This window comes from Nyctereutes procyonoides, unplaced genomic scaffold (assembly GCF_905146905.1).
Source record: "Nyctereutes procyonoides isolate TBG_1078 unplaced genomic scaffold, NYPRO_anot_genome, whole genome shotgun sequence".
Lineage (NCBI taxonomy): Eukaryota > Metazoa > Chordata > Mammalia > Carnivora > Canidae > Nyctereutes > Nyctereutes procyonoides.
In genome coordinates, this window is record NW_026575160.1 from 13,223,823 (window position 1) to 13,294,383 (window position 70,561).

The 70,561-nt window shown below is 41.8% G+C and overlaps 3 protein-coding genes across 13 annotated transcripts; 2 read left to right on the plus strand and 1 right to left on the minus strand.

Moving 5' to 3' along the window:
- The first annotated feature begins 4,602 nt into the window (after positions 1-4,602).
- Positions 4,603-33,654, plus strand: NFE2L3 (NFE2 like bZIP transcription factor 3). Of its 2 annotated transcripts, XM_055314718.1 has the most exons (4): positions 4,604-5,294; positions 27,377-27,547; positions 31,224-31,307; positions 31,972-33,654. In XM_055314718.1, exons 1-4 carry the CDS (start codon positions 4,731-4,733, stop codon positions 33,202-33,204), a joined length of 2,052 nt encoding a protein of 683 aa, XP_055170693.1. In that variant the 5' UTR covers positions 4,604-4,730; the 3' UTR covers positions 33,205-33,654. The 2 variants fall into 2 exon arrangements, with proteins under 2 accessions (XP_055170694.1, XP_055170693.1); XM_055314719.1 differs by lacking the exon at positions 27,377-27,547 and having other exon boundaries at positions 4,603-5,294.
- A 3,258-nt stretch (positions 33,655-36,912) lies between these two features.
- Positions 36,913-47,080, minus strand: HNRNPA2B1 (heterogeneous nuclear ribonucleoprotein A2/B1). 7 transcript variants are annotated; one of them, XR_008663064.1, is made up of 14 exons: positions 46,857-47,079; positions 44,005-44,040; positions 43,797-43,907; positions 43,465-43,611; positions 43,018-43,228; positions 42,775-42,876; positions 42,615-42,695; positions 41,869-41,931; positions 40,427-40,546; positions 40,062-40,184; positions 39,318-39,400; positions 38,237-39,161; positions 37,801-37,938; positions 36,913-37,258 (listed from the first exon to the last, which is right to left on the minus strand). XR_008663064.1 is itself a non-coding variant. In XM_055314722.1 (12 exons), the coding sequence occupies exons 1-11, from the start codon at positions 46,860-46,862 to the stop codon at positions 39,339-39,341; spliced, it is 1,062 nt and encodes a 353-aa protein (XP_055170697.1). In that variant the 5' UTR covers positions 46,863-47,080; the 3' UTR covers positions 36,913-37,258; positions 39,318-39,338. The 7 variants fall into 7 exon arrangements, 2 of the variants coding, with proteins under 2 accessions (XP_055170697.1, XP_055170696.1); XR_008663065.1 differs by lacking the exon at positions 38,237-39,161 and having other exon boundaries at positions 46,857-47,080; XR_008663063.1 differs by having other exon boundaries at positions 37,801-39,161.
- Positions 47,081-47,521: 441 nt separating this feature from the next.
- CBX3 (chromobox 3) lies at positions 47,522-59,440 on the plus strand. Of its 4 annotated transcripts, none has more exons than XM_055314723.1 (7): positions 47,522-47,909; positions 49,444-49,495; positions 52,622-52,764; positions 55,122-55,284; positions 56,118-56,180; positions 57,682-57,776; positions 58,120-59,440. In XM_055314723.1, the coding sequence occupies exons 2-7, from the start codon at positions 49,472-49,474 to the stop codon at positions 58,244-58,246; spliced, it is 615 nt and encodes a 204-aa protein (XP_055170698.1). In that variant the 5' UTR covers positions 47,522-47,909; positions 49,444-49,471; the 3' UTR covers positions 58,247-59,440. The 4 variants fall into 4 exon arrangements, with proteins under 4 accessions (XP_055170698.1, XP_055170700.1, XP_055170701.1 ...); XM_055314724.1 differs by lacking the exon at positions 47,522-47,909 and adding an exon at positions 48,108-48,256; XM_055314725.1 differs by lacking the exon at positions 49,444-49,495.
- Positions 59,441-70,561: the final 11,121 nt, after the last annotated feature.

The following is a 70,561-nucleotide window of genomic DNA, read 5'->3' on the forward strand; positions in this document are numbered from 1 at the left end:
TGACTTCATACCTACTTCACAGAATTTCAATAATAATAATAATAATAATAATAATACACACGAGAAGGGCCCAGCTTATAGTGGGGTTCAGCACGTTGTAGCTTCTACTGTGAATGCTGTGTGTGAGCACATGGCTGATGGTCATCGTCATTACAACATCCAAAAGAGCTTTACAGCCAAACTTTCAGAAGATTATAGACTAACAAGAGGACAGACTCTTTCTCTTGATTAGGTATCAGTTGATTCATCATCACCAAGACAGGTTACTAGACTGCAAATGAGGCCATTCATAAATCTATTTTGCAGAAGCCTTCGGCAAAATTTCTCAACAACTGCCGAGTCATTTAAATTCTAGTGATTATGCCTGTTTTGAAACTAACTATGCTTAATTCTTCCTCCTAGATAAAATGACTTACATCTTAATTCAGGTGTTGGACTTTTAGTAGACCATTTTGCTTAATCCTTGGAATTTCTATTATAAATTTAAATTTCCTGTGACTAGCATTAGCAGAAACGTTCAACAGAAGGATGCCAAAGTTCTAATCTGTTTTAGTTTTTTGTTTGTTTTTTGTGTTTTTTTGATTATTTTGGATAGATACTTATCAGAAATTGCCACCGAAGAAGGTATTGGTGCTCCCTTTATAGAAGCTGTTTTTGACTATATTTTCATGATAACTATCCTTCATTCCAAGTTACAATCTTACATTTAAAATTGGAGTAAACTAGGGACACCTGGGTGGCTCAGTGGTTGACCGTCTGCCTTCAGCTCAGGTCATGATCCCAGGGTCCTGGGATCAAGTCCCACATCAGGCTCTCCATAGGGAGCCTGCTTCTCCCCCTGCGTATGTCTCTGCTTCTCTCTGTGTCTCTCATGAATAAATAAAATATTTTTAAAAAAATAAAATAAAATAAAATTGGGGTAAGCTAGATTATTGCATCTAAGGACCACAATGTACCACTGCAATGTTACTTCATAGTTATAAATTATTCATTGACTATATAACTAACTGTGCAGCACAACTGTAGTCCCCTTTTGACACAGGGTGTTAGTTATCTAGGCTGTGTAACAAGGTACCCCAAGACTTAGTGTGGCTTGAAAGAACATTTATTACCTTAGAGCCCTTTCTGGGTCAGGTATCCATGTGCCACTTAGTTTTGTCCTGTGGCTTCAGGGTCTTTTACAGATACAATTGATGAACCAGAGAGGGCTACAGTCATCTTAGACCTCAACTGGGGAAAAATCTGCTTCAAAGCTCACTCAAGTGGCTGTGGGAAGCCTCAGATTCTCACTGTCTATTGGGTGAAGATGCTAGTGTCTTGCCACATGAGCTTCTACATAGGGCTAACTCACACCATAGCAGCATCTCTCCAAGAAGGAGAGAATAAGAGATGCAGAGAGGAGGTAAGTGCTATGGTCTGAATTTTTGTGTGCCCCCAAAATTCATGTGTTGAAATCCACCCCCCCAAGATGATGTTATTAAGAGGTAGGACCTTTGGGAAGGGGTTAGGTCGTAAAGGTGGAACTATCATGAATGAGACTAGTGCCCTTAAAAAAACCACTGGGCAAGTTCCCTTGTCCCTTTCCCCATGTAAGAATACAACAAGAAGTTAGCAGTGTGCAACTTGGAAGAGGTTTCTCAGCAAAGCCTGCCCATGCTGGCAACCTTGATCTTGGATTTCCAGCCACCAGAACAATAGATTTCTGCTGTTTATGAGCTCCCAGTCCTCTGGTATTTTGTTAGAGCAGCCAAAAGAGACTAAACCAACAAGCAAGAAGCCACTGAGTCTTTTTGTAACCTGACCTTGAGGATGACATCCTATCACTTTTGCCATGTTCTAGTTGCTAGAAGTAAATCACTAGGTTTGGTCCACACTCACAGGAATGCCATTGAAGGCAGTGATTTGCAGACTAATCCTGGTGAAGGACCCGCTTTTCTTTTTTCCCAATCTATTGTAAGTCATTTCTTAAAAACATACCAAATGCAGAGAAAAGCAAACCCACTGATCATGTGTTGGATGTTGCACAATGTCAAACTGCTATAAAAATTTCTAAACACTCTCAGTTCTATTACTTACCTCATCTGTATCAGAAACAGTTTGTGGACTGGCACTAGTCTTGGACCATCCTTTGAGTAGCACTGATTTAGGGATTTTAGCAAATGCAGGTGACTTTTCAAGGCTTTTACAAGACAATTTGGCTTTTCACTTGGCTATTCTTTTCATTTGGCTATTCTTGGATGGAGGGATTTTAGAAATTTTTAAAAACCTAAGTAGAAGCCATTCCTCCTAATCACAGCACTTTCTGCAAACCTAAAATTGGGACCTCTTGTGATTAAAGTCAAGGGTGTGTGGGACTGATTTTGAGTTTCTTTTTTAAGATTTTACTGCAAGGTCCTTTATGTGCTCTCCTCTTTACTAGTCTGTAAGCTAGAATTAAGGCACTTTTGAACGAAGCAGTCTGACAAATATGATTATCCGAGTGCATTTTTAAAGATGAGGGGTCAACCCCTTTCCCGACTAATGTTACAAAGGAAGTTTGAATGCCCTTACTGATGCTAGTCTATTATTCGGATTCCTCAAAAACACTTCTCAAGTCTAAATGCCTCAATTCAATTGAAAAAAAATCTATTTTGAGCACCAGCTCTGTGTGTAAGATTCTGGAAGATACGACCTTGAACAGCGCACCACCTCTGTTCTGGTTCACAGCACTTCCTTTAGAGTCACATACATTTCAATATTTTGGCATGTGAGTACATTTTTTCTCTTGTTTCTGAGTGTCAGACATCTCCATCTAGTCTCCCTAATGAAATCATAAACCCACTAAGCAAAGTATGCATTTCATATCCTTCAGTCTTCAGCACAGCATCAGGCAATTTAGTAGGTGCTCGGTAAAAATCTAACTTTATAGCAGCATGAACTGAACCCAGAACCTGAATCTCCTGTCCAGGGACTAAGTGCTGTGAACAAGGCTAACCTGGTGAGCATCTCTCTTCTAGCCTCTTTGCCACCTCCTAACCCATCCTTCAGGGCTTAAAGCAGAAGCAACTTTAAGAAGTCTGCTTCTGCCCCCCTTGCTCTCAGTGGGAAAAATGAACTCTAGTGTGAACTTTTTACACTAGGCCCAAAAGAAAGAACCAGGTAGAGAAAGGGGGCTTTAAAAACAAGTTTTCTTGCTTTACTCCCTACACAACTGCTAACCCTCAGTTGGTCATCTTCTTTTCCCTTCCTCCCCCTCCCCCCAGGGAAGGGAGTGAGGGTTAGTAAAAGCTACATTTGCAAGGCCCAATACTGAGTACCATGTGGGCACAAAGGTGATCCAGACAGGTTTTTTGTCCTTGAGAATTTACAATAGGCAAATGAGACCAATCCTCAACTACAATACAAAGTAGAATGTGCCAAGTGTCGCAATGTTGGCATATGGAGGAAGCACTGGAGAACAGATGGGGGAAGAGATTAATTCCAAATGGTGAAAATTTAGAGGATGTATCTCTGGGGTTAAGTCTTGGGGGATGGGTAACATAAATAATGGGTAACACTCAGGGAACACTTCCTATACCAAGAGCTGTGGTTGGTGGTTTAGATGCATCTCATTTGGGGTTCACAACAGGTCTGCAGGGGATGTGCTTTTATTAGTCCCACTTTACAGGGAGGAAACTGAGGCACAGAGTGAGTAGTTTGTCCAAGGTCCAGGCTAGTAAGAGGTGGAGGGGAGGATTTGAACTCCTATAGACCCGGTGCTCTTAACCCTCGCTTAAGGAGCAAAGCAGACCACAAGGGAAGGCCTAGCGGTGTGCAGGGCGCGCTCGGGGGAACAGTGAGGGGGTGTGCAGGGCGTGCTCGGGAACAGTGAGGGGTCGGTGGTGAGGCTGGAGCACAGGGCCTGGAGGGCTGGGTGGGGGTGGGGAGAACAGGGGTTTAGGTGGAAGGCTGTTTCATCCCAACTGTGGGCTTTATTACATGGAGTATTTCACCTTACTTCATCGCATCCCTATTGGGCAGGTACTACTATCCCCATTTGTACAGAGAAGTTAAGTAATTTACGCAAGGTCACCCGCCTAGCTGATTGTGCGGCTGGGATACGGAACCGAGGGTCGGACTCCTGGACTCAGTGTGCCAGCCATTGTTCTCACGTGGGTGGTAGTCCTGTGCATGCTGCCCCGGGCCTCCACTTCCCCTGGCCTCCACATCCTGTGCCTGCCCGCTCGCCTTCACCCCGACCCCCCACTCCCACCCCGCACGGTCACCGACAGCCGCCCAGCCCACCTCGGGCCCCGAACCACCTCTGCTCCCAGAAGGCATTGCGTCCCCCCCTACAGAGCCTCCGGGCCGGAGGGCCCCGCCCCCTGCAGGCCCCGCCCCCTGCGCGAGCCCGGGGCGGCCGTGGGCGTGTCCCCGGCGGGGGCGCCCGCGGCTCAGGGCGGGGCCTGCCGGGGGGCGGGGCCTGGCCGCGGCGCTGGGCGGCGGGGCGGCGGGGCCGCTGACTCTCCTTGCAGGTGGCCGGTCTTCCGCCTCTCCGGACCCGCGGGCCCCGAGGCGGCAGCCGCAGCAGCGCCTTTGTGCCCGGCCCCGAGAGCCCGCGACGGCCGCTGCGCGCCCGGGCCCATTGTTTCGGTTCTCCGTCTCTTCCGGGCAGGTGCCCGCGGCGCGCGGGGCCCGCACGTGCCAAAGCGGCGGCCGGAGCGCAGGGACCCGCGGGCGCCGGCAGGGGCGTCCCGGGCGCGCGGCGGGAGATGAAGTACCTGAAACCTTGGTGGTCGGACGGCGGTGGCCTCCTGCACCTCACCGTCCTGCTGAGCTTGGCGGGGCTCCGCCTGGACCTGGACCTGGACCTTTACCTGCTGCTCCCGCCGCCCACCCTGCTCTGGGATGAGCTGCTGCTGGCTGGCGGCCCGACGAGCTCCACCTACGCGCTCAGCCCCTTCGCGGCCTCGGGAGGGTGGGGGCGCGCGGACCAGCTGCACCCCAAAAGCCGCGAGCCGGAGCCCGAGGGCCGGCTGCTTCGGGAGGTTCGCGCGCTGGGGGTCCCCTTCATCCCCCGCACCCGAGTGGATGCGTGGCTGGTGCACAGCGTTGCGGCGGGGGACGCCGACGGGGCCCACGGGCTGCTCGGCGCCACGGCCAGCGCCGCCTCCGCGGGGGGAGTGGGCGCCGGCGTGGAGGACAGCAGCCAGGCTGCGCCGGGGGATGGGGACCCCCGAGCGGCTGCGAGCAGCCCCGTGGCCGCCGGGGAAGAGGAGAGGGCGCCCGCGGGACCGACGGCCCAGGTGCTGGACGCCGGCGGCCGCGCGAACCAGGTAACAGGAGAGCGGGGACGCGCGCGGGGCTGGGAGCTGGGGAGCTGGGGGACGGCCAGGAGCCCCGGAGGCTTGGGGCGCGCCCGGGGCGGCCACTCCCGCCCGCCCTGCACCCTCAGCCCCTGGGTGGCTCCGGTCTCGGGACCGCTCTGGCCTCTCCTTTTTGTGAATCCCCACGAAAGCTGTTAGTTCGGCCGCTATGGCTTTAAGGTGTCTGACAAAGAAGTGGGTGAAGTCATCCGCTTGGTTCTAGAGGAACCAGAGTTCGGGGCTGCGGAAGGCAGAAGGGATGCTGGTAATTTCCCTGCCTGCGGTCTTCGGTATCTCGGGTACACGGAGATGTCTTTTTCCTGGAGCCCGTGTCCGAACCGGAGGACCCGAAAGAGGCCTCGGCCCCCGGGAGGACAGGTTTCTCCTAGGAACCCCTGCTCCCTGTCCAACGCGATGGCCCCTGTGCACATTTTAACCCGGTTGCAGTTCGTTTTTGTTGCTTACCTGGATTAAGGAGCCGTGGTCAGTGTTCAGCCCCAGGCCACTTGGCAGGCGGTCCCGCTGTGGCCTAACCATCCCCGGCGCCTAACGACCCCTCCTCCCTCCTAGACCATGTGTAACTTTTTTTTTTTTTTTAAGATTTTATTTACTTATTTGAGAGAGAGAGCGAGCGAGCACGAGCGGGGAGGAGGGCAGAGGGAGAGGGACACAAGCAGACTCCCGGCAGAGCGCGCAGCCCCGACCTGATGATCCCAGGACCCCGAGATCACGACCTGAGCCGAAGTCAGTCGCTTAACTGACTGAGCCACCCAGGCGCCCCGTGTGTGACTTCTGAGCATAAAGAAAGCAGATAACCTGATGGTCACCTACTGGCTTAACAAGTGCTCTCTGGTTTATGGTTTCAGATCCTCTGGTTTAACATCCTTTTGAAACAAAGTGCACCAAAATCAACTGATGAAAGTATCTGTATGCTGCTCCTCCTGGCTTTTGGAGTCTCAGGACACTTTTTTTTTTTTAACCAATTTTCACATAACTGCCTTACCCAGAGTTCCTTCAAAAGGGCCTTCTTAAAGATCCCTTGTCCCATACCTTAGTGTCAACAGTCAGTATCGATCAACAGGTGTTCCTTGGATGTTGTTTCTGTGGAGTGCAATCTTATGCAAAATGGGAACTGGGGCTAGACTGGTTTGTTTGCTGCTCTTCAGAATTGCCGTTTGTGTAGGCAGTTGCCAGACGAGCTTCTCCACCCTCTCCCGGAGGGGTCATTGTGCCGAAGTGCTTGTGATTCACTGTTATGCAGATCTGATCCCTTCCTCTTCCTGAGGCCGGAAAAAATGGGGTGCGGGGTTACTGAGAGTCTTGGGTGGGCTTCTGTCCAAAAAAAAGTGGAAGTTTCTTCCCCTTCACTCATCCAATCTTGATCATCACCTGAATCCTCTATCTCCTAAGGAGGTGGCACATGCTGCACTACAGCCTTTCCTGATTCTGTAACGTGTGTGTTTGTGAAACCCAATGCACCTTGCTGCAGCAGATGGCACCCTCCCCTCCCCTGCTGAATGCCACCCACCTGCAAAGCATACCAGGACCTGGAGGGAGGTGAAGCTGTTCGCCTTGGGAGGACTTCCCCTTCTCAGCATTACTTATTCGGCCTGGCAAACCTGCTTTGGGGGAAGCTCTGGGGGCCAGCAACCAGCCACACCTCCACGGAAGGTGGAGCCCAGTTTTCCTGGGGTGGGGGGAGGATAAAGTTCATTTGGGGCCAACCCCCCCTGGCATTGCCTTCCCTAGCTAGCTTGTATGGACCTGCTGGACTGTGGTAGGTGCCCTTGGTTATGTTCATTCTGGCAGTGATCAGCTGTGGAATACCTTACAGTTTTCACAGCCAGTTCACCTTCTTTGGTAATGTCTTTTAAAAACAAAACCAGAAAGCCTAAGGAGCTTCTGCCTCGTTGCAAGTTTGTAGTATTTGGTAATACACTTTATTATTTTATCTTATTTTTACATCAACTTGAGAGGTAGGCAGGTGGGGTAGCCTTCTATCCAGTTTGTACTACAGGAAAATAGAGGCCCAGCGAGGTTAGGGGACTTGGCTAAAGCCGCACCGTGGTGCCAGAAGTACAACCAGAACCCGAGCTTTCTGACACTCATGTTAGCACGTTAATTAAGCACCTGTGCTTACACCCGGGTTTTCTGAACAAGCATGTATCTAGGATGGGGTGATGCCCTCCACTCCTGACCTCAGCACCACTGCCCCCTGATGCTGGATTGACTGTTAAAAAGCAGGTTGTATCGTCTGTAATGGTGAGGTTGCAATCTGAAACCATGACTGGGGGAGAATGGGTTGGGAAAGCAGCCCCGGGTTTTGCAGTCAGCAGACCTGGGATTAGGGCTGTCACTTACCAATGTCAGGTGGGAGAGTGATTCTTACTGTAAGGTTTGTGCAAATTAAATGGGAAAAGCTTGTGTGGAGTGTCAGCCTGGAATGTAATTGCCAATCTTTTTTCTCACGCCGGCATTCTCAACCCACCCTCCTTAACCCGTCCCCCCTCAACTCTTCCCTTTTGTCTTCTTTATGAGTCTGACCTGGTTGTTTGCTTGTTTAAGGGGGTGTGGTGTGTTGCAGCTGAACTGCCTGGCTTTGAATCCCAGCTCCACCACTTGCAGCTCTGTGTGACCTTGGGCCAGTTTCTTCACCTGTTTGCTTCATTTTCCTCACCTCACAATGAGAATGATAAAGGTGCCCACCACAGATGGTTGTGAGAATTCATTTTTTGCAAGACGCTTAGACTCGTGCCTGTCACATTTTAAGCACTTATTAAAAGTTAGCTACTCTTAACTTTGAAAAGAAGGAGTGCTTTGTCCTACAGGACCATCAGAGGTTTGTTGTGTTTCTTTTTTCAATAAATAATTCCGATGGCTTATGTATTTGAGTTGTGGGAGATTCTGGTTGTGTGGTATAATTTTCCATAACTTCTGTACATTTGCAAAAAATGTTCTGGGAGTGGGGGATTTTCCAGGTATCAAAAGAAAGTACTGCTTTGGTTTCACTTCTTAGTGGGGTAATCATTATCTGAAAACAGAATCCGGAATTCCCCAGGGCAGACCTGCTTCCCTTCAAAACCACTCACAACTGATGATGCACGTGTTCTCAAAGTAATGCACGGCTTAAACAGAGACTGGGAACAGTTTTTGCAAATTTGAATATGTGAGCGTATTTGAAGATGGATAACCGCCTTGTAGCCAGCTCCCAGCACCCGTGTTTCAGAGAGCTGTCTCCACTTGGAAGCTAAGTGGCGTGTGGTCATCTTCATAATGGTTTCAAGCCCCAGAATGGGGACCCTTTGCTGGGTGAGGGGTCCAGCAGGACCTGGAGGAGAATTAGACTGGGTTTCTTCAGGTCACAGGAAGAATCTGAGACAATCAGTACTTGCTTTTAAGAGTAAAGGAAGAGAAAGAAGCTCCTTGATAAAGTAAAATTTGTCATTTCAGAAGCGAAGTTAGTCCTGGTGCCTGGGCAGTTGAAGATAGGTGAATTTTCTTTTCTTTTCTTTCTTTTCTTTCTTTTCTTTTTTTTTTTTTTAAGATTTTATTTATTTATTAATGAGAGACACACAGAGAAAGAGGGGCACGGACACAGGCAGAAAGAGAAACCGGCTCCATGCAGGGAGGCCGACCTGGGACTCGATCCCGGGACTCCAGGATCACGACCTGGGCTGAAGGCAGCACTAACCCGCTGAGCCACCCGGGCTGCCCTGATAGGTGAAATTTCAAATGCTTGTTTTTAACTCACAACTGTGATACAGAGGTAGCCTTCGGCCTTCATACATCGTGGTATAACGAAGTGTCAGAGGAGGCTCTTTGCTTACTCAAGGACTTGGTAAAAACTCACCTGTGATCTTATGGGGAAAGATGGCATAGGTCACTGACTTAGTGTCCTAGGGCTGCAATAATAAAATACCCCCAACAGGGTGGCTTAAACAGCAGAAATTATTGTCTCCTAGTTCTAGAGGTGGAAAGTTGGACATCAAGGCTTGGTTCCTTCTGAGGCTGGGAGGCAGAACCTGTTCCAGGCCTCTCCTTACTTCTGGTAGTTTGCTGGCTATCTTTGGCAACCCTTGGTTGGTTGATGGGTTGGTTTTTCTCTTTTCTTTTCCTTTCTCTTCGCTTTCCTTTTTCTCTTTCTCATTTTATTTTGAGAATTTAGTTTTAAGTAATCTCCACACCCAACATGGGGCTTAAGCTCACAACTCCACTGTCCAGAGGCAGCCCTTGGTTTCTGCTGTCACCCCAGTGTCTGCGGTCATCTTCACAAGCATTCTCCCTGTGTGCTGGTCTGTGTCCACATTTCCCCTTTTATAAGGACACCAGTCACACTGAATTAGCACCCCGCCCCCAGTCATCTTTAAAAAAAAAAAAATTTTTTATTCATGAGAAACACAGAGAGAGGCAGAGACACAGGCAGAGGGAGAAGCAGGCTCCCTGAAAGAAGCCTGATGTGGAACTCGATCCCAGATCCCAGGATCATGCCCTGAGCCGAAGGCAGACACTCAACCACTGAGCCACCCAGGTGCCCCCCCCCTCGCCCCCTCCCGTCATCTTAATTACACGTGCAGTGACCCAATTTCCAAATAAAATCACATTCTTAGGTACTGAGGGTTATAACTTCAGCATGGGTTTCGAGGGACACAAGTCAGTCTATCACACAGTCCCCACGTCCCTTTTCCTGGCAGCTCTTGGGTTGTTGAGATGGCTTAGCAAGTAGGCTACAACAGTTTCTGGAAGCAGCTTGTCTATGTGGGATCATTTGCTGCAGGTTTTGGTGTATGCTCATGAGCAAACTTGGGGGTTTTTTGGTTTTGTTTTGGTTTTTTTGCCGACTTCATGTGCAAGTAACCCCAAGGAACTCTGCTTTAAACTTTTTCCCAGTCAATCCTTCACCTCAAAAAAGGGGGTTATAGAAATAACACCTCTGCAGTGTCCCTTGTACCATTTGGCTGCTCTCCGTTTCCCCTGCTTCTCTGCTCAGAAATCAGAGCACAGGGCCTGGGCCCCAACTCCAAGGCAGGCTGGGCCTAGTGGTCAGGTGTGCTTGGCATGCGGATCACTCCAGCTGGGGAAGCTGCAGATCTCAGAAGCCACTGCCTGGTTGTATGATCACTTAACCTCTCACTGCCTTGGTTCCCTTATCTGTAAAGCAGGATGATAAGAGTACCCTAGGGAGTCCTTGTGATGTTTAAATAGATCACACAAGTTCAGGGCTGGTACTCAGTAAGCCCTCAGTAATGTCAGCGACTGCTGTTAATTCAGCTGTGGCTCTGATGCCCCTGCCCCAATTTATTCCACTTCATTCTGTTGCCGGGCACAGCTTTCCAAAGCTCACGTTTGTCTCTTCACTTTCATTTGGGGAGCCTCCACCAGCTCATTACCTACTTACTGGTTCTTTTTTTTTTTTTTTTTTTTTAAAGATTCTCTTTTTTAGTTATTCATGACAGACACACACACAGAGAGAGGCAGAGACACAGGCAGAGGGAGAAGCAGGCTCCATGCAGGGAGCCTGATGTGGGACTCGACCCTGAGACTCCAGGATCAGGCCCTGGGCCCAAGACAGGTGCCAAACCGCTGAGCCACCCAGGGATGGCCCGTACCTACCTGTTCTATATTTTGTCATTCAAGGCTCTGCATTTGGCTAGTGTGACCTAACTCCCCAACTGCCCTAGCTGAGTTCATCTCCCACTAACACTCTACCTGTGGCCTAGTTTCCACCTAAAACTCCCACCCACCTCCCACCCCACCCCCATCCTGCACAGTCCCATGCTTTCCTGTGCTTCTCTGTTACCTTTGCCCAGAATGCATCCTTTCATTCCTTCCAAGTCTTATTGTTAAATTCTCAGACTCATCTCCACTATCGTCATTTCATCTACAGGCATTTCCTGTTCTTGTCTTTGAGCCCTGAGCACACTGTGTAATATTTCATGTATGGGCCTTGGAATGCTCCACTTGTCTTGAGCATAGAAACTGGGTCTTTACTTTCACCTACAAGGAGCACCAGAGACAGGGTCAAGAGCAGAGGCCAGTCCAGCTAGCCTCTCTGCTGAGCACTCCTCATCCATCCCCCGCATCGGCCTTGCAGAACTTCCAGGATACCGTGAGCGTGAATGTGGTGTGGTCATTCAAGGCTAGTCTCAACTAGTAAGTAGGTCAGATCTGAAATCCTGATGGGCCATCTGACCATTTAATGCCGGTTTGAGTGATGGGGGCCATGGAAAGCCGACTTTGAGCTTGGCATTATAATTAATCAGGTGGTGAAACTCAGGATGGCCTAAAGTTACAGAGCAAGTCAGTGTACCTTACCCAGAATAGAACAAGTCACTTCTTAAGCACTGAGTAAACCATACCTCCCACCAGCTGCTAAACTTCAAACTTGTGAAGGCAAACTTTCCCCGTTTGTGGCAGCCTTCGGATCTGAGTAAGTTATTCTCAAACTCTAGTTGAGGATCCGTGTGAATATTCAGGTATGCTTCTGAGCAGCCGAAGCTGGCCCCAGCTCCAGACCCACCCCTGGGTTGGTTCTGGTTGAGCTGCCGATGGTGGTTGGCAGAGTATGGACAGTGGCACAGAAGCGAGACCCGGCCTCTTGAGGTTTCAGAGAACTGGGTTCCCATCGGTGGCAGGGTGCTTCAGAGGATAGAACCAGGATAATAAGTGTACGGATGTAGATGGGCGTGTGTGTGTCTACATCTGTTTCCGAAACTTCTTTCAATTGGCTGATGTGATCGTGGACGCTGGCAGGTCCAAACTCTGGGTAGCTGGAAACTCTGGGTGGATGCTGATGCCGCAGGCTTGAGGCAGAATTTCTTCTTCCTCAGTGAAACCTCAGTTTTGTTCTTAAGTCCTTCAGCTGGTTGCGTGAGGCTTACTCAGACAACCACAATCATCTGTTACTGAAAGTCACTTGGTTGACTGTAGCTGACGTACGGAGTACGTCCCCAGCGACGCCTCGGCTAGCGTTTCATTGCTTAACTGAGTATGGTAGCCTGGCCACTTGGACACGTGGAGCCAACCTTCCCTGCCCCAGCTCCATCTCTTCCTGGGCAACCTCTGTGAGCCTTGGTTTCCAGATGGTGCAAGGAGAACATCAACCTGTTTCTGGGAGAGTTCTGAGGATACTATAACCCCGTGTGCCAAGGGGTGGTACGGGTCCTGGCGTGTTACTAGACGTATAACGGATGATTTGCTCTTATTGCCCCCGAACTGGGGGTCGAATGTCCAGGAAATTGCTGTCCTCTGGAGGACAGGATCAGACTGCTAGGTCATACTGGGACCTGCTTTGGTGGGAAAAGAGGAACCCTCTTTTGTGAGGGGGAAATCGTGCCGGAAATGGTGGAGCAGAGTGGGGATGGTCCATGCTGAGGTCAGACTGAGGAAAGAACGAGACGGGCCACCCAAAATATCTGAAGAGCTGTTATATGAGGGAGGCCTTGGGATTGTTGACGAGGCAAGCCCTGATCATGAAGGCTCATCTAAAAGAAGGACTTTATTTTTATTTTTATTTTATTTTATTTTATTTTTAAATTTTTATTTATTTATGCTAGGCACACAGTGAGAAAGAGAGAGGCAGAGACACAGGCAGAGGGAGAAGCAGGCTCCATGCACTGGGAGCCCGACGTGGGATTCGATCCCAGGTCTCCAGGATCGCGCCCTGGGCCAAAGGCAGGCGCCAAACCACTGCGCCACCCAGGGATCCCTTATTTTTTTTTAAGGTAGACTCCATGCTCAGTGTGGGGCTTGGACTCAAAACCGTGAGATGAAGAGTTGCATGCTGTAAGGAGTGAGTCAGCCAGGTGCCCCTTTCTTTAACCTTTCTTAAGAGCGGAGTTTTGGGGTGCCTGGCTGGAACAGGTGGTTGGGTGTCCAACTCTTGGTTTTGGCTTGAGTTGTGATATCAGGGTCGTGGGATAGAGCCCCGTGTTGGGCTCTGCATTCTGTGGGGTCTGCTTGAGATTCTCTCCCCCTGCCCTTCTGTCCCTCCTGCTCATGCACTAGCACACTCTCTCTCAAATAAAGAAATAAATCTTAAAAAGAAAGAAAAAAGGAACTGAGTGATCCAGTGAGTGCATCAGTTACTAAGTTGCTTGTTAAAATGCAGATTCCGGGGCAGCAATTTTGCACCGCCTTCAGCCCAGGGCGTGATCCTGGAGACTGAGGATCGAGTCCTGCGTCGGGCTCCCTGTGTGGAGCCTGCTTCTCCCTCTGCCTCTGCTTGTGTCTGTGCCTCTCTCTTTCTCTCTCTCTCTCTCTCTCTCTCTCTGAATGAATGAACAAATCAATCAGTCTTTTATTTTTTTATTTTTTATTTTTTTTGAATTTTTATTTATTTATGATACCCACACACACACACACACAGAGAGAGAGAGAGAGAGAGAGAGAGAGAGAGAGGCAGAGGCACAGGCAGAGGGAGAAGCAGGCTCCATGCACTGGGAGCCCGACATGGGACTCGATCCCGGGTCTCCAGGATCGCGCCCTGGGCCAAAGGGAGGCGCCAAACCACTGAGCCACCCAGGGATCCCCTACCAGGTGTTTTCAAGTCAAAGCCACATTTCTCTACTTCCTCGCTGGAGGATGGGGAACTAGCTTGCCAAAAAACTAATAATGAATGTAGAACTACAGTTGATCCTTGAACAATGAGGTTAGGGGTGCTGACTCTACACAAACGTGAAAATCCATGTAGAACTTTTTTTTTTCTTTAGATTTTATTTTTTTTCTTTAGATTTTATTTATTTGAACGCACAAGCAGGGGGAGTGGCAGGGAGAGGGAGAAGTAGACTCTCTGCTGAACAGGGATCCCAATGAGGGGTTCCGTCCCAGGACCCTGGGACCATGACCTGAGCTGAAGGCAGCCACTTAACCGACTGAGCCACCCAGAGGCCCCTCCAAGTAGAACTTTTGACTCCCCTAAAACGTTACTATTAATAGCCTACTGATAACATGAAGAATTGGTGACATATATTCCGTATGCTATGTGCATTACATTCTGTTTCCTTACAGTAAAGGAAGCTAGAGAAAATGTTACTGAGAAAATACACTTACAGTACTGTAAAAAATGCACATATCAGGAGACTTGACGCAGTTCACATCTGTGTTCAAAGGTCAGCTATAGCTTGCACATAAATGCAGTTTAAAGCTCTTGCTTAAGTTCTAAAGCAGGCAAGGTAGAAATATAAGAACAGGGGAGAAATTTTTAGGCAGGTAAAAATGTTCTGTGTCAAGTGGAGATGTGAGTTACATAGGCACCTCCGTTTATCAAAATTGTACAGCTAAGGTTTATGCATTCCTGTCTGTGTAAATCCTGCCTAGAAACTGGTGGAATAGTTCTGCAGGGAGAGGTGGAGGTATTGATATAAGCATGTCAGGATGCTGATAGTTGCTGAAACTGGGTGATGGGTGTGCATGGAGGGTTTCCTAAAGTCTGTTTTCTGCTTATTTTATGTGTTTGAAATTTTCAAGAGTAAAGAAAATCGAAAAACATCATGCATTTTGAGGCTCACTTGGCCTGTCTTGCCTGCCGGGGTAATTCCAGCATAAAATAAATGAATCATAAATGAATTTCTACTGCCTGCCTCTCCACTCCCCGGAACCTCAGCCTGCCTGGAGGGGCCACCTGCATGAGAAACAGCACTTTTTTACAATCGGAGTCTGAGTTGGCACTCGTGCCCTTGTGTCCTAGGTATTGAGGCCCCTATTTAGAAGCACTGCCCACTTCTAGTGGGCTGTCACATCAAATGACTTTGTTTTAGCCATGTGGAGCACTCCTGCCAATTGTTGAGCTGCCTCCCTGCCTCCTCCAGGGCCTTCAGAAATAGCTTGTATTGTACATTATTATGGAAAATTCTCAAGCATATATTACAGGTGGAGAGAATGGGGACTAGGGTGATGGGACCTCCTAGCCCTGTTGTTTATTTAGCTTTAACATTACAGTTCATGGCCAGTCTGTAACAGCCTCCTCCCTACCTCCTTATTTTAAAACAAATCCCAGATATCATTTCTTGGAATTCTTGTGCCAGTTCTTCGCAGGGACTTAGCAAAGAGAAGAGAAAAGCCCAGCTTTGTCCTTGTCTTACTCTTCCCACTGGCTTCCCTGACTCAGAAAACCTACTGTAAATATTTATATATATATATCCCTAAAATGTAAGGACTCTTCTAAATATAACCAGAGTATAACCATTAACACACCTAAAGAAAAAAAATCAACTATAATTCTTTAACATCACCAAATTTCCAGTCAGTACTCAAGGTCCCCCAAACAGTCCGGGAGTAGTTATTTCCGCTGTTGGTTTGTTGGCCTCCTGACCAGGCCAGGCCCACACCTGGCACAGCAGCCGGCCGTGTCCGCAAGGGACGGTGAGGTTCAGACAGACAGGACTTCTTGATGCTGATGGAGTCAGCCCTGCCCGGCAGCCCTTCCCCTGCTCTTCTGTTCTGCGTGAAGCCGGTAGGTGCAGCGCGCCATTGGTGTTGAGGCCGTTGGGCTTCTGGCAGGAGGCCGGGTGTGCCCTAGGTGGCTCCCATGAAGGCACATCATGAATGACTTCTTACGGAGCAGATGGGCATGGTGGGGCACCCAGAGGCCGCCAGAGGAAGGGCTGAAAGTGTTACAGGTGAGGGTGAGGACGGTGAGGCCCTCAGGGGGAGAAATGGCCTGGCCTCCTCCTTGTTCAGCCTCCACTGTCCTGCTTTGCTTCCCACCCCTGAGCCCTGCTGGAAGCCACCTGTTCCGAGCCCCAGGTTTGCGGGCAGGACAGCTTCTGCAGGCACATGGAGATCTGGAGGGACAGACAAGGTGGCTAAGAGCCAGCTCTGCCAGGCGAATGCCTGCGGCCGAATCCTGGTTCTGTCACTTAAAAGCTATGGGACTTAGGGCAAGTTGCTTAATGTCTCTGTGCCTCCGCTTCATCCTCTGGCACCGGAGGTAACAGCAGTACCTATCTCACAGGGTTGCTGAGCAACTTAAATGAGATCATGGATGTGGTGCCTGGCCCACAGCGAGTGCTCAATAAATGTGAGCTATAATTATTATAAACTGCTATTAAAAACCACCCAGGCCAAATAGGACACAGCCTCTTTATCTGGCTCCTGGTTTCTCTCTAGACCTAGTGACTCCAGCTTGCCTCCAGCCTAGAGACGGGCCTCAGAATTCTTTGGCCTTCACCCCTCTCCCTCTGATGTCATCCTTCTTGTAGGCACCACATTGTTCTTTGTCTTTGAAGGTTCATCCAACCCTAAAGGTCAAAGCAGGTCACAGTCATTCCTCCCCCAGAAGCATAATTGAAAGGCCCAGTTAAGCCAGCTGGGACTGTTCACAAAGACTTTTTTCAGGGTTAAGCTCTCCATCCCAGTATTCAGGTCCCCAATACATTATAAGGAGTTCGGGCTTGGAAATCATGTTGCCAGTTATCAGGAACTTCAGAGATTTAGCAAAAAGAGAAGAGCCCCATGTCGCTCCCCTCTCCCCCTTCCCACTACCTCCACTGATTCAGAAAACTTGCATGCAAGGTTCTGCTCCTTAACCTTGGTGGCAGACGTAAATAACAGCTGGAGGACAGGTGTCTAAGTTTCTAGCCCATCAGGAAAGAAAAGATCCCAATAATTGTAATTTTATATAGAACAGGAGAAGTGTCATAGGAGAAAATCCCGAAGCCATGGTATTTTAGAGACAGGAGAACCAAATTTTAGAAAGGGGCGCAAAATGACATGATCCTGGACCTGTGCAGAGGAAGAGATGAGTCCCCTCCCAGCAGAGAGGACTGTAGTGGGGGAGGACCCTTCTACAGGTGCCAGTTCAGTCCAAGTCACTGGATTCTTACCTATGATTAAGCGCCCCAGCTCACTAGTTTACGATGGCTTCCTATGGCAAGCACAGAAACTTTTTTTTTAATTGAGTCCCAGCCCCACAAAAGTAAAAATCACCTACACACAAATAAAAAGTAACTTAATGATGGGTTTGACTTCCCTATTCTTAAGAGCGTGGACCATAAATCTCCAGTATATACAACTGTACTTGTAAAACACATGTACTGTGTATCTCAGCTCCTTGTCACTCAGTTGAGAAAAACAGGAAGAGAAGAGAGTAAAGATAGTAATTACTGGTACCAGGGCCTGTATGGCTTTCTCTTGACATTCTGAGTGAGCTGCATGCAGTTAGTCTTTAATTGTAACTCTTCAGAATCAAAAAGCATTAGAAAGGAGTAGTAATTACTGTGACATCTTTAATGTGTGAAGTGCTTTTTTTCAACCAATTTCTTAAAATGTGAATTAGAAAGTATCCTTTCACTTCACAGACAAGGAAACTGAGGCCCAAGGTAATATAGCTGATAGGAGTAGGATGGCCCTTTTTCCTCAGCCATTTTTGGATCTGAGCCCTCCATAGGGCTTTTTTTTAAGATTTCATTTATTTATTTTGAGACCATGCACGGTGAGTGGGGAACAGAGGGAGAGAAAGAATCAGAGGCTGACTCCATGCAGAGCGCAGAGCCCCCCCCCCCCAAGGCTCAAACCCATGAACCTGAGATTATGATCTGAGTCTAAACCAAGAATCAGATGCTTAACAGATTGAGGTATCCAGGTGCCCCTCCATTGGACTTTTGAGGCGCCTTGTAGGCTGTGCAAATTATACTACATGTGCAATAGCCTTTTTTTTTTTTTTTACTTTCTCAGTAGAAATATTACAATATTGAGTCCTCTACCCCAAACTGCCTTGAGATTTGGTCTCTCCTTTCTTCCCACCAAGATAAAATTGCTAACTGTGATGTCACAAATTGGGTTCCCTGGGAGGGGGATTCTTGAGATCAAGTTAGATCTGCAGGATGATCATAAGGGTGTGACCTTGGACACTACAACTAGGGAAGGGAGGACAGAAATAGAAGTCAAACTTGATGCAGGCTAATGAAACCAGGAGCTTTGGGGCTAGCGTGGTTCATCACAGTTGTCCCACATTGGGCCAAGATGGCAGGCCTTTGTACTCTCCCTGCTCAGTCCTGGACTCTGGGTGCCCAGGGAAGGGTGTGACCTCAGGGGAAGTAGCTGTCAGCCCTTGAGGTATCCGTAAAGGCTCAGCTGGAGGCCCTGTCTCCACTGGTCCTTCCTTGAGGGGATTCTGGGTTACACAGCTTTATGTGCAGCACACTAACCCGGGGAAAATTCTTATTTGTCACTTCTCATAACACATTTCTTTTAGCTTTATAACACACTTTGCAGTAAATGATAGTTGAATGAATAAGTGAAGGACCAGCTAAGAAAATACTGAATAGGGGCTCCTGGGTGGCTCAGTTGGTTAAGCATCTGCTTCCAGCTCAGGTCATGATCTCAGGGTCGTGGGATTGAGCCCCACATTGGGCTCTCTGCTCAGTTGAGAGTCTGCTGCTCCCTCTCCCTCTGCCTGCCACGTCCCCTGCTTGTGCTCGCTCTGACAAATTAATTTTAAAAAATCCTTCCACAAAAATAGCAGTATGTATCTTTAAGAGAAAATACTAAATGCCTAAACCTGTGCATATTAAACCATCTCTCTTCCTCAGTTCTCTGGAATTCCACCTGCCACTGAGATTCTTGGTGGTTAGCAGTCTCCTGTCCCCTGCAGCCTGCTAGACAGGGCAGCCTTTTGGGATGGTCTTAGTTTGAGCCTTTTGTCCAGCTTCATTGTTACTAGCGTCCTCTTACCCTTTCAAAAATGGACTGCTTTGGGGGATAAATTCTGTAGCCACTTTCTTAGACCCTTGGAGAGTCAGAACTGGCAAGGGCCCTCTCAGGAGACTAGATAGGTACTCAACAGTGAAACGAAGTGCTCCAGGTTTCACCACCTGCCTCTCCCCCCTCCCTCTCTGTGGCCAGAGAGGAAGAAGAAATACCTGCAGGCAGCACAGCTCAAATCCCTGCTCCTACTGTGACTTTCCTCCCTTGACTCCTGCAACCAGCTTCTCATTGCCTCCATCCTTAACGATAGCAATCCTCCTCCATGTAGACTCTGTCCCCGACTTTAATCTAGAGCCCGGCCTCTGCTGTCTTCATGTCATCAATTGCTTCATGGGTACATTGAGAGCTCTAAGATATTGCTGCCTAGTGAGCTGCATTTTTAACCTTTTCATCAGCAAAATACTAAGAGATCCAGAATAGGTGGGGTGTGAGGAAGTGGGTATGTCCAAATGCCACTGATGACCATGTAAATTAGAACGGCCTTTTTGGAGGGCTTTTTGGCATACCCTGTGAAAGCAGTTGAAAACATCATCAGCATAATTTCTTTAAGAAGTTAAAAAATGTATACTGGTGCAGGAAAATTAAAGAGGAAATCTTCAGGCTTTCCAGTAGGGAATTCTGTAACATAAAGCTTCCCAATTCTTTTTTTTTTTTTTTTTTTTTCAAAACCAGCACAGTAATAATACCAAGACCTAAAAAAAAAAAAAAAAATGCATCACAAAAATCTAAGAATCACTTATGCATATTCATGCAGAACATTAAATAAAATATTAGCAAGGCATACAAAAAATGTAGATGCAAAAAACTTTTTACATGTTTATGTTATCCAGGGGGGTCCCTGGGTGGCTCAGAGGTTCAGCGGGTTAGTGTCTGCCTTCGGCCCAGGGCAAGATCCTGGAGACCCGGGATGGGGTCCTGCATCGGGCTCCCTGCATGGAGCCTGCTTCTCCCTCTACCTGTGTCTCTGCGCCCCCCCCCCCCCCCCGTCTCATGAATAAATAAAATATTTAAAAATAAATGTTTATGTTCTCCATTGTTGAATGACAGATTGTCCCAAATTTAATGGCTTAATACAAGTATTTAGTATCAGAAATTCTTTAGCAGCTTGGCTCAATGGTTCTCATTCAGGGCCTCCTAGGTTGTGATCAGGGTGTCGGTTGGGTTGTGTTTATCCACTTCCAAGATGGACCAGTCATGCCTGTTAGCGAGAAGCCTCAGTTCTTCGTGGAGTAGGCCTCTCCGGAGAGCTCGATCTTTCCAACACCAGTGATGACTTCCACTAGAAAAAGTGATGGGGGCAGGGAGAAACCGGTGTCATAACCATCACATCCACCTCGCTTGTTAGAAGTGGTTCACTAGGTCCAGCTCAAGGGAAGGGGAATTGAGCTTTACCTTTTGAAGAAAACTGTGTCAAATAATTTGTGGATATATTTTAAAATTCTTTTTAAAAATACCTTTCAAAAATAAGGATAGGTTTTCCCACTACTGAATTCTCAAAGCTTCCAACCATTTCCTACTCCTTGTCCTGAAATAAAGGCTTTAACTAACTTGTTTCTGAATTAGTCCTGCCACGTGTACTTTGGAATCCATCCTCTATCACCTTCTGGAGGACCTTGCTTTATTGTTACCCTTTCTCCTAAATTATTCTCCTACAAATGTACTCTAGTTTCTCTCCTCTTCAAACAAAACACTACTCTGATCCATATCTCTATTCACTTAATAGCCACCATTCCTGAAAAGTCCCCAGTCTGCCGTTTCCAATTTGTCAGCTCCCATTTTTACTCTTCTACACAGTACCACTGGCTTCTACCCTAAATTGATTTTTTTGAAGGTTACCAACAACTTTCTTATTGCCAAACCCAGTGAAGACTTTTCTGTCCTTACCTTGTGCAACCTCCAAGCAGCATTCAGCATCATCAGCCACTCCATCCTTCTTGAAACACTTGCAGATGCTGAGACATTGCTGTCCTCTGGCTTCCCCCTGAACCTCACTTCCTGTCCTCAGGCTCTTGGCTGGCTCCTCTGCCTGACCTCGGAATGCTGTGGCTCCTTTGGACCCACTGCCGAGCCCTTTCCATGTACTCTCGCTGGAACTTCATTTTTTCCTGTGGGGTTTTGTTGCTGCTGCTGTTGTTGATGTGTTCCCTGGAAGTTCAAACATTCACTCTAAATTCCAGATTCTCATCTCACAGCGTAATGGACATTTCTATTTGACTTTTGATATCTCAAATCTAATATATCCAAAATGGAAGAACTGTGTTTCCCCTCTTCTCTCTAGAACTGTCCACCAAATTTTTAAGCCAGAAATCTAGAAATCATCCTTAATTCTCTTTATCTCCCATTTCCTTCCTTTTTTTTTTTTTTAAAGATTTTATTTATTCATGAGAGACACACAGAGAGAGAGGCAGAGACACACACAGGCAGAGGGAGAAGCAGGCTTCATGCAGGGAGCCCGACGTGGGACCCAATCCTGGGTCTCCAGGATCACGCCCTTAGTGGAAGGCGGCACTAAACTGCTGAGCCACCGGGGCTGCCCCTCCCATTTCCTTCTCCTGTGTATTCTTGTCTGTCAGCAACTCCTGTGTATTCTTTTTTCCATAGTCCATAAATTGTTCCACTTTCTGTTACCTACTACCTTCTTCCAATTCTCCCCCACTCTCCCTTAAATTACTGCAGTAGCCTTCTTACTGGACTCCCCACTTCTACTCTTGCATTTCTGCAGACAGGATGGGAGAAGGGGAGTAAAAATGATCCTGTGCTGTTAATAATCAATAAGAAAAAAGACTAATACTCCAATACAAAAATGGGCAGAAGCCACAAACAGTTCACAGAAAAGGAAATACAAATGCTTTAAAGCTTGTGAAAAATGTTCAACCTCAGTAAGAGAAAGTAAAATTACAGTGAGATACCAATTTTCAAATTGGCATCAAATTGGCACTTTTATCCACTGTGGGTAGGAATTTAAATTACCACAAACATTTTTGAAAGGCTACTGGATAGAATCCATTAAATAAATGCACATATCTATTGACTCAGCATAAATTCTAGAAATTTATTCTGTTTGCACATGCATACAAAGAAGTAAGGATGAGGATGTTTTAATATTGTTAGAAGGAAATATTGGAAACAAGTATCCATCATTAAGAAGCTAAGGAAATACATTATGGTAACAGGCACGTGAGTACACTGGAGGTTATCTGTACCTTCAGTGCATTCCTCTTTTCACATGGCTCTTCTCTGTTTTTTCAGATTCCATCAAATACCCATCTCTTCTGAGAGCTCTTCCCTGGCCACACTCTAAAGGAGGTCTCTTCTTTCACTTGCCATCACTTATTCTGTAATTAACTTTCTTCTTCCCTTTAACTCTTAAGGGGCACTCTGAATGTATTTTTTCCCTATTGTAACCACAGCATCTAGTATAGTGTTTGGCACTCAATATGTATTAATTGATATTTATTATTTATTTATTTATTTGTTTATTTATTTATTTATTTGGTATTTATCTCTTTCTGGCCCAGAGCTCCCAAAACTCTTGGTTTCCTAAAAGTTAAGAACAATGGGAGCATCTTTTGCTATACTATTTGGTCTGTTGTCCTCAGTTCTTAAAACCGCTCCAGAGCCATAAAGGCAAAAGGCATGTCTTGTTATTTATAACAAGCCCCTTGCAACCACTCTTGATTTATGTTAATGAGGTGACTTTTGAAAAGTCCTTAAAGGTGGGATGCCAGGGGAACCAGCCAGATGATTAGCGGGTTGGAACTTTCCGCCCCTACCTCTCAGACCTCTGTGGAAGCAAGAGCAACTGGAGATTGAGTCCAGTCACCAATGGTCAATGATTTATTCAATCATGCCTAATGAAACCTCCATAAAAACCCTGAAGGATAGGGTTCAGAGACTTCCAAGTTGGTGAACATGTGGAGGTGTGCAAGAATGGCATGCCGGAGGGACGCCTGGGTGGCTCAGCGGTTGAGCGTCTGCCTTTGGCTCAGGTTGTGATCCCAGAGTCCCGGGATCGAGTCCCACATTGGGCTTCCTGCGTGGAGCCTGCTTCTCCCTCTGCCTGTTCCTCTCTCTGTGTGCCTCTCATGAATGAATAAATAAAATCTTAAAAAAAAAAAAAAAAAAAGAATGGCATGCCCTGCATGTGGAACTTCTATGCCCCTTCCCATGTAACTTGCTCTGTGTACCTGGTTATAATATTCTATAATAAAATGGTAACCTAGTAAGTAAAATGTTTTCTGAGATCTGTGAGCCACTCTAACTCTAGCAAATAAAAACCAAAGGGAGGGGGTCGTGAGAATCTCTGATTTATAGCCAATTCTGAAGCACAGGTAACAAGTTGGACTTGGCATTTGAAGGGAGGGGAGGGAGTGGAGAGTCTTGTGAGACTAATCTGTGGGATCTGATGCAGTCTTCAGGGGAGGTAGTGACAGAATTGAGTTAAATTGTAGGATAGTCAGCTGTGTTGTAGAATTTCTTGGTGTGTGGAAATGCACACCTCTAGTGTCAAATGAAGGAGTGTTGTAAGAGAATCAAGAGTAGACAAACCAAGAGCTTTTTCACGATTATTATTGAACATTATTCTGGAAGTATAACCAAAGCAAGTAAGGCAAGAAAATGATATATGAAATTTAAATGTTGGAAAGGAGAGATGAAAACCATAAGGTAATTGATAGTATTGTACACTTTGGGGAGAAAATAAGAATAACAGAAAAAAAAATTTAAGATTTTATTTATTCATGACAGAGAGATTAACAGAAAATTTAATGGAAGAATAATTCTGGGTCAACCTTTAGCTCTTGCTTTGACCAAAGTAATTTTGTCATGTATGGATTTTTAGGGCAACTCATTAGTGAGATATAATTTCAAACTTTAAAAAAGTTGTAAGAATAGTATATATCCTTTACTCAGATTTACCCGTTGTTTGCATTTTGCTCCATTTGACTGCTCTATTTTGTAATTATAGCTACCTATCCATCTACGCATAATTTTTGTTGTGAAACATGTAAAAGTGAATAAAAGCCATTTTGTCTCGGAGTACCCAAATTATCAAAATCGGAAACTAATGTAAATCTAAGACTATAATCTATCTGTATTCACATTTTCTCCATTGTCCCGGAAATGTCCCATATAAGACCTTTTCCTCCTGGATCAGCATCTAACTCAGGATTATACATTGTATTTAGTTGCCAAGTCTCTCAGTCACTTTTAGTTGAGAAAAGTTCCTCAGTCTTGGATTTCTTGATCTTTAGATTTTGGAAGAGCGGGGATCCCTGGGTGGCGCAGCGGTTTGGCGCCTGCCTTTGGCCCAGGGCGCGATCCTGGAGACCCGGGATCGAATCCCACGTCAGGCTCCCGGTGCATGGAGCCTGCTTCTCCCTCTGCCTGTGTCTCTGCCTCTCTCTCTCTCCCTCTGTGACTATCATAAATAAATAAAAAAAATTAAAAAAAAAAGATTTTGGAAGAGCATCATTCATTTGCTTTATAAAATGGCCGCAATTTTTAAAAATTTATTTTTGATGTTGCCTTGTGATTGAGTTGAGATTATGAATTTTGGACAGGAATACCACAGAAGTGTGTATTTCCCCATCAAGTGGCACATTGATTTTATTGCCATTTTGTGATGATAGAGTTTATCTCTTGGCTGAGGTGGTTTGCCATGTTTCTCTTGTAGTGTCACTATTTAAATGTTTCTCATCAAACTGTTTACTCCCTAGTTTTAGCATCCATTAATGATTTTCTACCCCGTGACATTCTCCTTTATTTATTAGTTGCATTCTACCGTAAAGGATTTCCTTTTTTCTCTCATTTACTTATTTATATTCAGATGGACTTGTGGATTCTATTTAATTCATTTTATTTAATTAGTTATAAGATAGGGCGTTTAACCCAATTTCTGCTACTTGTATTGTTTATCTCTTCCAGAGTCTTTGGGAAAAGCCATTACCAAAGTCTCAGTTTTCCCCGAAGTCTTCCCAGACTAAAGCTTACTTGGTTTCCTATCCAGGCCTGTATTAGCTGCTTGTTCCCTGTTTTGTTTGTGTAACGTTAGACGTAACGTACTCTTGTGTTTGCAAGTTCATGTTGTGTCCATATGTATTGTATTAACTCACATACTATACGTTAATGAAAGGGAGCTTGCTTCGTGGCTCTAAAATAGATCATAGAATTTAGAAGCTCCTGTGCCCACCAACAGCAAATTCGTAAGTTAGCTGCCTCAGGAATCCAGAAGTTTGAATCTGATTATCTTCAGGCTTAACAAAAGAAACTTTGCCTTGGCAAAAGATAGACATTAAAAGAGTGATGACCAGTCAGTCAGCTTTTCCTTCCTTCCCCAGATTTAGATAGGAAACAGATTTGTAATTGCAGGAAAGATTAAAACAATGGCAGCTCACCCATTGGAAGTGGATCACTATCAGAATCTTCAGTTGCTGTGTCTGGGAGTTCCTCTATTCAACAAATACCTAGTAAGGGTCTATCATGTGGCAGGTCCTGGGGTAGGCAGTGGGCATGCAGGAGCTAAACAGAGCCTCTACCCTTAAGAAGCTAGCATTCTATTGGGATAGAGGACATTCAGCTGATGCTAAATACTATGAAAAAAAAAGCGAGGGAAATATAGTGCCTTTTTATAAAATAAAAGTATGATGGTAATATTTGAATAGAAACTTGAAGCTTCAAAGCCATGGGTGAGGGGGTGAGGCAGTGAGCAGAGAGCCCTACGTCAAACGCAAGCTGAAAGGAGTTTTTGGTGTGCCTGAGGCTGAGCTGAAGAATCAGCCAAAGACAAGACACCTGGGTGGCTTAGTGGTTGAGCATCTGCCTTTGGCTCAGGGCGTGATTCTGGGATCCTGCTCCCTGCGAGGAGCCTGCTTCTCCCTCTGCCTGTGTGTGTCTCTGCCTCTCTGTGTCTCTCATGAATAAAATCTTAAAAAAAAAAAATCAGCCAGAGAGAAGTGGTTGGTGAAGTAGGATAATAGAGAAGGTACCTGGATGCCAGGTAAGAACCCGTTTTCCAGAAGGAGGGAGTAATAAGGGAAAGGTGACTGATGGGTCTGGTAAGGTGAGCCTGGAGAACTGTCAACCTGGGGAGACTCTGAATAGATGTTTCAAATTCCCACTGGAGTAGGTTCAAAAGAGAGTGCAGGAGTCCAGATGACTCTGGAGGATGATGCTCTAAAAGGAACCAGAACAATGGGATGGAATCTAGAGAATAATATGGGACATCAAAGGAGGGAGAGATTTTAAAGATGAGAGGTGTTGTAGGTTAGTAGGCTGGTGGGAGTATCTCGACAGGAAACCCTAGATACAGAAGAGGATAGAGGAGCAGCAGCAGTGAGTGTCCTTGAGCACTGGAGCGGGTTGTTGATAGAGACTGAAGTAGGAACAAGAACAACTCTGCTGCAGGAGGGAGTCAGTTAAGTGAACAGAGAAGTAAAACCAAGAGGTCCACTAGCATGTCAGCTTCCTTTTTTAAAGATTTTCTCTCCTCGTTTCTGGCATCTGTAGGTTTTACATTTCTTTGACCTTCGTGTTTTTATTATTTATTTATTTATTTTTTTTTGGACCTTCGTGTTTTTAATTAGCATTTCTCTGTTTTAGAGTTGGAGGTGGTGCTGCTGAAAGAAAAAATTAAAAATAGGTCTTTTGAAAGTTTGAGAGGCCGTTATTGTTAGAGAGGCAAACATTGCATGCTTTTAATATAAGTATCAGTATATCAGTGTATGTTAATGGTTAACTCTTAAGTTTCCAGTTAGATTAGAAAGTAGGGTTCATCTGGGTAAGCAGTTGAAAATACCTATGGAGATTTAGTCTTAAGTTTTGTTTGCTTTTAGTATCTTTTTTCTGACTTTAAAAGTAACATTTGTTGTAAAATATTCAAAAAGTACAGAAATGTATAAAATGTAGACACTTTTTACCCAAACTTCCCCAACCTTATTTACCTTTCAGAAAAAAACTACAATTAACACTTTGTAATAATACTTTCCAGACTTTTCTATATTTATATTTGATCACTGTTGTTTCCAGCTTAGCTGATCTATTTTCAACAGAAAACTAAGTAAAAACTGCCTGCTAGCAACACTGATTCCTAAATATGATCAAATTTGTAAGTAGTTTAAACTTAGAGCTTTATAAATTCTGCATATTACAACAGCCAGTGTCTCAGTGAGTTCTTGGGCCTTGTTTCAGAATCAACTCTTTAATACTGAAATAATGCAATGCCAGTCTTAGCTTTTGACTTGGGTTTTTTTTATGATCACTGAATAAAGTATAATGCAGTTTTAAAGGTTGTTTTACTTATTTGGTGAAATATGTATTTCTACTTAGTACATTTTGGGATACTTTTATAGGGGAGTGAAGTACTAAGAGAGAGGCATGAAGCTGTGGATCATAGCTCTCAGAATGAGGAAAATGAGCAAAGAGTATCATCAGCCCAAGAAAGATCACAAAAGAATGAAGAAAGTAAAATAGCAAATAATCCTGACTGGGAGGCAGAAAAGCCCACTGAATCTAGCAATGAGGTAAGCACATCAGAATAGCTCAGCCTTTTACAATTTCAGCTATAAGGTAGAATTTTTTAAGATCTTGAGAGAAAGCATGCGCATACATACATGGTGGGGAGAGGGAGAGGATGTGACCTGTTATCAGGCTTGATCCCAGGACAGTGGGATCATGACCTGAGCCGAAGGCAGACTCTAACCAGGTGCCCCCGTAAGGTAGATTTTGGTTTTGACAATGTGTTGATAAGGAATTTCCCCACATAAGTGCCCTACTGTAAGCAAATCAGATATATGAAAATATGTATTTATAGTTGTGTGATTGGCTTTTTGATTTACAAAGGAATCAGCCCATAGAATTAGTTGCCTCTGGTTAAACTCAAGATTGTGTGTGTTGTGGGGCGGGAAGGAGGTGCTGTATGTATTACACACAAACCCCTTCAGGAGGTTGCTAGCAGGTTTTGTTGTGTTTGCCATGGCAACGGATAAAGAGGTGACTGGCTTACTAAAACCCAGGAATTCTTAACCGGACATCTGCAGGGGCACCCATGCTGGCAAGGTCTGGGATACTGAGACAGAATAACTTGAAGGCAAATTACCCCTCAATACCAGCTGATTCTTGGCCTTAAATCCCCATTTAGTCTCCTGGTAGACCATTCTGAATTCAGGAGCCCACTTTTATCTCTGGCCAGACCGGGTGGGACAGCCTCTTTGGCTCCTCTAACCATACCCTTTGGCTGTGTGAAGAGGTTATAGAAAGATGAATGACAGATTCTTCCTGCAGCCTGTGTGTCCCTTCCTTCTTTCATATGGGCCCTACTCTGGTTTCTGGTCACCCCTGCTGACACCCTAGTCCACAAGCCTAGTAAACACACACTCCAAAGACAGACCTGAAGGTTCCACAGAACCTTAAACCAGGTCTCGCCCTGATGGTCCTCTCAGCATGACTTGCCCCAGAGAACCACATGTTTATATTTAACATGAAATTTAAGTGGACTTTAAAAAGACTGACCATTTCTTGGCAATCTAAATTTCACTCAAAGTATGGAATACATCTTGTGGATTAACTGTAAGGATGGCTTAATTGTCCATTTTTGTGCAAGATCTATACCCAGCTAAACAAAAATAATAATAATGCCATTGTATTTAAAAACAGAGTAACAAAGTTCTTTGAAACCAAATGTCTGAAAAATTATTCTCTATAATCTTAGGTGTAGTGGAATAATTCGGTTGCCTGGACTTTAAACAGATGTTAGGGCCCTCAACTAGAAAGCAAGTATCAACACACCTAATGAGATTCTGAAGAGAGGGAAAGTTTTGTTTTTAAGAGGTGAGGGCAGGTTTAAGGGAAACCAAGGTTAAGGAAACTCTCGAGGACAGTCATTATCCAAATCAAGGCAGAAGGGAACCTGGGAAGAAAGGGAGCTCAGCTGTCTCTAAGGCACATCTGTCCTTTCTCTCATTTTAGTCCTTTGTCTCCTGTGGATCTAGCCAGGGGACTGGCTCAGTAGGGGCACTGAAGAAGGGAACAAGCACAGATTTAATGAAACAGATCTGTATCCTGGAGGATCAGTCCATAATACACTTAAAGCAGAATAGACTTTGTACCTTTCCATTAGTTCTAAATATTAAGGGTTTCTTTTCTGCAAATAACGTTACTTACCCACAATATAGGATTTTCACAGGAATCTAGATTTGTGCTGGTACTCCTCACACACTTATGACCATCTACAGATTTTGGTCAGTGCTTCGGCTGGGACTAATGACTCAAGTTTGGGTCAGAAATTAACAAATACTAGAACACTTCTGAATTAACAGTCAAGTTAGCAAATAAAGTCTCCAGGCCACTAAGAATGTATAATTTACTAGTAAATGATGACATCTTAACCTACCAATTCAGCTTAGGTGGTCCTGTAGCATCCATAGACACAGAAAGCCTTGTATTTGTATTAATGGGCCTTGAATACATGCCTTCATACAATGCAAGGTACTTGGTGTAATGAGAAACCAATTATTTGTATACACTAAAAACTTACAAGTTTAACTGGTCTGAATCCTCAAAAATGGAAACCCTAAAATACAAAGTTAGGGGAGGGGAATGTATCAGGAATGTGAACCTGCTGACATGTAAAGCTAAAACCCCTACGATAAACCAAAGACAGAAAGTCCTGGATAAAAGTATTTTTTTTAAGTTCATAGCAACTCAAAAGCAAGAATGGCAACTCTGTAGACAAAAGCAGGAGAGGCAGCTCAAATCCAGAATTTAAAAGACATCAAAATTTAAGAAGCCACAGTGAAGGACTGTATACAGATGTCATGACAGAGACTGGAGTTGAACAGATGAGAAATGAGGTATTAAGCCCATACGGTGGGGTACTTAAGTTCCCCCACTTAAAGCTCAGGATTTATAAAGATTCTTCTGTTCAGGAGATGGGAAGACTAGTGCAATCCTAGCCACCACCTAGGAGACAAGAGCAAAGCAGCAGTCTGTCCAGCCTTAGAAATCAGAACCTCAAAGACCCCGTGTTTGATTTAGAATCTGAATCCATACTACCATTACTATCAGGAATCCTGGGCCAAGAAAGCAAGGTGTACAAAATGGTATAAAAACTGGTCCTTGGAGAGAAAAAACAATTGTTTTAATAGTTAGCTGGTAACCCTTGGTATGTGGGATTCCTACAGAAAGTTACCGAGAAAGATAATTTTTCTTTTATATTTAAAGATGAGCTTAAGACAGAACAAGAAAATCTAAGTTCTTTCTAATAGGAGTCTCAGGCTAGAAAAGGATGAAGGTGAACCAGTCTTCAGAGTGTTTATGGCAAAATATTTTGAAAATTAATTTTAGGACTCAGATTAAAGGAGTACAGAGTCCAACGCAGAGTAAATAAAAACAAATTAAATCCCAAATACACCAATGTGAGACAGAGTCTGAAGGGGGCGGGGGGGGGGGAAGATTGGCTATAAAGTGACAGACTGACATCAATAGCAATACACCCCTTAGTGCAAAACACAAAGGGGAAACATTAAACTAGATAATCATAACAGATAAATCCCTATTTAAGCATAAAAGCAAATAATTCCAGTTTACAAAAACTGAGTTTACCACTGGTGGAGCCTCTCTCTAAAAAAAGCTGTCAAATGAGTTATTTCATTAAGAAACAAACCTGAAGGCAGGAGATGAAGCAGTTAGTGAAACTGGCAAAACATTTTGGTAAATCTAAATACATATATTTGACTTGGAAAAAAATCACAATTTTGTAACCAGTTGGAGAATCATCCACAGAAGGGTAATAAGGTGGAACTAAGAATATTAGCCAAAAATATGGAAAGATGGTTAAGGCAAGAATGGGGGAAGAGTTTGGAGTTAAAAATCCTTGTTTAGGAGCACCTAGGTAGCTCAGTGGTGGAGTGTCTGCCTTCAGCTCAGGTTGTGATTGTGGAGTCCTGGGATGGAGTCCCAACTCTGGGCTCCCATGCAGGGAGCCGGCTTCTCCCTCTGTCTCTCTGCGTCTGTCTCTTACGAATAAATAGTCTTCAAAATAAAATCATTGTTTGAGGGATATTAAAATATTTAATACTGAAAGAAGAGTGTAGAAATTCAAAGTAAGGGTAAAAATCCAGAACAGATAAAAGACCTGGTTATTCTTTCAAGATAAAGAACTTAATGGTGCACCTTAAATTTTTTTTTTTTTTTCTGCAGGGAGCTCTAAATGGGACAGATACAGCTTTCTCTCTGGAAGACTTATTTCAGATGTTTTCATCACAGCCTGAAAATTCATTGGAGGTAATTGGAACCTTAGTTTCTGCACTGATCTGTGAATATATTTAACCTCTTTACTAGGATGACATAGTTTATGACATAGTTTTGAGCAACAGTACTGCATTATGTAAGTGCACAGATTTAGGATTCCTTTTTATAGAGAAACTTCAGTTTTAGAGAATTAGCTTATATAGACGGTTCCTTCCTCCTCTTAAATGATCACAAGGATATAATCAAATTTATAATTTATCGAATCATGACAGTAAACCTTTGACAAACTAAGGTAAGGTGTAGGTTTTTTTTTTTCTGGGAGCATTTGTCTCAATCATAGTTTATCAGAAAACACCCACCCACCTTGCCTAGACTACTCCCCTGTGGACTTTCTGCCAACAGCTAGGTTGATTGTTCAGTTTACATCTATAAAGCAGCAAGGTACAATATGAACTAAATCAAATGCTTGACATTTCTAGAATATTTAAAAAAAGAAAAAGCTTCCCCCAAATGTAGTAGCATCATTCAGATTTGGGCTCACATTGCATATTGTACTTGCCTAGGTTCAGTAGTGATTCATAGCTAACTGCTTATTTGTATAGAGGAATTGACAAAAGTGACCAAAGTGCTAGATTTGTTAATAGAACTACTGAAATAAGATTACATGTACTAAAAATGGTTTTATCCCCCTTTTCAGGGCATCTCACTTGAAGATACTTTTCCAGGAAACATCAATGATGGCGTGAATTCTTCAATACATTATAATGTAAACTTTAGCCAGGCTATAAGTCAGGATGTGAATCTCCATGAGGCCATGTTGCGGTGCCCTGATAATACATTTAGAAGAGAACCAGTAGCACGGACTTCACAAGAACCATTTCTACACTTACATTCTCAGAATACCAACTCTGAACAGAACCTTCCGGGAACTAATCTGACAGGATTTTTTCCCCTTGTTGGCAATCAGATGAGGAATCTGACAAGTCAAGATCTTCTCTATGACCTCGACCTAAACATATTTGATGAGATAAATTTAATGTCCTTGGCCACAGGTTTTGATCCAATGGAAGTGGCTCAGCTTTTTGAAGAACCAGACTCTGATTCTGGGCTTTCCTTAAACTCAAGCCACAATAGTACCTCCGTCACCAAGTCTAATTCCTCTCACTCTGTGTGTGAAGGTGCTACAGGTTCTAATAGTGACCTTGAATCTCTTTCCCACCATGACCTGGAAGGGGCCGTAGGAGGCTACTACGCAGAGCCCAGTAAGCTTTGTCACATGGATCATAGGAGTAATTCTGATTTCCATGGGGATCTTACATTTCAACATGTATTTCATAACCACACTTACCACCTACAGCCAAGTGCTGTAGAATCCACCTCTACATCTTTTTCACGGCATGGAAAGTCACAGAAAAGTAGGAGGTACCTCAATGACACAGATAGAAACTTAAGCCGTGATGAGCGGCGTGCTAAGGCTTTGCACATTCCTTTTTCTGTAGATGAAATTGTCCGTATGCCTGTTGATTCTTTCAACAACATGCTAAGCAGGCACTATCTGACCGATTTACAAGTGTCACTCATCCGTGATATCAGAAGAAGAGGGAAAAATAAAGTTGCTGCTCAGAACTGTCGTAAGCGCAAACTGGACATAATTTTGAATCTTGAAGACGATGTATGTAACTTGCAAGCCAAGAGGGAAATCCTTAAGAGAGAACGAGCCCGGCATAACAAAGCTATTAATACAATGAAACAGAAACTGCATGAACTGTATCATGATATTTTTAGTATGTTAAGAGATGATGAAGGTAGGCCAGTCAATCCAAACCAGTATGTTCTTCAGTGCAGCCAAGATGGAAGCGTTCTGATTGTACCTAAGGAACTGGTGACCTCAGGCCACAAAAAGGAAAACCATAAGGGAAAAAGAAAGTGAAGAAACTAAAGGTAGAAGGTATCGAACTGATACCTACAAACTGCTTCAAAGTGTGGCTCAAGTATTATTTCTTCTGCTACTTGAATCGGGGCTACATTTTGAAGCTTTTTATGGACAGATTTGTGGGAAATCTGGGGAAGCTACAACTTTCCATAAGTCCGACTCTGTTATTTGCATGACACAAACGTACCAAGAACAGGGTGACATGAAAACTTGACAGACTAGTCACTTGGTTACCTTTTTTCCCTCCTAGTAAGCCACTTCAAACAGCAAACACTGGATGTAAATTATTTTTAAGACATTTTGGCTTTTGTGACTTGAAATGCAGTGGTTTTTTTTTAGCACTGAAGTACATAGTTTTACAAGTGCTGTTTTTAGCTTTTTATGAATACTCTGAATTGCTTGGTGGAAATAAACTTTAGTTTATAAAAAACATCTTTTCCAACCATATCTACCTTAGATAATCTGTTTTCCACAACATCCACATTCTGGATGGAATACAGGGGTCACCTAGCAAATAGGGCAGCATGGTATGGATTTTTAAAGATCAGACTAACCCAAGGTGCCAAGAACAAAAAATGGGTCTAAAGAGGGTTTGTGTCTCTTGTAAGCGGACAGAGCAGGGCTCCCTACATGGAACTACCTATCAAGTTTAATCTGAACATGGACCTCTTTCCCCCATCCCATCCCGTCCCATCCCCAAAGCCTCACTTAACAATGTGATAGCACAACCCAACATTAGTAGGGGAAAAGAAGTATGGAGCTTACAATGATTAAAGTCCTAGAATGGCATTTGAGCTCAAGCTCAATGAGCACTTTTCAGCAGTAGGGTATAGTGAATGTAGCCCAGACTGGGAAGATTAACATGAAAGAGTACACGTGTTGTCAAATGTTATTTCTACTGTAACGGTTTACCATAAAATAGGGACAGGTTTACAGAAAGCAGTGTTTATGGAGCCTAGTAAGTGCTTTTATAACGAGCCTAAGCATTTCTTTTAAGCACTAGATTTTGCCGACAATCCTTCTAAGACATGTTTTGGTCTGTTTTTTACATTAATTTTTTAACCTAAAAATCTCTTCAGAGGCTGGCTTTTTCTAAGGGAACAGTCCACAGAATGTGTAACATGATGCTTCACATTTCCACAGAAATTAACTTCAAATCCACAACTTAAACTTGTTAATACCAGCTTGCCTACTAGTAACCTTATCCACCCAATAAATACAGGAGACTGAGCATTATCTTCATCCCTGCAACATGAACTATATACACTACAGGTTCAATCATGGGTAAATAGGAACCTAAGAACAAGTCGAATCCCACGTCGGGCTCCCGGTGCATGGAGCCTGCTTCTCCCTCTGCCTGTGTCTCTGCCTCTCTCTCTGTGACTATCATAAATAAAAATAAAAAAAAAAAATGCAGACATCAAGGGGGGTACAGTCAAGAGAGATCAATAATGCTTACTCTTTAAGCATAGCTAGCTAGCTAGCTAGCTAGCTAGCCCTTGGCTGCTTTTACATTTTTTGGTGGGCACTCCTTCCCCTCCTCAATCTACAGTGGGTAGGCCCTAGTTTAAATCCCAGTTGGAACTAGTCTTACCTCCTTAACTTATGGGAAAGTTGTTAATCTTGAAGTCATTCCTATTATAAAGTTACAAGTGAAGAAAGGCTGATTCTTAGCATTCCACTGTTCAGTTTCCAAAGAAAGCCTTCACATTTCAAAAGTAGCCATCAATAAGCACCACGTTTAACAGCAGTCACAGGTAAAATTAGATTTTCAAGTGTATGTAACCTCATGCAACATGTACCAAAGGTCTTGGATTATTTGGGTCCCTCTCAAATTGGACTTCGGTTCAGCAAGATCTTTTAGAACCTAGCAGCAGAAAACCCAATTTGCACATATCCAAGCTGCAAAAGACATCAGCTTACACAAGACTTAAATGCTTTTTGTACACCTGGATCAGTCTTAATTTCCCCTTCCAGCATCTTCAAAGAAAGGAATTTGCTCTTTCTTGGGTAGTCTACTCACCTTAGGGTAGTTTACCCGTTACAAAAAAACCTGCTACAGCTAAGTGATCGGCGCAGTAGTAAACAGCGGTGTGGCATGAAAATCATACAAGGTATATCAACCATCTAGGCATAGCTATTCCAAAGCTCAAAGAGCAGATTCACATAAAATTTTCCCAAGAACGTGTATTGCTTTTAATGTTTGGATTAAGGTTTTCCATCTTCTTGGAAAGGAACTCACAACTTGTGTACTTATGGTCATTACTAAGGAATGGAGACAAGATTGTTAAAGCTTCCTGGTATTAACTCAGTACTCTAACCACTTAGCACAAGTTATTATCCCTTTTAGATCATCTTAGCTTGTATTCACATACACCCATCCAAGACCCTACATGCAATAATGTTTTGAAAACTTCCAGTAAAGATTATCCCTCTTAATGCAGAAGCCAGCCCTCAAGATGGCTCCCAAAAATGCTTGCCTCTCAGTAATCCTATAAGTAAATCCCTTCCATCCACAGTATGTGATTGCTCTTGGGATATAGTTCAACTGTAGGGAAAGGAAAATAGCCAATACTAAGTTGCCAGCCCTGTCCATATGCCCTATGAAGTTTCTCCTAAATGCAACCTTGAGCTTTAGTCAGAATCACACAGCTAAGTTGTTGACTTGCAAATACCGTGTAAAGTAACAAATTCATTGTTGCTCCAAATTGCTAAGTACTGAGGTTAAGGGTTAAGCCTGGTGTAAAAATATGATGCAGAAGTATATGCTAAAGAATGTTATTTCCTTCTTTTAGAAAAAAACTTATAAGCTACCTTAAACCTAAGGTTCTAAAAATTACCAACAACTTAATATACAATATACACACCGGGAAAATGCCTTTGTTGATTATCCAACGTTACCTACTTAGTTGCAGGAAGCAGATTCATTTCAGCCTATTGTGTATTGTATTTATTTTTCCGGATTAAAGTTTGGTTGTTATACAAACTTGATTTACCTTCTTCCAAGTTTGAGGTCTTGGTAGAGCTGGGCAATTTTAAAACCTTCAATAATATTTACCTATATTTACAAGTATTCTAAAGTTTGTAAGTCGATGGATGCAGGTACTGCATCTTAAGCAACAGCTTAGCTCATCTTCTTTAACCATCATCAGTTTGACTTACCTGTAAAGATACCTCATTATTGAAGCAAAAAAAGTTATTAAATCAACCTTACTATCTTTAAATTATTTCCGGTAAATATTTCCAAGTAAGAAAGTCACTGCTTGTTGTTATGGTCTGTCCAACCATGTTTAACCCTTTAAAAAGGCAACCACTGAAACTTAGAATGCATATGAAGGTAATTGACATTTCAGAGAACATGACAGATTCTCAGTGCTTTGTAGTCAACTTAATTGGGACAACTCTAGCTTTTTAAATATTTTTAAAAAACGCCACCAGCAATGTTAAACATACAAGTTAAAGCCAGAAAACTAGAGCAGTATTCAAACGCTGAATGTACAGTATATAAAGAATGGCATTTTATTAGGGACAGCCAATAATGTCCACAATGCGTTTCTTATTTGACTATCAATACTGAAAGAAAAATGGCAATATGCATAGCTTTGTGAAACTGCTTTAAAAATCTAGGGGATGGCAATCTTTTAGACAACTGAATGTTTATAGAACAAGATTCACACATTTTATGTGTAAACATTACACCAAGTATTTGAATACAAAAGTGTTTATTTTATAAACTTTATATTTAAAATAGAATTTTAATCTGTCTACTCACAAAACCTATTTTAAAACATGATACATTTCTCTCTCTAGCTTATTTGATGTTACTCTTTTACAAACAATACTCAATTTGTAATTGTTTTATATTAAGAACCTGTAACTAAATGAAGTTTGTATTTTATCATAAAACATTTCCCTTTAATCTTAAAGTGCTTTTTTTTTTTAAAATGAAGGCACCAACAAGAACTACTTTCAGATGGTACAGAATTTCTTATTTCTTGAAGATTCTGTGGTTGACCACTTCTTCATTAGTTACCTGCAGCAAGACACCTTCCTGCCAAAGGAAAAAAAAAGTATCTGAAGAAGTTTATCATGTTTGTCCAAAGAACCTAAACAACTTCAGTGGTGGTCTTAGGATCAAAGAAGACTCACTGGTGCATACAGTAGAATATGCCCTGATTATCACATTCCTGAAAAGGCAATAAAGCCAGGCAAATCAAACTCTGATGACATCTAAGAAAAGAATTTCAGCAGCCAACCTACATCTCTCCTATAAGGTAGGGGATTGGGAAAGAATTACCATATTTAAACCCAAATATTTAGTACTGGATACATACAGGATTTATAATGTAGACACTTTATTCATTAAAAGTATAAACTACCATCTGGAACAACCATTTTACCCTACCTTCTCCTGAGCCTGATCCTGATAAGGATATAAAACTAGAACAACCATATAACAGAACAAAATGTCTTTATTTTTAATAAAAACCACTAGTTCACTCAAAATGCTTGATCCAAGAAACGTGAATACACAAGGGTGTAATGATGGGTAATTTCATGATTTATTGAACTTGCAGCCTAACTTTTACCTACCATTTTACTACCAACACCACTGAAGGAACCAAGAAAAGCTTTATTAATGATCACTTGGCTTGCGCCTCAGTTGTTGAAATGAAGCACTTTACAGTCTTTGTGGCAGCAGAATATACGTGTCCATGGTTCATAGCAATGCTAAAATTCCAGCAGGGAAAAAAATGATATGTTAAGCACCTGAATCTTCATAGAAGGGGAAGGGGGTGGGAAAGAAGGAAAAAAAGGGGGGAAAAACAACCAAAATAATTTAAGTAAATGACAGATTGGAAAACAGGGTTTATAAGATTATTCTCTTGAGTTTATAAATTGTTAAACTCAAATTTATAGCTATGTTAAACTACATGAGAACCACTATACTGAAAGACCATTGAAGAGTAGTATTAGTTTTATCTTTTGGGGAGGAAAATTAAGAAAGGAAAAGTAAATAAGATCTTACCTAAAGAAGTTTAACTGAAGCTTAGAACTATTTTGCTCTACACCCTCAGCTTTCGTTGTCATCCTTATAAACTACTGTAGTTAAAGCTTTGTAGAAACAGCGCAGTTTTTTAAGACTGGCTGAACTTAGTAGCCGTCAAGAGTTCTCTTGTACTAGACCTGTATCCCTGAAGAGTACCTCGCTGGGGTTATTTCCTTTCCTTGCATTGAAGAAGCAGCATCTAAAAGATCTAAAAAGGTGTTTCTCTTTGCAGAGATATCCCTTAAGTTATCTAGATAATTTAATCCTGATGAATTGCAGACAACACACTTACACTTATTATCTGACCAGCATTTATCTTACACAAATATAACAACAGCTTTGCAATGGACCTTAATTATACTACCCACTCCTTAACTTATTTAAAATAAAAAGTCTATAATTACACAATTTCCTTTAGAATTATTTTATTAAATCATAAATGTACAACAGCTTCTTAACTCTACACACGCACTTAAATTTTTTTAAAGGAAAAACGTTATGTCTTATTACACCATGATCCTGGCTAATAGCTTTTCAAAACTTTGAGAAAAATCTTAAAAAAGGTTTCACATGTCACCTGAAACTTACAAATTTAACATTATCAAAGAAGGAATGCTTCTACACTCTTACAAAGACCACTAGAAAGAAACAGCAATTAAAAAGCTAAGAAACTGTCTCAAAGGCATTTTTTTTTTACAATCCTTCCTCCACAGTAAGGTAATGTTATTAAATAATCCAATCCATTCACAAAATGGCTCTCTGCATCTGCTCTGGTGTCTTCTGCCATATCACTGCATATTTATGCATGACTGAGATAAGAGTTTCCTTAACATTGTTATTTCGATAACCTGAAGCTGTTCTGTTACCTCTGGGCTCTCATCCTCTCCTATTTATACAGTGAAGCCTGTTTCAACAGAAGTAAAGAGTAAAAAAAAAATAGGTTATGAAATTATCCATCTAACCAGATTTTAAGGAAAGATAACATGATCCTAAAAAGCTTTTACTCCTGGCAGCTAGATCTCCCAAGATAATATTAATGTAAAACTCAAAAGCTACTTACCCATGGCAAGTAGGAAGAAGCTCAATATCGGCTTCTCCCTCCATAACCCCCACTTCCTCCACTGCCTCCAGGACCATAGTTTCCTAGAATTATTGAAACAGCAAAAGAAAGCAAACTTACTTCCATTTTCCATAATAAACCTAATACTACCTATATTTGATTTCTATTTTATAGACCTATACTCCCCTCAAACCGTGCAATTCATAACCTGTTACTTCCAGCTAACCTATTATTTGGGGAGATTATCCAGACTCACAAAAAGTTTAATTTTGCCATTACACACTTGAGAACATTTTACTGTGATTCCTTTAGAGGGTTGTCCATCACAATCAGTTGGAGTTAAGTAGAGGATTAAAAATACATCAAGCACAAGATGCATTAGAAAAAAAAAGTTTGGTTCGACTACCGCAAACTTTCTCAAGACCTGAAATTCGTTGAGTAAGAATTCAGGATATTCACACTAAATTAGCTTTCAAAGACAGAACTCCTAGAACTTTATACAACTTGCAATGTGATCAATTTTCTTTGGCTTTCTCTAATTAAATAATTAGCCAAGGAAAGAGCCCCCCCCCCGTCTGAAAGGTCTAACCTACTTTCCCAAATCCTAAGTATTCTAAAACCACTGAATAACCCACCATTTCAGCTAACAGAGTTATAATGGAAGTGTTACACAAACTAGCAGTGAGGAGGTCTTCCATTCTTAAATCATGAGTGATTAAACACAAAAATTGTAGAATAAATTACCTCCACCATATGGTCCCCCCATGTTCCTGCTACCACCAAAGTTTCCACTCTTCATTGGACCATAGTTAGAGGGTTGCTGGTTATAATTTCCAAAATCATTGTAATTTCCACTTCCATAATTTCCTGTGAAAAAATTGGAATAGGTTTTGCATAATGATTTTCAAAATAATGTTGAAGCATTAAACCAGCAATACATGGTAAGCATATTTAGGACAAATCTCCCACAGAAAATCAGAATAAATGCAATACACCTATCTACAACTCTACATTTTAAGACAACTATTGACAACATTGAAACGAAAATCTCATGTGTTAAGTCATTAATTTCAATCCAAATTCCCACATAAAGGTTGCAGGTGAATTACCTCCTCCATAGTTGTCATAACCACCTCCGTAGCCCCCACCCTGGTTGCCATATCCAGGTCCTCCACCACCATATCCTCCTCTTCCTCCTCCATAACCAGGGCTACCTCCAAAATTGCCACCTATTATAAAATAAGCCTTTAAGTAATTACTTAATATTTTCAATGGCATTTGAACTGTCTTATCAAACCCATTTCCAGTTTTCCAAAACACATATTCTTATAAGCAAAATATTTGTTCTATGAAATATCTTCCTTAATAGCCTCAAGGGCAGAGTAGTTACCTATCCTCGGTAAAAAAAAAAAAAAAAAAAAAAAAATTAGGGGCAGGGAACACCTGGTTCACAATCAACTGGATGAAACCTTTATGAATTACTGCAATGCCACAGCTCTTCCTTAAGAGTAAAGACATTAAGGATTCTCTTGATATCCTGAAACATTTCTATTTCATGTAAGGATTGTGGGGGCAGACAAAAGGCATAGGTTAGCAGGATAAAAAGGCCTGACACACCCCTACTGGTCCAAAAGATAACTTAGTTTCAAAGGTTTCTTTTTTCTCCATGAATTCCCAGGTTTCTTAAAGAATGTGCCCACTACACCCTTCTTCTGAGTAGAAATGGGGGGAGGACCAGAAATTAGCAAACTTGCACGAAATTAAAAAACAAAATGGTAGTGTCAAATTATTGAAACAGAAGAACTCGTCTTACTCCTAATATCAAATTAATATTTGGATTTTAAAGCAAAATTGAAATAGTTAAGACATAGGAGTTACTTAGTCATGCTTAAGGAGTATCAAAACCAGCAATTAGATCTATTACTAGGCTCACAGTTTTTAATACAGCATTCTTATTAGGACTTGTGTCAGCAAGTACTAACTTTCCTGTACTCCCAACAGAATATACATCTAAATTCACCACTTATTAAAGAAGAGTGGCTCACAACTTTAGCTGGGCCCGGAAATACAACTGTGCATTTTAAGTTGTCTTTAAGTTGACTTTTTTCTTACTAATTACCTTGGGGGACTTATCTTGGTAAGGGACTATTTTAAGATATTCCAATTATCTTACATGTGTTCCCCTTTATTGTTGACCATGATTCATAGCTAATGGTCTGTTTTCCAGGAAAATAGCATATAGAATACATCTGTATATAATCCTTTGCTTGAGGAACAATGGGATAGCATGACAGCACCTTTAAATTCTCTACTAAAATCCTCCCAAATGATTTTGCGACCTGTACTAACACAATAAGGAAAAACTCTTTCCATAAGATATACAACTAAGATGCAAATTACAAAGAAATAGCCAAGTAATTGAATCACTATGACCTAAACTCTTTACAAAAGATAAAACGTCAAAATCTTAAAAAATTAATGTATACACTTAACTAAACATGTAGCGCTTAAATCTTTTAAGGCACATAAACTAAAACACATAAAAACTGACCTCCAGGTCCTCCTCCATACCCATTATAGCCATCCCCAAATCCACGGCCACTTCCATATCCATCTGTTAAAGACATAGAATAATCAAAAAATTACACCCTATTCACCCCAATTTCTTACCCGTTCTCTGTATTCTTTATTAATACCTCCAACTGAAATTAGGAACCACTCTCTTTGCACTGTAATGTTGTTACTACTTTATCCTTAAAATAGAAGTGTACATAATTAAATCTCACAAGGTAGTTGTCTCCTTTGGGGGCCCGGACTTGGCAAGACTCAATTTTAAGAGATTCTGTTTATGTGCAAAATGACCTTGGATGGAAGCAGGAATAGTTTTTCTTTTGTCATCTGGTTACATTAGTAATTCAATTATATCTTAAACCTAAGGACAAAAACCATTTAACTAATACAGACCTTTTAAAGTCTCTACACAAAGCCTTCACTTCCCATTCAGGAATACCCCCATTTGTTTTTTTTTTTTTGGGGGGGGGGGGTAGTTACAGTATCACTTAAAAAAAAAAAAAAAGACCACTCCAATCAATTCATTATCTTGGATTACATTTTATAAGATTAGGTTTTTAACCATCTCCTCTTACCTGGCCAATTCAAAATATCCCACACCAAAATACAATCTACTGAAGTGCTGAAATAATTCTTTAAAATAAGATTTTCTAAATCCAATTCAGCAAAGTTGAGTTTTTAATTGAGCATATAGTCACCATTCTTGCACTTAGAACTTGATCTTACCAGATCCTCCTCTAAAGTTACTTCCTGGTCCTGGTCCAAAATTTCCACCACCACCACGAGAATCTCCAAAACCAAAGTTGCCTGTAGTAAATACTCACGTTAGTTAACATGTGTTAATTTGAATAGTTAAATGAATAATTAAGTGAGTGCTAAAAATTACCTCCTCTTCCACTTCTAGAACTTTGGACTTCCTGCATTTCTTGTCTAGACAAAGCCTTTCTTACTTCTGCGTTATGACCATTGATGGTATGATATTTCTGCACTGCAATGAAAAATTTTCACTCCATTATGCCAACGTTCTTTATCAATAGGAAACTTGTACAATTCATCTTTTAATAGTTAACAAATCTAAAACTTACTATTTATGTAAAGAGCCACACACCTACTAATTTCAGATACTTACACACAATCTTATCCACAGGATCATGATCATCAAAGGTAACAAAACCAAAGCCTCTTTTCTTTCCAGACTGCCTATCAGTAATTATCTCAATGGTATCAATCTTTCCATATTCCTCGAAATAATCTCTAAGATGGTGTTCCTCAGTATCTTCTTTAATTCCACCAACAAAGAGCTTCTTCACAGTTACATGAGCCCCTGGTTTTCCAGATTCCTGACGTGATGGGGAGAAAAAAAAATCATTTTAACGAAAGTAACCAAAACATGATTTAAGGCACACTCTCAGTACCAAAGATGGTACCTTCTTTGTGACATCTATACTATGATAAAATAATCAGGTAAGACAGTAACTTATGACAATAACCCAGCTTTCTGATAACTATGTAAATCTAGGGAAAATCAAAGTAGAAAACCGACAACTTCAGCAATATTCAAAACGTTCTTTCTCACCTCTCTTGCAACAGCACGTTTTGGCTCAACCACTCTCCCATCAATTGAATGAGGTCTTGCAGCCATAGCAGCATCAACCTCAGCCATGGATGAAAAGGTCACAAAACCAAATCCTCTTGATCTTTTGCTTGCAGGATCTCTCATAACCTTAAAACCAAGGGGGGAAACTTTAGCATCTCATCTCACTACTTGTTATGAACTACGTATTTAAAAAGGTTTCACAATGAACACATTCAAATGATTTTCACAGTCATTTACTCAACATCTCATTAAGCCCAGAAGCCCAACAGTTTAAAGACTAGTATCTGTAAGTACTTTTGTATTTAACGTACCACACAGTCTGTAAGTTTTCCCCATTGTTCGTAGTAGTTCCTCAAACTTTCTTCTGTGGTTTCAAAGCTCAAGCCACCAATGAAGAGTTTACGGAACTGTTCCTTTTCTCTCTGCAAACGAAAACACCATTTCAATTTTTATTTACATTTCCTCTTTGTATGCAGGAAATTAAATTCTTAAATATGAGGTGACCTGCTGGCAGAGTACCTTTTTCCTCTCCAAAGGAACAGTTTCTAAAGTTTTCTGGGGGGGAAAAAAAAAACTTACATCAAATTTAAACCATATGTTAAACTGCATATTAGTTGTGTTACACCAAAAAAATTGCCCCAGTTGATCTACACAAGTTTCAAAATCATTAATGCTTGATCTAAATTTACTCGACATTATTTTGAATAAATTTAACATCCCTTTATCAAACTTTCGGAAGAGAGGAACAAACCTAGTCATTGGTCACTGAAGGTTTAAATGACTTTTATAAAAAGCTGCATTCAGTCCTATTACTCAAAACAAAGAACTGGCTTTTAAATACGCATTATAAACATACGGCTTAACATTAAAACTGTTGCTTTACTTATAGCGTGTAATTTACCATATCAGGATTCAGTGTCTTTAACAGTGACACTTATTTTCCCTTTATTGCTCCCTCTGGTGGTGATTCTATTGTATCTCAATAAAAAAAAAAAACCGCTAAGAAAAACCATTCTTTCCCTTCATACCCCACTCTCTCCATGATGAAAACTTTTATCAATCAATGTATATACCAAAATATCTTTATAAAATCTGCCTTTTTTCTGACCAAGGAACAAATGTTTTTATGACCAACAGTGGGTATTTAGAGCTTTAAAAATTTAACATACCTGGTTTTTGGTAGGCGCTTTAGATTTGGTATTTACAGAACACAGATTATTACACTAAACTATAAAATGCAGTAAAATGTTTGCTATAATCAAAAACCGTAAAACTTTAAATGCTCACTACTTAGTAGTTTTGTACAATTTACACTTCATTGAAGAAGAAACTCCCCCCTCAAAAACTCAGGTGTACTGGCCTTAAAGGCCATCTGGCAAACTACACAGCACAAATGTGTCTTATTTTACAAGTGTGTGTGGGGGAAACCTGGGCTGAAAAATTTTAAGCCCTATAAACCACCAAGCAAATACGTTTCATCAACAGCCCTATATTTTCAGCAGTCATTAAAAGAAAAAATAGGTTGCTACACTTTCACATACCTAGGTTAAAATTTTTTAATATTCAGATACCACAAGTCTAAAAGCAACTACGTGAGTGTATAATACAAATCAGAGGTCAAATATGACTTTCCATACAACAGAAAATAATTATCAACAAATAGTATTACAGCTAACTCCGTTGTGATTTCTTCCTCTATGCATGAAAATTTCCCCAACAGCTCAAAAAATACAGTGATAAGCATTCAATTAGACTTCCCTCCACAGTTCCCAAAATTGTGAAAAATTTTAAAAGTCAAAAACCTATCAAAATCCTAAAACACTCAAAAATAGCCCGTTAAACGGTTATCTGATATTGGTACTTAAATAAAGGTAATTTATTTAATTAGCGTAACTTGGTCTTTTACAACCCAAACTACGCATTTTTTAAAAGCTGCACATTTACAATAATTTTTACACATCACTAACAAAAGGCAAAATTCATTACTTACCTCATTTTTTTTCCAAACTTACCCGATGTCCACTATCGATTACAAACAAAGTTATTTTATAAGTGTGCTTAAGGTCAAAGAAAATACCCAATCAGGCCCCCTTCGCTCGAGACCTTATTCTTATCAATGTAATCATCAACCATCATAGCAAACATAGATGAGAAAAGCAAATGACAAAGTTCAAATACATGGTGGCCCAGTCGTTTCTCGTAACGAAGGACTGAGCCACGTTTTAACCAAACTAAAGGAAAAAAAAATCATTTTTCACTTTCCTCTTGAATTTCCACTTTATCGCCAGTACTTCTAGTCTTAGGTAGTAAAGATTAATTTTCCCAGAAAAAGTACTATTTAAAAACAAATAAATCCTACAATTCAAAAGGAAATCCTTCAGGAAAATAAATTGTGAAACCGACACCCTCCCCCAAACCTCCTTCCCCACGGCCACCCACAATCGGTACTCACTTAATGGCTCCCAATTTTTATTTTTAAAGTTTCCTGTGACTCAACTAGCTTTTTAACCACCAGATAAAACCGTTACTTAGGAAAAAAAAAAAAAAACAGGGGCTGGAAGACGAAATGTTCTGTGGTACGGCTCGACTTAAAACTGGGCCCGACACCATGGGTGGCTTTACCTCCTCTTAAAACAGGGCGAACCAGCCCCGGGAACCGACTCCCCCACCCGCCCGCTCTTCGGTGTGGCTTCTGAACGCAATGGCGCCATTTCATCGAGGGGAAGGGAAAGAGCCTCTAACGAGGTGCGCAGGACTTTTAAAGATCCAAGCTCACAAAACACTCGTAATCCACCTCGAAACGGCATGAAAGTGGCCCGAAAAGAAAGAAAAATAGTTAACCACTTTTATTCTTCGATAAAAGAAGCAGAGTAGCAGAATCCAGAGGTTGAAAAGAAAAACGCTGCGAGGAAGGAATGGAATGAAAATGGCGGCCGCCAAATCCGGTTCCCGGGAGAGGGGAGGGGGGAGGGGAAGCTCCGCAGCCTCCCTCAGGAGGAGCCGAAGCCCGCCGAAAAGCTCAAAACGCGGGGAGGCCGGGCCCCCCAAATCAGCGTGCTTTCAAGAGGGAGTAAGAATTCCCGCCTCCGCGCCCCACTTTTCGCCGAAGAAGGGCTGCGTCCGCCATGTGGAAGTTCCCCATCCCCCACCCCAGCAAAGGGAAATGGCGCCGGCAGGCTAAGGGTGGGGAAGACACTGTTCCATCAGGCCCCGGCCAGCGAACCCTCTCCAAAAACATCCCGGGCGAACCGCTTTGGAAGCGGCCCAATTTCACCGCCGCTCTCAGGCGGCGGCGGGCGGCCGACCTCCACCGAGGCGCCAACGGCCTCGCCATGCCCTTTTCAATAACTCATTGATTTCAAACCCGTTACCTCCATCGCGGACTCAGTCGCTTCAGCCCGATTTCCCGCAGCCGAGCGAGATGAGAGAGATCTCCGCGGACGAACACGAACCGGACTCGTCCTGGCGCTGTAGTGAGAACTGCCGCTGCTCGAGAAACAACACCGCTAAGAGCACCTCCACACGGGACCCGGCGCTGCTGCTACTGCCGCTAGTGCCGCTGCCGCCGCTTTTCTAGAACCTTCCCCCCGACTAACGCGTCTTCCCCTACGTCAGGCCGTTGCGTAAACGCCCTAACCGCCGCCAATGGCGGGAACGCTCTACGCCCTCCTTACGCCAGCTACGTACTCCTCCCCCCCCGGCAGCCAGTAGCGGTGCTTGACGTCACTTGCGCAAGTGCCCTCCGTGAATCGCGGAAGGCTCGAGTGCTGCGTATTTTTCTTTCAGGGAATTGGAGCCAGCCCCCGCCTTAGCGCAGGGCAGGTGAGAAACGGTCGCGCAGTTTGAAATTAACGCTGCCGGGAGGAGCCTAACGCACGGCCCTATAGTCCTGCCCCCCTCAACCCGGGGGGTGGCCCCTACTGTAAAGCCTCCGATAATCCGCGCCGCTCCCCGCCCCCCGGTCTCCCGCCAGAATAATCTTTGTAGCCTCCCTCCGGGGACTTTCCTCCCCCAACCGCCCCCCCCCCCCGCCCCGCGCTGAGGACTGACTCGGCCCCTTCCGGAAACACCCGAAGCGACTTCTAGTCAACACGTCGTACTTCACGCTCCGCCGGGCTGCCCCTGGCCAACGTCCCCGGGAGTAGACCCCTTCGGTTCGGGAGAGGTCTCTGGAGAGGGAGGCGCGAGAGGGCCTCTCCTCCTCAGCTCCCGGCTGCCCCCGCCCAACTTTGTCTTCACTCCCTCACCCCTGGCGTTCGGAGGCGCCCGCTTCTGGGGGCGAGGAAGTGGGCGGAGCCCGCTTTTGGCGCCAGGCGCAGCTGCTGCCAAACAGAAACGCCTCCGTCTAGAAGATCGGCCACCGTCCTCGCCTCTGCTTCCCTCCCCCGCCCCTCCGGGGACCACCAGGCGCCACGCCGCGAACGGTAAGTGCCGCGCCGCCGCCGCCGTGGCCGCCGCCGCCTCCCACCTGCCCCCGGGCTCGGGTTCCCGGCGGGCGCGGCGCGCGGCCCCTCCCCCCGCCGGGCGCGCGCGCCCGCCCGCCCGCCCGCCCCGCCCCTCCCCCCCTCCCTCCCCTCCCCTCCCCTCCCTCCCTCCCTCGCGGCCGCCCGGCGTGGGCGGCGCCACCACCGCCTCCCCTCCCCCCTCCCTCCAGCGGCTGCCCGCCGCGCTGCGCCCCAGCCCCCTCCCCCTCGGATGTGGCTGGAGCTTGAGGCGCGCAGGGCCGGAGACGCCGCAGACCCGGGACCCGGAGCAGCTCGGAGGCGGTGAAGTCGGTGGCTTTCTTTCTCTCTCTCTGTCCCCTCGGTGGCGGTGCTTAAGATACCACCTGCGCCCCGGGGGTTCCCCCGCACCCAGTTGCCTGCTTCCCGCCCTTCCCCGCCCGACCCCGAGTGGGGAGCCGGCGGGAAGCAGCGGGGAGGCGAGCGGAGACCCCGCGGCGGGCCTGGCGCTGGGCCTGCGCCCGGAGTTAGTGGGGGGGGGGGACCGAGGCCGTCCTCGGAGGGCAGAGAGCCGCGGCGACAGCCTCCGTATTTCTAGACAAAGCGCATTTCCCTTTCCCCTCCCCCATCGGCGATGAAGCTGAGGGGCCCTCCTCCCCGCCGCGGCCGCGGGTCGGCGACTCGGGCCTCCTGCGAGGGCGGTGCGTTCCCCGCATCAGCGCGGCCCGCTGTCCCGGGGCTGCGGCGGCCGCTCCGTTACGTGGCTGCGGCCGGGTGGGGGAGACCGCGGGCCCGGTGGTGCAGTGCCCTTGAGCCCCCGGGCCGCGGCCTTTGTTTCTCCCCGCGGCTGGGCTGACCACGAGGCCCGCGCTCCCGGGTGGGGGGGCGGGGGCCGGGCGTTCAGGCCTTGCTAAGCAGGGTGGGGCTTACGGGGCGCGGATGGAAGAGGTGGTTTGGTTTTTAAAAGTGGCACGAAATGGGACTGAAGCATCTCGGTATGGTTTTTTTTTTCCCCCTTTCTCAGTTTTTGAACTAGTGATTAGAAAGGGAGAGGGTTTTTAAGAAACCAAGTTGGGGTTATATAGGCGCCTCTTTGAATTGTTAAAAGGTCTAGAGGGAAAATTCACGAAAATTTGTCGTTGTGATTGGATGATCATGTCGAATTTGAACCAAATTATTTGGGCTTTTTTTTTTTTTTTTTTTTTTTAGAGGCTGGCTATGACTTAAGTGGGATTTAGATTGGAAACAATGTTTTTGCTATTTTTCCTTTTGTAAAACTGTCTCAGAAACCATTGTACCCAATAAGGTTTTCTAGACCCACTTGGTGAGAACACTGATGTATCAGCAAGCACAGATTACTAATAATGCAGGAACTCAAATTTGTATCTCTGGATTTTGAGTACAAGTTTTACGATATATGATACATAGGTGGGGGTTGGAATCCAAACAAAACTTGTGTTTAGCTACCTTTTTTCTGTCGTGCAAACTTCTTTTTAACTGTCATGCATTTTTCTAGTAATAGCTCTTCAAGTCTGCAATAAAAAATGGCCTCCAATAAAACTACATTGGTAAGTTAATTAAAACCTAAAATATGTAAGGATCTAACTCCAATTTTTTTTCCAAAATTATAACTTTGCATCTCTGTGGTTGAGATATTTACATCCACATGTATTTCCCAGTCCCCTTCCCCCCCCCACCCCCTCCCCACCCCAGTGTTGTAATAAGGAGAGTTAGAGACAAAAATGAAATCATTACTTAGAGATACTGCCTTGGCTTAATAGTGTCTTAATCCTTTTAAAGAAACCAAATCTTGAGAGGATAGCGCCATGGATTTTAGAGTGTTTTTGTCTTGAAATAAAAATAAACTTTTGCAACATGGAAGAAGGATTAGAAGCATAGGCATACAATGCTGTAGAGCCCTTGCTCATTGGCATAACGGTCCCTAAATCACCCTATACTGAATTCTAGAGAAAAGTATTATCAGTATTGCTAAGTTTAAAGAACAGGTGTCTTAGACACCTAGATTAGGACAAAGGTCATTCAATCTTTGGAATTAACTTTGTTCATGTCCTATTTCAAACTTGATTATTCTAAAATACATAAATGCCTTAAATTCAAATCGTTGCAATTTTTTAAAATACAAAGTAAACAAACTCATATATACGTCCAGGAAGAAGAGAGGACTAGATCTGGATATTTTGAGCAATTTTTTCTTTCCACTTTCTTAAACCACAAGTTTACATTTTTGCACTTCATTAAAAGTTCCATGAATGTGGAAAGACCTTTGTATGTTCAGCCATCAAGTTCAGACTTTTTTAAAACACTGTGAAAGAGTCGCATAAAAATCACGAAATTCCAAGGTTAATGGTTCTCAAAGTGATTTTAACACATTTCATTAATAATTGCAATCCTGTTAAAGGTGAGTCTTACTATCTACGTAGAGCAAAACCTTTGATTTGGGTTTGTATATTCTCCCCTTGAGTTTCACACAAAACACAGGTTTGGTTTTTAATTTTTGCTATCATTAGGTTTAGGTTGCACGTGTAACTCAAATATCTTGGGAAACATTGAAATAAGAAATACAGAGTCTGTGGCACAAACGATTCCCATCAAAGCATCAGTGGAAAACACAAAGCATTTTCTGTGCCCCCTCAGGATTGAACTGTCCTTCAAATTCCATAAGTGGTAAACCAGAGTGTAGATAGATAATTGAATTGGCTGTATGGTTACCTGTGGCCTTCAGGTACTGGAGGGAGAAGGAATTAGCTGTCCCTGAGGCTTTGAGGATTGAGGATGAATAGAGATACAGAAAGCAAACATAGATGCTGCTTTTGCTTTGGCAAACAGTTCTGATAGTCCTCAGTGTCTGTTCTATTCTTTGTTAAAAAGTATAATTTGACAATTTTCAAAGTTTTTCTTAATCAAACTTTTCATTTTGAGAGATGAGATGTGTTAATTTAGATGGGAAAGTAGGTGAGTTTTCTTTTGAAAAGAAAAGGGTGAGTAGTTGTAACTTATGTATGTAGCTTATGAGTGTGACAGGAAATCCTTCATTTTTTGTGCCGAGGGTTTTTTTTTTTTTCCTTATTGGTGTTTGTTTTCACTTTCTGTGTTTTTGTTACCGTCTTTATTGATCTCTTACCTTCATGAGCAGAGCTAATTTATCGTTTAGGATCAGTATCTAATAGGTTTTCATGTCAACAGTTTTTCTTTTCTCTTGGTACCATTCCTTGTACTGTATAGAAGCAAAAGCTCTGACTGGTTGCAATATCCAAGTGTCTTGACTAATAAAAATTACAAGAAAAAAAGAAAATTGTAAGGCCTGACTTGGAGATGATATCCAACAAAATCAGATGTTTGCTTGGTTATATTAAATTCTAGATAATTTTAATTTTTTATGAGTATACACTTCAAAATACATAATGTCCTTCTGTGGTCTTGAGGTATTGCTATTGTTGCTTTTCTGCTTGTATGCTGTATTGAGAGGTGATTTTAATGACTAGGTAATTAAGTTTTTTTAATAGTCTCCTGAAATTATTTTAAAATTAAAATAACATTTGAGATTTTCCACTTTTAGTCTCTTCTAATGAACAATTTCAGTTTTTTGTTTTATCTGCTTTCAGTTTTCATGAGTTAGTGGAAAGTCATGGTTTTAGCTTGGTCTTTTGGCTTTTCTTACAGTGTTACACAAAAAGAAAAAACTAACCAAAAAACTGGTTTAAACTGAATTTACAAAATTTAGACTTTTTTTTTAATTTTTTTATTTATTTATTTTTTATTTATTTATGATAGTCACACAGAGAGAGAGAGAGAGAGGCAGAGACATAGGCAGAGGGAGAAGCAGGCTCCATGCACTGGGAGCCCGATGTGGGATTCGATCCCGGGTCTCCAGGATCGCGCCCTGGGCCAAAGGCAGGCGCCAAACCACTGCGCCACCCAGGGATCCCTACAAAATTTAGACTCTTGACAAAGAAGGATATTCACATTAGAGAATTAAAATGATCCCATATTTTGGCCTCTTCAAGAGAGGCCAACTTATACTTCAACAAAGTATAAGTTTGTTCCATGTGATCTATACAGAAATTATGGAACAATAGTAGTGTCCATTTTAACCTATTCATGGTCTCCTTAGTTGACTCTGCAGTTGGTCTCAGGATTCTGAACTGTGTTTTCATCCTGCACTTAACCTCTTTCTGTATAATCGAGATTTTTAACATTGGTGTTTATACTGAGAAAGGGAGTTATTAGTTTCTGGGGCTGTAGTTTTAATGGAACTGTGGTTCACTAAATAAGCCCTATCATTAATATTTACTCTCATTGTATCATTCTCTAATACCTTCTACTTGTTTGTTGCTGTGTTGTAATTAAAATGAGTGCAAACTCAAGTACATGTGGTTTTGTACACTAGATAAGACATTAATGTAGAAAAAATAACAGTATTTTCTAGATCTTGTTTTTTTTATTGTATTATTTCAGCGAAGGGGGTGGGTGATAGGTGTGAACTAAAATGGAATTAAATATTCCTTTTTATTATCTGTTGACTTTTATCTTTTCAGAATGTGTCTGCCCTGGGATATAGAAGTAAAAATTATAGATGCCAAACGTAACAATAAAGTAAATGATTTAGCCTTAAAAATGTACTTAAAAGCTTAAAAAGAAAATGTTTCTTAAATCTCTCTTTTGTTTTATTTTAGCAAAAAATGGGAAAGAAACAGAATGGAAAGAGTAAAAAAGTAGAAGAGGCGGAGCCTGAAGAATTTGTGGTGGAAAAAGTACTGGACCGCCGTGTAGTGAATGGGAAGGTGGAATATTTCCTGAAGTGGAAGGGATTTACAGAGTAAGAAACCTGGTGCTCTTATTATGTTTAACTACACGCACTGACATTTAAAATTTGCTTTTAGTCAGGTTTTAAGAATCAGTTTCTTCATAGATTGGTTTACATATAAAGACATCTTTGATCCAGGGTAATTTGAAATCTGTTTAAAAAACAGGCACATATTTAGCCTGTAATTGTAACCAAGCAGATTTGAAATTAGTTGATTGCCTTGGGAGCTAAATTTATAGGAGTGCAGTTTACTATGTAATGCATTTTATGTATTAATTAGAATATTTTATTGATCTTATTTTTTTTACATACAGAGGGCAATAAAAATATTGAAGCTATATATATATATATATGTAAGGTAGACTGATGGGTGTTAGAAAAAAGTGCTTGTCATTCAGGACTTAACACTATGTACTTAAGGTTTACTGTGTCCTAATCTCTTTAGGAAGTGATGGGGGCATTTTTAAGCTCCTTAGTTCTTTTTATGTGTTCCTTGTTACTAATTGCTCTCCTACATTTTATGTTAGTAGTATTGCGAATAACTCATGCAGAAATTCCATTCTTAGACTTAACTTTTATAAATTGCTAAATCTACTTGGATTCTTCTGCTTTATACCATAAAACAGCAAGGCTCTGTGGTCTGTGACATACTGAAAATGGATAGCTAGAGACAGACAATAGTTTTCTGAGCATGGTGAAGATGGGGGAGCCTGCTAGTCAAATAATCAGGCTTTGAATATCTGTTACCTACTACTTGCCCCACTATTTACATTTAAAGCTGCCTCCATAGCATTTTGGGAATTACAAGTTGAGTGGAAGATTAAAGATTTATTTTATACTTCCAGTGTCCTTAGTTAAGCTTGAAAGTATGTAAGTTCATAGTTTGCCACTAGAAAAATTTCCTGCAGATAGCAGAACAAAGTAAGTCTGAACTATTTTAAAATTATATTTAACCAGTATTCCAAAGAATTGATTGCCTTCATATGATCGGTTTTTTGTTGTTTGTTTTGGAATTTCATGAGACATTAAATGCTGTTTGTCTTTGTCCAGCCCATCAAAATGTTAAGAAACTTAGCTCCTTTTCTCCTTTCTCCCAAACTTAAGGCCATTTAGTTATGATAGAACCTGCTATGTGCATTACAATGTGTTAGGTAATAAACAAGTCTATGATGAGAGTAACACTATAAAATGGAGGCTCTACTTCAACTCTTTGGTTCTCCTGTATCCTCTGATTTCAGGTTTGCCAGTTTTAGTGTCTCCACATTATCAAAACACCCAGGTTGTAACCAGAAGTTAACAGTATCTTTCTTTTTCAACATCTCTTAAAACGATTAATTTCATTCTTTATTGTTCTGTGAAGACTTTGATCAGAGCACAACACAAAGGTAGCAAGCCTAGGGGGGGCCTGGATGGCTCAGTCAATAAAGCATGCTATTCTTGATCTTGGGGTGGCGAGTTTGAGCTCCACATTGGGCATAGAGTTGTTTTTTTTTTTTTTAAGTGCTTTTTCTCACTAATGTAGGCTTACCTGACTTTCATATTTAGTAATTGATACTCGTTTACTTTCTGGTCCTTCTGAAAAACACATGAAAATGGTCATCTCAGCATTATATCAGGGGTTGCCAGACTTTTCCCTTAAATAATCATGTAGTAAATACTTTAGGCTTTGTGGGCTGAAGATCTCACAATTACTTAACTCTGCACATGGTACAAAAGCAGCAGTAGACACTATGTTAAACAAATGAGCATGGCTGTGTTCTAATGGTATTTTGTTTATGGGACCTGAAATTCAAATTTCCTTTAGTCATTTTGAGGTTTTTTTCCCCAACCAATTAAAAATGTAAAGAACATTCTTAGTTTATCCAACATACAAAAGCTGGATTTGACTTTTCAGTTGCCAGCCTCTGCTTTTTATCACTGCCCAATTTCAGCACCAGCAGAAATTGAAAATAACTGTCTCACATGAGAATTTTTGTGTTTTCAGACAGGGTGTTGGAGGTCCCAACTGGAGGCGTAGTCCACCTGATCTGATAAAGTTATTTAGGTTGGGAATAGGGGATCCTCACTTTTAAAAAGCCTTTGCAGAGAAATTCTGAAGTGGGTAGTCTGTGTAACTTGGAAAAATATTTGCTGCAATTATTTTGCTAGAGTCAGGTACAGTTAACTTGGAAGTAATAACAGTAGACTGCTGACTTATTGGAGTCTTATACAGGAAGTATAGGCAGATTCTCTCAAAAGAATATGGGCCTAGGGAGGAAATGGTAAGCATCTCCAATATGGCAGACTTTTTTCAGATACATTTTAAATGAATGTAGATGATGGCAATGAATCATATTTAATTGAATTTTTTTTTTTTAAACTGAACCCAGTGCTGACAATACTTGGGAACCTGAAGAAAATTTAGATTGTCCAGAGTTAATTGAAGCATTTCTTAATTCTCAAAAAGCTGGTAAAGAAAAAGATGGTACAAAAAGAAAATCTTTATCTGACAGCGAATCTGATGATAGCAAATCAAAGAAGAAAAGAGATGCTGTAAGTATAAAATACTGCCCAGCAGACTGACTTTGTAAAAGGTTGATGGCTTGACTATTAAAATACGTTTAAAATACTTTTAAAAATTCAGATAGTCTTAAAATCATTTAAAAGTTTTTTTTTTTTAATGTTTAATATTTAGGACAAACAGGATAGGCATGATCTAGCCTGCATCATAGAAATGTTCAGTAAGCGCTTAAACCACTTAAATTGTTGTGCTAGTGTTATTTTGAGTAGATTCATGGATTTGATCCTGATAAGACCCATTTCCTGTGATCCTGGATTGGCCTTCTTAAACACAATGAACACAAAGATTAGATCATTACAATCCCTTACAATACAGTAAAAACAATCCACATAGCACATCCTGATTATGCACTGTTAGTGGCATTGACCAACAGAACATACTCTCACATGTGCTCTTTTTTGTCAGTATTGCCAAACAACATTTTTATTTTGAAATATATAATCTTTGGTAATAGAAATTTTTTCATGTTTTTGTGGTGTGAGTTGAGGTAGCTGGTTCATTCACTACAGGAGTATTTTGATCCAGTCTTTGCTTCACGAATGTCTCCGTGGCTTTGGGCAAAACACATAACTCCTTGCTTATACCCTCAACTCCAAAACAGATTGTATTTACCGTGTTTGCTGGCGATTTGGGGGAAAGGGTCTTGATTCTGAATTGAGAACTAAACCTAAAATACGGATTCATTGATAAGGTCTTTGGATTTAAAATTTGATCATTTGAAGTAGATGTCAAGTAGTTTATAGATAATCTGTTAAATCTTCATGGCAGGTCTGCTAAGATTATAGGTATTATCCCCATTTTCCAGATGAGAAGCAGAGAGGTTGACTACAAATTTGGTTCTGGATGCTTTAGCAGCCAAAGCGAAAAGGTAACAATGTTAAGAATCCATATGCATAAATTGAAAGTCAGCCGTATATTCAACAGAAGTGCTATTTAATAACAGTAGTTACCCTACATTGAACCCTTAAAATGTGCTCAGCAGTGTTCTACATAACTTAATTTGTATTTTATGTACTATAAAGTGTCTTTGAGACCAATAGTAGTAGTATTCCTGTTTTATAGGTAATGAACCTGAAACCATAGAGAGATTAACTTGATTAACTTGCCCAAAGCCACACAGTAAAGTAAAGGTTAGAGTCCTCATTCTAACCCAGGTAATCTGACTCCGGAACCTGGGATATTGACATAAAAAGTCTAGTAGGGAGAAGAGATTTATTAATCTAAGCAGTTCCCAAACTTTTTTGGTCTCAGAACCCCTTCAAAACTCTGGAGTGTTACTGAGAATCCCAGAGAACTTTTATTTATATGTGTATGACCATCAATACTAATTATTAGAAATTAAATTTCTTTTTTTTTTTTTTTTAAATTTTTTTTTAATTTTTATTTATTTATGATAGTCACAGAGAGAGAAAGAGAGAGAGGCAGAGACACAGGCATAGTGAGAAGCAGGCTCCATGCACCGGGAGCCCGATGTGGGATTCGATCCCGGGTCTCCAGGATCGCGCCCTGGGCCAAAGGCAGGCGCCAAACCGCTGCGCCACCCAGGGATCCCCAGAAATTAAATTTCTAAAATATCTGTGTAGTTGGTAAAGAATGACAAATTGCATTGAATGTTCATAACTTTTCATGAAAAATAAGAGTGGCATTTTGCATCTTTGCAAATCTTTTCAGTGTCTAGCTTAAGAGTTCTACTTCTGCATTTGATTTGCTGTCTTACATTGTTTGGTGAAGGCAAATGAAGATAATCTAAAGCCAAAGATAAATGAAAGCAGGGGACCTTGCAGATGAACAGACACCCATCAAAGGTCTCAGGGACCCCCCCCCCCTTGGGTCCTCAGACATCAAAATTTAGAACCACTGGTTTATGCTAAGTATTTTTTAAGGTTTCTTATAATACACATTGATTACAATACTGATTAATCTGAGTTTTGTGAAGTTTTTATTTATTGCTATTGTATTTTGTGTGTGCTTTTAAAAATGTGGGTAATTTAAACTGATTTCCTAAAAGTGATTTGAAATACTAACTTTAAAGAATTTATCATTATTGATGAGTTAGCAGAAATAAAGGGATTAATTCTTTGTGTGCCTACCCAATTCTGTCTTTTAATATTTTAGGATAAAGAAAGGTATTTTTCTTGCCTTGAGATTCACAATATTTGTAGATATCTGGATTTGTTTTTTCTTGCAAGGTTAATGGAAATTAGTGTGTTTTAGTTCTAAATAAGGGTTCTTTCTCCTGTCCTTTCTTTTTCACTTTCATTTGAAAGCTATATTTCATGAAAACAAATTGAAAGTTGTTATTATTCGTTTGTAATACGGAAAATGCGTGAAACATTTATGTAAATAGTCACTTAATGTCTTTTAATCAGGCTGATAAACCAAGAGGCTTTGCCAGAGGTCTTGATCCTGAACGAATAATTGGTGCCACAGACAGCAGTGGAGAATTAATGTTTCTCATGAAATGGTAAGTGTACAGATGATTGCTGTCCTTTTTTAAAAGTAAGAATAGATATTTTTTTTTTACACTTTTAAAGCCTTTTCTAGGAAAGGTTTCATAGTTTTTCATCATTAGAGAATATCAGCTGAAAAGACAATTCTAGTTTTTTGCTGTTTTCATTTTTAAACCAAAGATTGGCCTGTTCTGAATAATGTAGTTTTACTGGAACACAGCCACAAGGATCACATAACCCTTCTTGAAGCACCTTTTGATTAAATTATGATAATTTTTTATTTTTTAAGTGAAACATTCTCAGTTGACCAAAAACAGTTGAGACTTTTGACTAAACATTTTTTTTTCCTCACAACAGGAAAGATTCAGATGAGGCAGACTTGGTGCTGGCAAAAGAGGCAAATATGAAGTGTCCTCAGATCGTAATTGCATTTTATGAAGAGAGACTAACTTGGCATTCTTGTCCAGAAGATGAAGCTCAATAATTGTTTGCGTTGCTTTTTATATATATTTATATATATATATAAAATCTGGGTCTTTGTTTTTTGGTTTATTAGTGTGAAGAAATAACATTCTAATGAAAATCAAGTTTGATATGTTTGTTTTGAAGTAGTATTGGGGGAGTTGTTGGGGTTTTTTGCATCTATAGCACTGGTTACTTTGAACAAATAAAAGCTTTCTGTAGTTGTTTCCTTTATCAGAAAAGAATATTTGAGACCATGGCATATTATCTCCCTGCATCAGAGAACACCTTTTCTAAATGTTGGGGGAAATCTTCATAGTTGTTACTCAGTCAGAATTTGTGTTTAACTCCTATATGCCTAAGGACCATTCTGGGTTTTTTGTTTATTTAGGGCTTTTTGTGTGTATACTTAAAAGTACATACATAAGTGGTTTCTTTTCCTTTTGTTATCTTTGAAACATTCACCAAAACAAAAACAGCATTTTATAACCATGGATAAGGCCATGTTTCTGGGATGCTATCATTTTCAGCAACTTAAGAAATAAATCACTTAAAGTTACATTGAAATTTTTCCTGAAGCCTTAACCTTTCAAATTTTGTAATTAATTGGACAATTTAAATATAATATAGAGAGTTTAAATTGGACAATTTAAAAGCAGCCATATCAGAATCCATATCCCTGGTTACAGTCACATAAATGCAAGTTTATTTGCAAGATCCTTGAAAGAAAAATTTTAATCACCACCAACAACCTCCCCACCCAGAGGGCAAAACTAGACAAGTTTTGGTGTACTTTAATTAGGTAAGCAAAACTTAGTTAAATGGATATTTAAAGGTTCCTTCCAGTGAACCATTCCTTTTCAAGAAGTTGAAAACCCTTGTGCTGTATTGACTAAAAGGTCATGATTCATGGAGCGTCTAAGACTTCGTTCATGGGAACCTGATCATAACCAGGTGGTTAGAAATGTTTGCAATTTAGCACCTGCTGGAATAAATGGGTGGACAGACTTCTATAATCCAAATTTTTGACCTGCATGTTTTTTCTTCACCCCAACTCATTCCTAACATGTAGGCTCAATCTTCTCAGTATTTGAACTACTGGTTCAGCAGAAACCAGGAAAAACGATAACTTTGTAGTCAGAATGTTATCCAACTGTATATTGTTTACTTTATTGTAAATACTGGTAAACAGTGGTCAATAAATAGTTTTATATTCCTTTATGTGATTAGACTTTTCTTTAAAATCTGATTGTCTTTCTAGTGGGAGTAGAACCACCTTTGAATCAGCTTCATGTTTACAAATAACACTAAAGCATTAGAATCCATATCTTAGATCTTTTGAGCTGAGCAGTTTCAAACTTACTACAATATGTATTTCCACAAAAATGAGAATTAATTTCTTTGATGCCTGAGAGGAATCTGCTTCAATAAACTGAAATTTTAATACTTAGAATCTAGTTTGTTGAAACTGCCACCTGAAAAAAGTTACTCTGATAGGACTGATCAGCTGTGATGGACACATTTCTACTAATTTTCCAAAATCCTTACAGAGAAATCATTTTGCAATATAAATATTTAATCATGTTGTATACCTGAAACATACGTAATATACCAATTTATACCTCAATTTAAAAAACTTTAAAAAAAGGAAATCTTAACCTATACTAAGCTGTTTATTATTTACGTTTATGTACTGAGTATTGCTCTCAGCAATGGGTTCATAGATGGTACTGAACTCCCTGTTTGTACCAGAAATTGATGGCCCCTATATTAAATTTTAGTAAGGGCTTTTCTGGAAACAATATTGTCCTCCTATTACTTGTATTGTCCCTTATTATGTTGTATGTTTCTTACTGTAAAAAATTGCATCAAGCTTAATGGCTTTAAACAACACATTTATTATCGGTTCCGGAGGTCAGAACTCTAATTTGTCTCACTGACCTGAAAAGGCATCCGCAGGACTGGTTCTTTCTCAAGGTTCTAGTGGCAAAATCTGTTTCCTTATCTTCTTTTCAGGAGCACAGCTGGCTGCTGTTATGATGGTTCCCCAACTTAACCAACTGCTGTAGGTAGGTTAGGTTATTTGTAGTTTTCTTGCTGTTAATGTAGTGAACATTCTTACATAAAATGTATAGTGGCCCTTAAATGGATAGATTTCAATATATTACTGAAGTTAAGCTTGCAGTGATTATTCTCCCCATTGGTCACCATTATCATATATACTCACGTGTACTATAATAATACTGATCTTACTTTTTTTCTTAGCCAGTCTGATGGTTTCATGTTTTATTTTTTTATTTTTATTTTTTTTTAATTTTTTTTAATTTTTATTTATTTATGATAGTCACACAGAGAGAGAGAGAGAGAGGCAGAGACACAGGCAGAGGGAGAAGCAGGCTCCATGCACCAGGAGCCCGACGTGGGATTCGATCCCGGGTCTCCAGGATCGGGCCCTGGGCCAAAGGCAGGCGCCAAACCGCTGCACCACCCAGGGATCCCCTGGTTTCATGTTTTAATTTGTCAGGTCCGTGATCTTTCTGAACTTTCTTTTCATGCTTAATGACTGTTTCTGTTTCCTCATCTATAAATCGCCAACTTCACAAAAATTTTTAATTGGTAGGAGTTCTCATAGTAATATTAACACTTAATTTTGTGTTGCAAATATTTTTTCCCATTGTCTATTTTGACATGATAAATGGTATCTTTTGTACCTTTTTAAAATTTTTATATGGTCAAGTCTTGTCAGTTTTTGCATCTTCTGGATTTCCTATCTTGTTTAAATATATTTCTCCCATCCTGAAGTTGAAGTTGTATGGATAGTCTTTTAAATTTTCATCATTTTCATTGTCATTTTTATAGTAAAGTCTTTAACAGATTTTGTTAGATATTATTATGAAAATTTCTGATTTTTTTTTTTTAACCCCAAGATGGACATCAATACCCCTGAAGAAGTGAAATGTGTAGGTAACAAAGTTTGCCTAATCCTATGGATCAAAGAAAACCATATGCCCCTACAAAAATGTTGGTCAGCATTTAAAACTAAAGTTTTTCAGGGCACCTGGGTGGCTCAGCCAGTTACACATCTGCTTTTGGCTCAGGTTATGATCCCAGGGTCCTGGGATAGAGTCCCATGTCGGGTTCCCTGCTCAGTAAGGAGTCTGCTTCTCCCTCTCTGGCCTGCAGGTCTCCCTGCTTGTGCTGTCTAAAAACCTTTAAATAGGGGATCCCTGGGTGGCGCAGCGGTTTGGCGCCTGCCTTTGGCCCAGGGCGCGATCCTGGCGACCCGGGATCGAATCCCACGTCGGGCTCCCAATGCATGGAGCCTGCTTCTCCCTCTGCCTGTGTCTCTGCCTCTCTCTCTCTCACTGTGACTATAATAAATAAATAAAAAAAATTTAAAAAAAGATAAAAAAAAAAAAAACCTTTAAATAAATAAAACTGAAGTGTTTTTTTTCTCCTAAAGGGCCTGGAATCTTTGAGATACCTAGATAAGTTTTAGTGCGGCAAGACCCCTGAGTTTAATACCATTGAGAACAGAAGGGGGGGGGGGGACACTGACCTGAATTTATTACCATTACCAATAAGCAACTTTTATTTTTTTTTTATTTTTTAAAGATTTTATTTATTCATAGAGACAACTAGAGAGAGAGAGAGGCAGAGACACAGGCAGAGGGAGAAGCAGGCACCATGCAGGGAGCCAGATGTAGGACTCAATCCCCGGTCTCCAGGATCAGGCCCCGGGCTGAAGGCGGCGCCAAACCGCTAAGCCGCTGGGGCTGCCCCAATAAGCAACTTTTAAAACCTGAAGTTTTAATATTGCGATCCCTCTACTATTCCCTTTCCCCATGCTTTGCTTTTTTGTTGGAAAATGAATTCTATATCCCTTGTTCGTGAGCCAGAAATCTGGGTTTTGGTAATCCTAACAGGACGTGATACTTGATTCTGCTCACATATTAATGTAGTAAACAAAGTGGCTAGGGGTGGAACGTATGAAAATCAGTAAGAGGGCAGCCTGGATGGCTCAGCAGTTTGGTGCCTGCCTTTGGCCCAGGGTCTGATCCTGGGGACCCGAGATCGAGTCCCATGTTGGGCTCCCTGCGTGGAGCCTGCTTCTCCCTCCCTCCCTCTCTCTCTCTCTCTCTGTGTGTGTCTAATGAATAAATAAATAAAATCTAAAAAAAAAAAAATCAGTAAGTTACCTTTAAGGTAACTGTTAAGATTTAAATATACAATCTTCCTCTTTCAAGTTTGAACGTTAACTAAGCAATGAAGATACGTGTTGGAAAGAAATGTAAGGAAATCATGAGTTTGAGCTTGATTATACTTTACTTTTCTGTCAACAACTCAGGTTTGTTTTGTCTTAAACACCCCACAAATGAGCTTATAGTTAGGCTCATATGTTGGCTACATTCCCTAAAAGGATAAGGAAGAGAAATTCCTACTTTTACTTTAAAATTTGTATGTGTGTGTTTTAATGGATGAGGCTGAATAAGCTGTCTTAAATTATATTTGATTCTTATGCATTATTTTTATGTTTTATGAAAATTGGGTATCAAGCCAAAGAATAATACACAGTGGAAGGGGAATAATATGTGCATTTGTATATAACCCATAAGGTACATCAACTCTCATATGTTCTCTGACGAATAAATGAATTTATACCTTTGAATATTCACCAAAGAGATTTTAGCAAAGCTCTAGTAGTTGATTTGTTACAAAGAAGTTGATTCTTGGGCAACCCCAGTGGCTCAGCGGTTTAGCACTGCCTTCAGCCCAGGGTGTGATCCTGGAGTCCCAGGATCGAGTCCCACATCAGGCTCCCTGAATGGAGCCTGCTTCTCCCTCTACCTGTGTCTCTGCCCCCCCCCTCTCTCTTTCTCATGAATAAATAAACATATTTTTCTTAAAGTTGATTCTGAATGTAGTATAGTGTGTGATACTTTTCAAATACATGGCAGTCCCTAATATATCTGCTAATAGAGAATAATCAGAGGAGGAATTGAAGGCTTGGTTTTGGGGGGTGAGGTTTTATGTGTGTGAGCTAAGAATTTGTTATGTTGCAAAATGTCTGCAGGCAATCATATAGGTCACCTGGAGAGGTAAAAAAATAAATCGTATTCAAATATAACCTTTTTTCATTACAGTTCATGTTTTTGCTATAAAAGCAATGAAAATCTCCATGAGCACATATAAGAGTCTTTTTAGTTCTAAAAGAAATACTAACAATTGAATACTGTGGTGTTTTTCTTTTTTCTTTTAAGATTTTTGTTCATGAGAGATACAGAGAGAGAGTCAGAGACACAGCCAGAGGGAGAAGCAGGCTCCATGCAGGGAGCCCGACATGGGACTTGATCCCAGGTCTCAAGGATCACATCCTGGGCTGAAGGGTGCGCTAAACCGCTGAGCCACCCGGGCTGCCCCCTGTGGTGTTTTTCATACTTCATCTTCAAATTCTCTATGTGGGATAGGTATGATTGACCCCATTTTACAGATGGGGTCACTAGGTAAAACACTAGTGTGTTTCAGCGTAGATACTAGGGTACAAAAAGGTCAAAGAAAGTTAAGGCCATTTGTATGAACTAGGGCATTAGCTGTGGGAAAAAGAGAAGGGGACTGGTTTGAAGATCAGGTTTTGTCCATTGCAACTGCCCAATATGTGTTTGCACAAGAAAGAGGTTTGGGATCTAAAAGGTGATGTGGAGGTTGGGAAGAAGGATCCAGAATCACTCCCAAGATTTCATTTCATCTTGTACGGATGAAAATGTCATTTGGTGAAAAAGGGAAGGGAAACAAGTTTGCTGAGGAAGATAAAGTGGCTTTGATACTTAGATTGAGATATTCCTTTTGACTGCTTTGATTAGTGTATTACTTAGTATACCTACAATGCAAATTACATAATTTGGCTGAAAGTGCAAGATACCCAACTCAAACTTGCTTTGATAAGCGAAATTGCTCACTGGCTTAGAGACTTAATAGTGGTTCAGAGCACTGGCTCTGGAATGTGACTCCATGGGTTTGAATCCCAGCTCAGCTGTTACAATTACCTAACCTCCCGATGGCTCAGAATTTTCTATAAAGCTGGGAGGATGGAATAATGGTATTTATCTACTGGGATTTTCAAGATTAAATGAGAAATGAAAAATACCTGGAGCTGAATGTCTAGCACTTAATTAGGACAAATTAAGTCATTGCCAGTCTACCCTGTAAGCCTCAGGGTGTCTGGGACCCTGGGCTGGCACAATCCCAAGATGGGCCATCTCTGATTGTAGGCTCTCTTCTCTGCAACCAATCTCCACAAATCAAAAACAGAAGTGGTAACAGCACCCAAATCCCCAAACCTGTCTCTAAGACGAAATTGAGGTTTTCTCTCTCTGCTGTCCAAGAGTCCTTTACAGGATCTGAGTGACCTGGCTTGGGTCAGATGCCCTCTCTGGAACAACCAACTGTAGCCAGATGTGTGGAGAACTATAGTTGGATCAATTGCCAGAAGAGTGCTTTCCGGAAAAAGGTGTATGCTTTATTATAAACAAAATGTATAACTAATGCAAAGAATTTCAGCCAATTTGAAAGCACCTTCTTTTTAGAAAACTTCTAATGTGAATGGTTTTCAATGTCCTGAAACATAGTAGAACTTAGCAACTCTTCCCTTTTTTTCAAATGAAGATTGAAATCTGCCCTTTTCCTTAATTTGAGTGTTGGGAAAAAATTGACTTAGGAGAGCAGAACAAGAACATTGATATTTAAAGCTGTTCTTATAGCTCCATGAATGCATAGAGAATTTTCACTTTTTAAAAATGAAGCCTTCTATCCTTATTTACAAGTTCTGCATATAAGCTTCTTAAAGGAGAAAAATAAGGACACTGAAACTAATAAAGTGACCTTTCACAGCAACCTTTTTCCCCATCGTATTTCAGTGTCTAACTGAAGGCTCAAGCTCAGTGCCATCTACCAACTCCTACCTATTCCCCCCTGATGCATTTATTGGGTCCTGACAACACCCTAATTTAATGTCCTGAAGTGGCTTTTCTGGTATAATAAGCTGATATTTTTAGAGCTCCAAAGCCACTTGTGGTGTCTCAAAGCTCTAAGCCATTTTGATGAGAAGCTTTAGGGAAAAAAGGGGCAGATATCCAGGAGGGAAGGCTAGATGAGAACAGGCGTTGGGGAATTTGAGAGATTAGTAAACCAAAGAAGATCCGTATTACATTCAGGATCCATGCCACCACTTAATAAGGCCTGTTGGTAGTTCAGGAACTGAAACCTTTGGATAGATCACAAGATGGACTCCCTTTAAAGTGAATTCATTTCTAGCATAGTGTCACAATGAGGTTCCTGTTATACTTTCTCACTCCTCAGGTCTCTTTGGCTCTCATAAATATTTGATACCTCTGCACGAGGAAAATTTCCTGAGTATAGTAATAGAAACTTACCTTATGTGCTGAAAGGGATAAAAGCTTGGACATTTTGCAGTGGGAATGCTGTAGGTTTCTTGCAGATTTAATGTGGCAACAGAAGGGGAAACCGCTTTACCCTGAAATCCCACTTGTTCTCCCCCGAAAGTCAGGCTTAGCAAGTTTCCAGCACCCGACATTACATCTACTAATCGGAGAAGGTTCTTAAATTACACTGCACTCTTATTTTATCATAAATAAATAGGATACTTGGCTCTATGCAGGTGCTTGTTATGCAAATGAGGGCAGAAAGGGACTCTCAACTTTTGTTTTCTCTCTCCTCTAGAATGTAGGGGTCTTTGGAGCAATTATTTGTATTTTTCACTAGTGTGTTCCTAGCACCTAGAAAAGGGCAATGGATGAGGGAAGGCCCTGGTTTTAAATTTGGGCTTGAAAGAATAGTTTTTCCACTCAAAAACTCCAAAAGGATCTGCCTAAAGATCAAACCCCTAAAATAGAGCAAGTTCAGTATATGGATCATATATCAAGGCTAAAGGAGTAAAATTACATGTTTTTAAATGTAAATATTGGGATTTGGGGAGTCAAGTGCCTGAATTAATAACATGTATCAGTGCACTTTTCCCCCACAAACATGAAGCCTACTTTACTGCATACAGTTTACAATAGCCCTCCTTTTGCTTATCATTGTTTTCCAAACTGTTTATAATTTCTCCTTCCATTCTCATTTGTCTAACTAAAAGCATGTTTGTCTTCAGTGGCAATTGTGTGTTCCCCATTCAGTGTGTATACACTCTCTCTCTCTCTCTCTCTCCAAGAAAAGTGGACTAGAATGGTCCTGTTTTGCTATTTCAACCTGAAATGAGTGGAAGGAAGGAGGAGCAGTGAGAAGAACCCAGAGATTGTGAACACATGTTCATTTTCAGGGATGAACTAAATCCATGATGGAAATTAACCCCATTCCTTTTAATAAACAGGCTCAAATTAAAAATGGTACAATTATTATGAATGTGCGTTGGCCATTTGCTCTGTTCTTGCTAGGTACTGTCCTAGATGTTGGACCCAGGTCTGTTTTAGACAGATAGATACCTCTTCCTGATGGCATTTCCATTTTAAGATGGATGCTGGTGAGAACACTCAGTTGGCCTGAAAGTAAAGGATTGAAGAAAACATATGCCCCTCTCTTATGACCCTCTGTTCACCCAGCCCAAAGAAAGAATATGCCACATTAAGAGCCCTACCTCTGGTTGCACAAACCTGCAAATATATTTGAAACCAATGAATTGTACACCTTGAATGGGTAAATTGAATGGTGTGTAAATTATATCTTAATAAAACTGTTTTTAAGAAAAAGAAAAGGCTGAGGCATGAGAAGGCTCCTAGCTGAAAAACTAAGAAGAAAATCATGGGATGCCTGGGTGGCTTAGTAGTTGAGCATCTGCCTTCAGCTCAGGGAGTGATCCCCGGGACCCGGGATCGAGTCCTGCATCAGGCTCCCTGAAGGGAGCCTGCCTCTCCCTCTGACCCTCTCTCTGTGTCTCTCGTGAATCAATCAATCTTGAAAGAAAGAAAGAAAGAAAGAAAGAAAGAAAGAAAGAAAGAAAGAAAGAAAGAAAGAAAGAAAGAAAAAGAAAAAGAAACTCATGCCTCTTATTTTTCTTCTTCGGAAATTCTTCAATTTGATCATGTCATCATTTCCTATCACCTCTTTGAAATGTTCTCTTCTACTCTTACCTCTCTGTGTTCCCCTCATCACACTTGCATGATGTCACATGTACAAAACAGTCATGGTACTATCCATCTCACAGAGTTAACAGAATGATAATGAAAGTGTTTGGCACACAGTGACCTGAATTAAGTAAACACTTGAGTCTTGGAGAGCCCTCGGCTTCACAAAGCTGAGCTGGGGGTGAGAGAAATTCTTACAGGCAGATTTCCTAGTCAACTCTTGGGGAAATGAAGAAATGTCTGCTGCCCAGTGGCTTAGACCACAGAGAACCCAGATACGATGTATGCTGCTGGCAGGAGGACTCAATTTTGTTTTCCATTCACAGCCACATCCTTGACCACTCACTCTGGAAGTCAATACTATGATTCCCAGGTTGTCTTTTGAGGCCTCTTTTAGATTGTTCTGACCCTCCTGGGGCTCCAGTGATTTCCTACAGACTAGAAACGTAAGTGCCCCTCAAGAGAAATCAGGATGAAATGCACCTTCCAAACAATTCCTAGACTTTAGGAGACTTTCTAGGTTTCCAAAAGAAAATTTAAAAATAGGGGGGATCCCTGGGTGGCTCAGCGGTTTAGCTCCTGCCTTCAGCCCAGGGCGTGATCCTGGGGTCCTGAAATCTAGTCCCACATTGGACTCCCTGCATGGAGCCTGCTTCTTCCTCTGCCTGTGTTTCTGCCTCTCTCTCTCTCTCTCTTTCTCTCTCTCTCTCCTGTCTCTCATAAATAAATAAATAACATATTTTTAAAAAGAAGGAAATTTAAAAATAACCCTTTTTTAAAAAAAATAACCCATTTTTCACTATTTGTCATGGGTTGATTTTTCACTATTTTCTCCATGCCCTCCAGAAAACAAATCCCAAAATCAAAATGCAGAGCAATATTTAAGATAACCCAAAGAAAATAAACCCTGCAATAAATTACTAAAACAGGCTGGTGAATTTCAAGAATAATTTCTCCTAAAATGCCACGTTAACTATTATTACCAACTTGTTCCTATGCAGCAACAAATACTCTAGTTGGAAGACTTGTAAGCCATAAAAGTCCTTAGACTTTGTTAGGAATTTTTTTGAAAGTCCTTACATTTCGTGCTCATTGAAAGGACCTTGTACTACAGTGGTCAACTAAATTTTAGAAGAAAAAAAAAATCACTGTGTGATTGTCCCAGGACTCTTATCTGTAGCAAAGAAGATGCTAGAGATGCTAAATACAACCCCCCCTGAAGTCTGACAAAGCGGCCGCACATGCCCTGCCTTTCCATGGCCTCTCCCTACTTTAACTTAACCTCCCCCACTTCTTAACTACTTCTTTTTGCCTTCAATTACCCTTTGTCTATAATTTACATTTTCCCCCTAAAAATACATTTCTGAGTTAGACATCCTGAGCTTCCTGTCTCTACCCCATCACACCCCTTACCTCTCACAGTATTGTAATTGCTAGTTAAGTGCTAGTTTTCCTGTCTTCTTCTGACAAGCCCCAAGGGGGCAGGAACTGTCTCTTGCTCTCTTTTGGAGCCTCTGTTCCTAGTCCACAGCCAAATGGTTCTGATTAACCATTTGCCAAAGATAAGAATAAAATCGGAGCCAGTTACCTGTTCGAGCACCACACACAGCCATGTGCTCCCAGAGCCTAAAGATCATTTCCACCTAACTTTAGAGGTTCATCCTTGGCAGTGTCTTCACCAGCCATTGGTTAAAAATTCAACTCATTTCACAAAACAGACACATTCAGCCCTAGACAGATGCAGTTCATGTATGTATATGACATCTCGTAAAATTGCAAAAAATATCTCTAATGTAACAGTACATGTATATCACACAGTGTTACTGTATCATAGCAACAAAGGAAGCTCCGCTCTGATTATTTATTGACTCCATATCAATAATTCATAGTGCATTTATTCCTACATACAGAATCCGTTGTTCAGGAGGAGTCATCATCTATCAATGTGAGATGGTTGCCCAAAAAGCTATAAAGAAATTCACGCACCCAAAACCAAACCAAACCCAAAGTAAAAAAAACTTCACAGGAGAAAGGACAAACGGTTTGAATGTATAATATTTTTTTAAGTTTTTTTAAAATTTATTTATTCAGGAGAGACAGAGAGAGAGAGAGAGAGGCAGAGACACAGACAGAGGGAAAAGCAGGCTCCACGCAGGGAGCTCGATGTGGGACTTGATCCCGGGTCTCCAGGATCACGCCCTGGGCTGAAGGCAGATGCTCAACCGCTGAGCCACCCAGGCGTCCCAAATGTATAATATTTTTAACTAGAGGGCTAAAATGTCTATGACTTAACATCTAATGGCAGTTCCGAAGCATCTTAACAGTATTTTAAAAACTCTAGTAAATAGAAAGTTTTGGGGATTATATTGATCTCTCTGTCTCACCCCCCAGCCCTTTTCTTTATTTTTTCCTGTTTCTGAGTTCTGTGTGTGTCGAGGTTGATCACTGCATTGATTCGGAAGGGAGATATGAATTGGAACCCTTAAAAACCCAGGGCAGCCTGTGAATGGGCCGGCTGGCTGAACTGCTGTGGGAGGAAGGGCTCGTGAAGACAGCAGCCCTGAAAGAGGCCACAGTCTCTCACAGTCAGGGACTTTCCACTCTGTCTCCCAATCTGACTGTTACCTCCCACCCCCCACCAGAATATGAGCTCGATTTGAGCTTAACTGTTCTGTTTCCCACTAACCCTTTACTGCCTAGAACAGGCCCAAGAAGCACATGCTTGAGAGATAGGTGGTGAATGAATGAGATCTAGGACTGGCTCCAGTACATAACCCAACTACACCTTTTCCTTCCTAGCTTCCATGGCTTGAACTAAATTGACCTCAGGATATAGAAAATCACACACACACACACACACACACACACACACACACACACATATATGATCATCCTTGGGGCTCATGACTAAGGGTTTCTTAATAGATTACACCACAACTCAGCAACTATATAGAGCAGGTTTGTCCAACATTGTCATGGCAAATCTTACTAAGAAATTTTATAAAAAAAAAAAAAAAGAAATTTTACGTTAGGGGGTGCCTGGATGGCTCAGATGGTTAAGCATCCGCCTTTGGCTCTAGTCAGGATCCTGGGATCGCCCCTGCCCCCCACCCCAGCTCAGCAGGAAGTCTGTTACTCCCTCTGCCTCTCCCCCTGCTCACGCTCTCTGTATCTCTCTGCCTCAAATGAATAAATAAAAT

Coding starts and splice junctions, on each gene's coding strand:
- HNRNPA2B1 (XM_055314722.1), bottom strand. Junction 43,908..44,004: donor TTCCTTTGGAGAGGAAAAAG/GTACTCTGCCAG, acceptor TTTCGTTTGCAG/AGAGAAAAGGAACAGTTCCG. Junction 43,612..43,796: donor GAAAACTTACAGACTGTGTG/GTACGTTAAATA, acceptor CTTGGTTTTAAG/GTTATGAGAGATCCTGCAAG.
- CBX3 (XM_055314723.1), top strand. CDS start 49,472: ATGGCCTCCAATAAAACTACATTG. Junction 49,496..52,621: donor CCTCCAATAAAACTACATTG/GTAAGTTAATTA, acceptor GTTTTATTTTAG/CAAAAAATGGGAAAGAAACA. Junction 56,181..57,681: donor TTAGCAGCCAAAGCGAAAAG/GTAACAATGTTA, acceptor TCTTTTAATCAG/GCTGATAAACCAAGAGGCTT.
- NFE2L3 (XM_055314718.1), top strand. CDS start 4,731: ATGAAGTACCTGAAACCTTGGTGGTCGGACGGCGGTGGCCTCCTGCAC. Junction 27,548..31,223: donor CCACTGAATCTAGCAATGAG/GTAAGCACATCA, acceptor TTTTTTCTGCAG/GGAGCTCTAAATGGGACAGA. Junction 31,308..31,971: donor AGCCTGAAAATTCATTGGAG/GTAATTGGAACC, acceptor CCCCCTTTTCAG/GGCATCTCACTTGAAGATAC.